This window comes from Prionailurus viverrinus, chromosome D1 (genome assembly GCF_022837055.1).
Source record: "Prionailurus viverrinus isolate Anna chromosome D1, UM_Priviv_1.0, whole genome shotgun sequence".
Lineage (NCBI taxonomy): Eukaryota > Metazoa > Chordata > Mammalia > Carnivora > Felidae > Prionailurus > Prionailurus viverrinus.
Window position 1 is genome coordinate 26,556,049 of NC_062570.1, and position 72,089 is coordinate 26,628,137.

At 41.7% G+C, this 72,089-nt stretch overlaps 1 protein-coding gene across 1 annotated transcript; it reads left to right on the plus strand.

Moving 5' to 3' along the window:
• Window positions 1–898: 898 nt before the first annotated feature.
• Window positions 899–55,323, plus strand: LOC125177293 (uncharacterized). Its single transcript, XM_047879461.1, is given in 12 exon segments — window positions 899–933; window positions 42,565–42,569; window positions 50,625–51,343; window positions 51,345–51,638; window positions 51,640–52,848; window positions 52,850–53,107; window positions 53,110–53,904; window positions 53,906–54,064; window positions 54,066–54,383; window positions 54,385–54,604; window positions 54,607–54,951; window positions 54,954–55,323. Coding segments are annotated over 12 exon segments (4,716 nt in total). The 3' UTR covers window positions 55,313–55,323.
• The last annotated feature ends 16,766 nt before the right edge of the window (window positions 55,324–72,089 follow it).

Consider the following 72,089-nt stretch of genomic DNA (forward strand, 5'->3'; position numbering starts at 1 on the left):
CTCTCCCCTAGACCGTCCGGTTTCCCGGGTCTCCTGCCTGTTGCCACAGATGACTGAGAGTGGAGTACGGGAAAACAGAGGAGCAGGGCTCAGCCTGTAGAGACCTACCGAGGCAGCCTCCCCCTTCTGGAAGCATAAGGTATGATCCGGTGAGACCCGGCACTCACACACTTAGCTCCTTCATTAGGGAATTTCGACTTGTAGCTTCAGTTTCCCCACTTTCAAATAGTAGCTGTTACATTTGCTGCACAGTTGTTGCAAAAAGTCAAGACACTAGAAGGAAAAGCTCTGGAACACATAATCCACTTTACCGAAATGTTAGTTTCTTTTCCTGAATAGTAGGCAACAATCTGGGCGTATTCTGTGTACGGCTGGGGATTGGTTATGGTTTGATAATCACTACCAGAACACCCCTTCTTTTTTCACAAGATGCCTTGAGGGGAATTTAATGGTTGTTGAAAACGGAGGCAGGCTTCATTTCTAAAACCTTCAGAGGTTCTGGGCTATGAGTCATGTAATCGGCTGGGGCCTCCTCACACTCAGGAGGGAGGTGTTCCAAGTAATTAAACCATCCAGTTGCGACCAACCTGAGGCGTGCCAGGCCCTGGCCTTTCCACTTGGGGACCTTCCACTACCCACCGCGGCTGCCTCCACAGCTCACACGGAGGAGATGAGCAGTCCTTCATTTGGCTGTAGGGGGAGACACTGTTTGAAAACCTAATCCTGCAATAACATTTCTCATCACTAAAGGAAGGATCAGATTTCACCCTTCCCAACCTGACTGAAGGACCCACCAGAAATAACAGCCTTCATGGGGTAATTAGGAAATTATCCTCTTACAAATTGGTAGATGTCTCCTTTCTTTTCCTTGGGACAAGGGGGTTGTTTTTCTTTCACCATGGTGAAGCTGGTGCGATTAACCACGCCACCGGGGTAATTGTTCACTTGTGGGTAAGCCGATAGCTTGCAGTTCCAGGGCGCGCCTGCCAACACACTCCGGAATAACATGTTACATCCTCTGTGCAGCCCTCCCTGAGTAAAGGAAAACTTCAATCATATTTAGTAAAAGGCATTCTTTAAACCTGGCCTGTCAGTACCCTGGAGGTAGAGAATGACACCAAGGTTAAGGAAAGGTTTTGTAGAACTGGCTAGACATAAATTTGTTTAAAAGTATTAGATGCATTCAGTCTGAGCCTCATTCAATACTGACCATTCCTGGGCTTGTGGAAAATTGTGAATATTCCACAGAGAGCCCAGAAAGTCCCTTAAAGACCCCAGGAAGAATTTTTGATAGCAAGGAGAAATCGCCAACTATAAAACTTCTGAGTCCTAATCTGTTTTAATGTAGAAATCTTCTAAAATGCTGTTGGAAACAAGACCAGAAGCCCAAAGGTAAAAATGGAAATAATATCAGCCTCCTCCTTCCACTTTGACATATGCTGTCTCACTCCCCACCTCCCCACTTTCTTTCTCTCTGATACACACACATGTGCACACACAGAGCAACAACCAAGAGGCTTAACAAATCTCTTGGATCCATTAAGAATCTTCTAGAGTTTTCAGTATGCTAAAAGAAGTACTAAGAGATATGTCTGTGTATGTATGTGTGTGTGCATGCACATATCTTTTAGTACTTCTGTTTGACACTTGATATTTTCCAAGAGCTCTTATGCATTCTCTCAATGCAATCATCAGAAAAAACAAAAACGAACAAAAAAACACTGTGTGGCAGGTGTTGTTATGATCTCCGTTTCACCAAGGAAGAAACTGAGACTGAGGTTCAGGGAGGTGAAGTGGCTTGGGTAGTGTCCCACCATTAGGGTGCGACGCAACCAGCATTGGAGCGGAAGTACCCTCCCAGGGCATTAAAAATGATCAGCATCTCATCTGACTCAGGTGTAGAAAGGATCACATAGTTAAATCAACACTATATTGTAAATGGCTGATAGCAATTTCATGCGTTGCCCCTTCCAGAGGTATTTGTGTTGAAATGGGAAGCATTTCAGAATCCAAATGAAGAAAGCTCCAGTGGTAAAAATGTCAGGCCCCAGTAACAAGCTGGTAAAAGAAGTAAACACAAGGGCTTACGATGCACTGGAGTCTCTTGACTTATGAAAGTTGACAGAAGTTTTATTTCTAAGAGCCCTACAAGCCTCCTAGTTGCCTTTCTGCTCTCAGCCTGTCTCCTTCCAACCTGCTCTGTGTAGAGCCAACTGCTCATACAAGCATCAGAAGGGCAGGCTCTCTGGGCGCCTGGTGGCTCCGTCATTAAGCATCAGACTCTTGGTTTCAGCTCAGGTCATGATCTCACGGTTCGTGGGTTTGAGCCCTGGGTTGGGCTCTGTACTAACAGTGTGGAGCCTGCTTGGGATTCTCTCCCTGCCCCCTCCCCTGCTCTCTCTCTCTCTGTCTCTCTCTCTCTCAAAATAAATAAACTTAAAAAAAAAAAAGAAGAGCAGGCTCCCTAATACACTACTTCCCAAAGGGTGCCCCCCAGGACTAGCAGCGGTTTTGGTACCAGAAAGCTTGTTCGGAATGCAGATCATCAGGCCCTGCCCCAGATCCTCTCCATCTGCCCCAGATCCCTCTGGGAGAGGGACCCAGCAGTCTGTGTTGTAACAAGCCTCCAAGGTCATACTGGCACACCCTGAGTTTTGAGAACTGCCTGATAGCCTGCAGGAGAATGCCCAGACCCCTCCTCGAGAGTTAGCTGACCCCAGTAGGCTCCCAATGGTCTAACTACACCCCCGAACACTCAGTTTCCTAAACATTTCTTTTTCATGTATCTCTGCTACACTGTGCCTGTAATTTTCAGTGGGTTTGCTTGCTTCTTAACTTGACAAACTCCTAATCATTTAAAGCCCAGTTCAAAGATCTCTCCCCTTCAAGACTTCAACAGTTTTCTCCTGGCAAAGTTTCAATCACCCTCTCCCCTGTCCCCCGCGCGGCGCCTGTGCAGACCCCCCCTGTCCCCCTTCCCTGCAACGCCTGTACAGATGTCCCATGTCCCCCACCACCCTGCAGCACCTGTGCAGACCTCCCCTGTCCCCCCCAACCCTGCAGTGCCTATGCAGACCTCCCCTGTCCCCCCCTTTAGCGCCTATGCAGACCTCCCCTGTACCCCCCACAGCACCTGTGCAGACCTCCCCTGTCCCCCACCACAGTGCCTGTGCAGACCTTCCTTGTCCCCCCCACACACACAGCGCCTGTGCAGACCTCTGCTGTCCCTCCTGCAGACCTCCCCTGTCCCCCTGAAGCGCCTGTGCGTTCCTCCCTTGTCCCCTGTATCACCTATATATACAACATCATTGTCATATTGTGTTCTTTTGGTTTCTCTGCATACCTTTGTATGTATGACTGTGATAATGTCAGGGATTTCGTCTTATTCCTCTGGATATCCCCAGTACCCAGCATTGTGCCAGGAATGCAGCAGGTGCTTAATAAATTAATAAGTGAACAAATTGAATAAATGAATAAGTGAATGTATGGTCCTAAGTATTATAACAAGCACATTGAGTAGTAGAGATAGGCAACTGGCCTGTGGGCACACAGCTGGTTGCTTCAGAGCCCGATCTGACCCCAGGCATCCTGACTCTCAGCCCAGGATAGTAATTGTGTCGTTTGTTTCACCTAGACTGGGTGTCTTTAGGTAATTTAATTGTTAAACGAGAGAGTCATTTTTGGCTACTTCGTGTCAGATAATTATGCCAAACACACAGAACTGGTAAAATTCTTCCCTTTAGGCTATGGGGCTGCCACTGGGTGAGGTCACAGGCTCTGTTAGTTATCTCTGCATCTCTCTGTGTTTGTCTTTATATATGGCACCAACCTATCACAATGGTATCTAGACCAACTATTAAACCATTTATAATGCCCAGGAACCAATTTGTGGCAGCCAGCAATTAGCTGTATTCATGTTTTTAATTTTTCTCCCTTTGAAGTTTAATAGACGGTTATTATGATGTAGTCTTCACTGCCTCCAAGTCTTCAGGCTGCTTGCAGCTTAAGTCTGCAGCTAATGATTAGATTCTAGAGAGACACTGCATATATCCTAAAGCGACTCTTAGGATTCTGGCTTCAGGTCTGCTGCTTTGCCTGGGTCTTCTTTCCTCACGAAGAGAATCAGGACGAAAAAGGATAAGGAATATATGCATTTGTCCGTTCATTCATGGCACTGCACTTTGAGTAAGTCTCCCTATGTCTTAGGTACTGGGATACGCAGAGAACAAGGCACACCTACCTCCACAGAGCTCCTAGCCTAGTGGGGGAAGCAGGGATTACAAATAGGCATTTACAATCTAGTGTGATGAGTGCCATGATAGAGGAGGCATAGGGGAGGGTGTCCACACTGGGAACTCTAGTGTGATTAGCCAGTTGAGATGGAGGGGATGAAGAGGCTTGGAGGTAAGAGGGAAGAAGGCACTCCTGAGAAACTGGAAGTAGTTCCCGTGGCTGGACTCCTCATGATAGACATTGGCACATCATCTTGGGTGGAATGCCTTGAAATCCAGTAATGCATGAGAGGCCTGGGCTGTGAAGCATGAGAGAAATTCGTCTGGTGCTAGGAAGAAAGTACACATTAGGGAGCATAATTTCTCAGCAGTGACTTCCTTGTGGGTGATAGTACAACCACCAATTCGCTCCTTGTATCAAGGAGAATGTATTTCTTCAAGCCGTTTATGACTCGGATCCAAAGAGGTTGCAAGAAGACAGGGAGTTGTGAATAAAAGGTTTTGAATGCATCATGATTATCAACATTTCCCTTTCAAATGGTCCCTTTCCCCAGAGCTTAAAAAACACACTCAAAAGTCTTTCATCCTAAAAAAGAAAAATTGAACTCAATGTAAGCCCTCCCTTACCCTGTGACAGTTCCAAGCTCTTCATCTCTTCCTTTCCTTGGCTAACCAAGTTCACCCCCTCCTTTCATTTACTTTTCCATACCCAGCTGCCCAGCTGTAGGATTTTATCTCTACACCCCACAGAACCACCCTTCAATGGCCATATCCAATACCTTCATTTATTCATTCAGTGAGATTTCATTATCCATCTCCTCTGAACCAGGCACTGTTGCAGGCTGTAGGATATGGTGCTGTAAAGCGTTTCTTGGAGCTTACGTGTTAGTGGACTCCTTTTAATTCTTAAGTCTCTGTAGCATTTGCCTTTGTTGCCTTCTGGAAACAGTCTCTTGCTTTCTATGACACTAATCTACGGTTCTCCCATCTTTTATATCATTCTTCCTCAGTCTTCTCTGTGGATTCCTCTTTCTCTACCCGCTCATTAAAGCCTAACATTAGGTTGGTCGTATTCTAGCCTTTAGACTTATCCTCCAAGGTTGGATCCTTTTCTCTGATCTTAGTTCTCAAATGTATATCTCAATGTCCGTATAATCAGTTGCCTCCAGACATCTCCCCATGGACGGCACCTCAATATCAACATAACTAACGCTGAACTCTGTGAGCTGTGCCCCCAAGCACAGCTTCTTCTCCTGAGTTTCCCATCTTAGTGAATCCTGCCATACAATCATGGAAGCCTAGAGTTGTCCTGGACTCAGGATTTTTCATATCCCTATGCTCCCTATGCCTCTAGCCTCTGTCCTAGTCGATTGGCCTTCATCATCTTTCCTGGAACACTACCATAGTCCTTGCCCCCAGATGGATCCTAACTAGCTCATCATCCATGCTGCTGTCAGAACAGTCTTACTGAATTGCAAATTTGGCCATGTCCCACCCTTTCCTCTAGCAGCAATTCTCAAAATTTAAGACCTGAAGACAGTGTCAGGAGGTGCACAAGGTCAAAACGATTTTCATCATAGTAAGGTATTATTTACCCTTTCCATTGTGTTGACATTTGCACTGATGGGACAAAAGCAATGGTGAGAAAAACAGCAGGTGCCTTAGCACAAATTAGGACCATGGAATCAAACACTACTATGTACTAGCGGTTGTGCTCTTCACACTGTGCACTCAAAGTAAGAAAGCATTTCGCTGAATGCCCCTGATGAAGCAGTGCAAATTATTAACTTGATTAAATCTCAGTCCTTAAATAAGCATCTCCTAAAAATATTCTGTGTGTTAACATGAAAAGTACACATAAAGCAATTCTGCTGCATAGCAAAGGATGATGGCTGTCTCAGGGAAAAGCATTGTGCGATCATTTGAGTTGCAAGCTAAACTAGCCCTTTGCCCCCACATACCACCATTTTTACCTGAAAGCATGACTGCTGGACGAACTCTGGTTATTCAGGCTTGGGTATTGGGCAGGCATGTTCTTAAAAATTAAGTCAGCCTGCTGCTTTAAGGAAAACATCTAACAGTGTTTGTTGCCTACAGTAAGATTTGATCTTTCAAGCAAAAGTAGAATTTTTTAAAATATGCATTTGCCACTATAAGCATGACAGCATCCCAGTACTTAATGGCTTTTCTGATGTGATTGGTGGTGATATTAACAAATGTTTGGGGCCTGTCTTGGATCTTCTATCATGAGATGTGGCACCATTTGGAAGATTTGCATAACTCAGTGATCAATATTTTCCAAGTGGCTAATGGTTAATGTTACAAAATCCACATAAGTTAAAAAAAAAAAAGAACTGTTCAGGTGCAAGATGGACCAATGGGTTTTAACGTTAACAGTCTGAAGCATTAACATGACTTTAGGTTACATTAAAACCTAAGCATTAACATTGCAACTAACTTTTAAGAAACTACCACTTACCAAATTTTAGTGTAGCATCAAAGTATATCATGATTATATGAAAAGGCTATTAAAATACTTCTCCCTTCCCAACTACATATCTGTGTCAAGCAAGATTTCCTTCATATACTTCAACCAAGACAACATATTGCAAAAAATTGGATGCAGATATGAAAACCCAGCTATCTACTATTAAACCGAACATTTCTTTCTTGGACAATACAGATATGTTATTTATGTTAATGTGTAATGGGTTTATTATTATTTTTAAACAGTTAACAAAATATAACACATTCTTAGTTTCAATTTTGAATGTAATAAATATCAATATATGTATTCCACATAAACACAAAATCCTTTGAATGCCCAGTAATTTTTTTTTGAATCCTCAGTAATTTTTATTTAATGTTTATTTATTTTTGAGACAGAGAGAGACAGAGCATGAGCAGGGAAGGGGCAGAGAGAGAGGGAGACAGAATCTGAAGCAGGCTCCAGGCTCCGAGCTGTCAGCACAGAGCCTGACGCAGGGCTCGAACTCACAAACCATGAGATCATGACCTGAGCCAAAGTCAGACGCTCAACTGACTGAGCCACCCAGGTGCCCCTAATTTTTTCTGTTCTTAATGAAGCTGCCCTGGACATGCTTGTCATGTTTCCTTGGGCCCTTGTGCAAGCAGCTCTCAAAAGGAGATTCCTAGAAAGGGGATGTCACAGGGTTTGTGCGTCTTCACCTTTACCAAGTATCACTAAGTTATTCTCCTAACCGGTCACACTGATACATACTATCACCAACAATGAATAAAACCTCATTTCCCTACATCTTGTCAACACTCAGTGTAATCTAACTGATGAATAATATCTTACTGTTATTTTCATTTTCCTGGTTACTAACGAGGTAAAAATCTTTTTGTAACCCACCTAGGATTCCTCTTCTGTTAATTACCCATTCAGAAGTATCCTTTGTCTGTTTTTCTGTTGTCTTTTTCTTAATGATTTTTAATTCTCTCTTTTTTTTAATGCTTTATTTATTTTTGAGAGAGAGAGGGAGCATGAGCAGGAGAGGGGCAGAGAGAAAGGGGGACAGAAGATCCAAAGCAGGCTTTGTACTGAAAGCAGTGAGCCTACGTGGGGCTTGAACTCACAAACCATGAGGTCGACCTGAGCTGAAGTCTGATGCTCAACCAACCACCCAGCCACCCAGGTGCCCCTGATTTATAATCCTTTATATATTCTGGAAACTAACCTTTTTTTTCTGCTATATGCGTTGTGAATCTCTCTTCCCTGCATGTGACTGGTCTTTTAACTTTGTATATGAAGCTTTCATTGTACAAAAGATTCCACTTTTAATATAATCAGATTTATCAATCTTTTCCTTTACAGTTGGAGCTTTTTATGTATTATTTAACAGATTTCTTCCCCATCACAAGTTCAGGAGATATTGTATACATTTTTATCTAAAACTTTGAGAGCTTTACTTTTCGTATTTAGGTCTTTAATCTGTCTACAATATATATATATATTTTTGCTAATGTGTAAAGAAGAGATTTACTTTTATTTTTTACCATATGTGTAATCGATTGATCCAAATCCACTAATTGCATATTTCACCCTTTCACAATTATATTGAAATGCCATTTGTCATTGGTCTTTATTCCATTGGCCTATTTCAAGGGTCAGCAAATTTTTTCTGTAAAGAGCCAGGTAGTTAATATTTTATGGTTTGTGAGCCCTAGAGTCTCTGTCCCGTTACTCCACCTTGCTGTTGTAGTGTAGAAGGAATGAGCGAGTGGGGATGTGCTCCAAGAAAACTTTATTTCCAAAATAGACAGTGAGCTGGATTTGGTACACACGCCATAGCCTGATGACCCCTGGCTCATCTATCTATCGCTGCACCAATATGACACCGTTTCAGTTATGTGGAGCTTTGATCTTTCATCTTTCTGTTTGGTAGACTCCATTTACCCTCCTGTACTTCTTTAAAATTATCAAAGCTATCCTTGGCCCTTTATCCTTCCACATTAATAGGGTCACCTTAGGAACTCCATCAGAATATCCGAATGGAAGGGAGGAGGGGTTGCCTCAATTTTACTTTTCAACTTCTTGAACTGTCCAGTTAACTCTTGATTTTCAGTCTTGTGACACATTTTCCTTTAGTTATTGCCTATCCGGGCCTCACAGGTTTGGCTGCTGTTGTTTTCACTGCTGTTGTTATAAATATTTTCTAACACCATTATGATTTGTGTGAACTGTGGATTAATTAGAAGTGTGTTTCAGTTGTCCAGATGCAAAGGAATAGTGACGTTTGTCGGTTTTGTAGTTATTAGCTCCATACTTAATTACATTGAGCTTGGAGAATCTGGTCTAATTAAATAAACTGGATGTTTTAGGGGTGTCTGGGTGGCTCAGTAGGTTAAGTGTCTGGCTTCAGCTCAGGTCATGATCTCATGGTTTGTGAGTTCGAGCCCCACGTCTGGCTCTGTGCTGACAGCTCAAAGCCTGGAGCCTGCTGTGGACTCTGTGTCTCCCTCTGTCTCTCTGCCCTTCCCCCACTCATGTTCTGTCTCTTTTTCTCTCAAAAATAAAGTAAAACATTAAAAAAAAACTAAAAAAAACCTAAATTTTATTTTTTAAATTTATAGCAACTTGCTTTGTGGCCTAGTACATGATAAAATTTTATAAATATTCTAGAATTCTTGAAAGAATGTATGTTCTCTAATTATTGGGAACCAAGTTCTGTATTCTTCATTTAGATCAAACTTATTACCTATATCGTTCTAAGCTTTCCAACATGACTATGGATTTCTCGATTTTTCCTCATAGTTCTGTACATTTTTGCTCCTTCTGTATAAATTTAAGGCTATGTGATTGTGTGCCATTGGGGTTTTTGAGGCAGTCTCCAATAAATAACACCCTCTTTCCTACCTGAGTCCAATTATATTGAGAAATAAAACAAGAAATAAAGACAAAGGACAAAGTATCACCGTCATTGCAAGACATATCTTGATTTGAGAACCAAAAGGGCCTGCACACAAACCCCAAAAGGAGCAGGAAGCTATAGGCCAGGGCATCCCCCTCAAAGAGGAGCAGAGCCCCTGAGGACAGCTTGCTTCCAAGAGGGAGAAGGCAAGGGCAAAGTGAACTACATGTGCCATCTATCAGTGCCCTTGTGGCAGTCAGACAAGTTACTCCTGAGGGCTGAGTGAGTCAGGTGACAGAGGGGGAGCATGACCTCTCCTTATGGAAACTAGGAGCAAGTAGTGTTTCCTTCAGCAAACACCTACACGTTTAAAATGGTTTTGTCTTGGGGCTCCTGGGTGGCCGAGGCGGTTAAGCATCAGACTTCGGCTCAGGTCATGAGCTCATAGTTCGTGGGTGGGAGCCCTGCATCGGGCTCTGTGGGGACAGCTCAGAGCCTGGGGCCTGCTTCGGATTCTGTGTCTCCCTCTCTGTCTGTCCCTCCCTTGCTCATACTCTCTGTCTGTCTGTCTCTCTGTCTCAAAAATAAACATTAAAAAAATTTTTTAATGGTTTCATCTTCCTGGAGAACTGCTTTCTCTATTATTGTGTATTGACTTCATGACTAATATTACTTTTTCATTGAAAAAAATTATTTTGGATGACATTAAGGAAGCTACATGACAACTATAAAAAATTAGTTTATGCCTAATTTATCTTTTTCCTCCCTTTACTTTTAACCTTTCTGTGTCATTACATTTAAGTTGTATCCTTTTCAAATAACATCAGCTGCTGGTGGTGATTGGAATTATTGAATAAATTTATTTTGTTGTTTTTCTTTTGAAAATGTTTAATATGCCATGAACACCACTATACCCCTCAACTCAGATTCATCAACTATTAAAAAGTCTTGCTAAATTCATGTTCTGTATGCGTGTATGTGCACGTATATCTATGTCACACTCGACATGACACTTCACTTCTAAATATTTCAACACACATTTCCAAAAAACATTTTTCATACAACTGTGTCTCCATTACCACAGCTAGGAAAATCAGCGTTAATTCAATAATATCTTGTGATATTCAAATTTTCCAAGGTGGTTTTTCACCTTTGATTTAGGATCCATTCAAAATTTATGTATTGAATCTGGCCATATATCTCTTTAATTTCCATCCACCTAGGTATTCCTTAGCATTTCCTTCTGTTCTCCATTAGATTGAATTCTGCATAGAGTCCAGACCTGTGGGCCTACAATAAGTTCCACGTTCTAGATTTATCTGTTTCTCCATTATGCCATTCATCTTAAACATTCTGGGTAAGGAGACCATGTAGGAGATGGTTTATATCTGCGAGTAATGCCAGGCTTGACTCCGTGGTTAAGTTAGCATCCTTCAATGTGCTCCATTGTAAAGGCATGTTTCCTCCTTTCTAACTAAAAAGTAATCTGTGTATTGATACCTTGAGACCAAGTAAATCTCTCTCACTCAGTTATTTGAGCATTGAGTGGTGTTCCTTGCCTGTGTAAGGAGTTACGCAGGCATTACATGAAGGAGTTACAAAATAGTGATTTTGTGATTCTGTCATTCCTTCTATATTTGTCAGCTGGCATTCTTTGCTAGCTGACATTATACTTTGGTGACCTGATGAAGCCATCACCACAATAAGATATGAGCATTTTCATCACCCCAAAAAGTTTCCTCATTTTCCATACCCCAGGCAACTACTGATGTGCTTTCTGTCACTACAGATTTGTTGGCTTTGTCCAAAGTTATACATAAATGGAATCATGCCCTAGACACTCGTTTTTTGCCTGGCTTCTTTCGTTTAGCATAATGACTTAGCAATTCATCATTGTTCCTTTTTATTGCTGGGCATTATTCTCTTGTGTACGGTACCACAAGTTACTTATCTGTTCATCTGTAGATGAGCATTTGGGTCGTTTCCAGTTTGGAGCTATTGCAGACAAAGCTGTTGAAAATATTCTGGTACAAGCCTTTGTCCTAGCATAAGTTGTTATATCCCTTGGGAAAATACCTCGGAATGGAATGACTGGGCCATACGGTAGGTATATGTTTACACTTTTAAAAATCTGCAAACTGTTTTCCAGTATGGATGTGCCATTTTACATCACCGGCAGTGGTGTGTGAAAGTTCCAGTAGCTCCACTGCACCCACTATGTGGTGGGGACAGTCAGTACTCTCCATTGTGGATAGGTGTGTGCTCATATGTAATGGTGACTTTAATCTGCATTTCCCTGAGGAGTCATGGTGTTGAGTATCTTTGCGTGTGATTATTGCCCAGTCATATATCTTCTTTTGTGAAGACACTGATCAAATCTTTCACTTTTTTTCTCACCTTGCTTCTATCTTACCAGATTTCAAGATTTCATTTTATATTCTGAAAATAGGTACTTTGTCTCATATATATATATATATATATATATATATATATATATATATAGTAAATATTTTCTCCTAGTCTGGCTTGTGTTTTGTTTGCTCTTTCAAAAAGTAAGTTGTTGTTTGTTTTTTTTTTTGTAAAGTCCAATTGATCAATTTTTTTTTTTATGCTGTGTGTCTTTAGTATCCTATCCTTTAGTATCTAAAATATTTGCCTGAGGAGCACCTGGGCGGCTCAGTCGGTTAAGCAGCTGACTTGGGCTCAGGTCATGGTCTCAGCGTCTGTGGGTTCAAGCCCCGCATCAGGCTCTGTGCTGGCAGCTCGGAGCCTGGAGCCTGCTTCGGATTCTGTGTCTCCCTCTCTCTCTGCCCCTCCCCCACTGTGCTCTATCTCTAAAAAATAAATAAATGTAAGAAAGAAAAAATTTTAAATATTGCCTGAGCTAAGTTTACAAAGATTTTCTCATATGTTTTCTCTTAGAAAGTTTTTAGTTTTAGGTTTTGTATTTAGATATATAGTACATTTAAACTTTCTTTTCACGTATGGTGAGAAGTAACGGTGCTCATTTTTTTCTCGTGTGAATATTCAGTTGTTACACCATCATTTCTCTTTTTTAATTTTTAAAATTATGTTTATTTTTAAGAGACAGAGACAGAGCGAGAGTGCGCGAGCCAGCGGGGGAAGGGCAGAGAGCAGGAGATAGAGAATACCAAGCAGGCTTTGCACTGTCAGGACAGAGCCTGATGTGGGGCTCGAACTCATGAACCACAAGTTCATGACCTGAGCCGAAATCAAGAGTCAGGCACTCAATGACTGAGCTACCTAGGCATCCTTCTCTCTTTCTCTCTCTCTCTCTTTCTCTCTCTCTCTCTCTCTCTCTCTCTTTTTAAGGTTTTATTTATTTAAATAATCTCCACACCCAACGTGGGACTCAAACTCATGACCTGAGACCAAGAGTTGCATCCTCTTCCAACTGAGCCAGCCAGCACCCCAGTTTAGTACAGCATCATTTCTTTAAAAGACTTTCTTTTCCCCAGTGAATCTTCTTTGTACTTGTGTTGAAAATAGAATTATATACCATTTTCCCAATACCAAACTAGCTTGATTTTTGAAGGTTTATGGTAAGTCTTAAAATGAGGTGGTGTAAGTCTTCTAATTTTGTTCATTTTAAACATTGCTTTGGTTATCCTAGGCCCTTTGTTATTTTCATATAAAATTTAGAACCAGTTTGCCAGTTTATACACAATAGCCTGCTGGGGTTTTAATTGAGATTGTGTTGACTCTGGAGGTCTATTTGGGGAGAATTGTATTGTGTATTGACAATCGTAGTGACAATACTGAGCCTTACGGTACATGAACACAGTAAGCCTTTCCATTTGCATGTTCGTTTTCTTTAGTTTCTTTCAGCTTTTGTTATATTTGTTCCTAAATATTTCAGGCTCTTTGTTGTTGCTATAAATGAAACCATTTAAAAATGTTACCTGCCACTGGTTTGCTAAAACTGATTTCTGCATATTAGCCTTATCACTTGAGACTTCGCTAAATTCACTTTTAGCTCTAGGAAATTGTTTTCTAGATTTCATTGAGTTTTCTTTGTAAACAGTCATATTATGAGTAAACAGGGACCGTTTTACCTCTTCCTTTCCTATTTGATACCTTTTATTTATTTTTATTGTATTATTGCAATGGCTAGGATCTCTGGTACAAGGCTGAATAGAAGTAATGAAAGCAAGGTCTTTGCCTTGCCTGATCTTAAGGAAAATCTAGTTATGAATTCATCATTAACTAGGATGTTAGCTGTGTGGTTTTTTAATAGCCTTATTACGTGGAGAAAGCTCCACAATTTCCTGAGTTTGAAACACCACTGTCTCAAAATTTACCAGCCGGTATTCCTTTATAAAGAAAAGCACTCCCTTTTCCTATACTTCTTTCTCAATCTCTCCTTCAAAAAAAAAAAAAAAAAAAAGACTGTTAACTTGTAAATTATTTTATTCCATTTGTTGTATCATTTCTATCTTTCTGATGCTCCAGTTTTCCCAAAAGTGATCACTGGGATCTCCTTCCTGTCAATTCCTGTGTCCTTTGGATATACACCACTAATCTGTGAGCACTTCCTTGCTTAATGGCACAATAGATGTGTCGGGTTCCCCTTGTGCTTTCCTTTTGCTCCAGGTAGGGAACCTCTCACGTTTCCTTACACAACTGCAACTTCTTTTAATGAGGAATGATAGTTAGAAACCGCGAGATGGATGTTAAGCATACTCACTGTTAACCTCTGATGCCACTGCTTCTCAATACTTTCAGAAGACAGAGCTAACACACACACATACTTCCCCCCCCCACACACAGTATATACTGATAACTCCAAATAAAACCCAGTAGTACAGGGGTCTTATTTACCTTCCCTTATTCCATGTTTGATTCTCCCTTCTCCCACAAACCATGTTTCCCCAAATATAAGGTCTTTACTCTTTGTTCTGTCCTAAATACTACTATTTTTATTGGGTTACCACATCTCGCGTGACCAATATGTCTGTGCGTGGAAATACTGAAGATCACCCTAGTGAATACCCTGAGTTCCAGACATAGTCTTCCTTGTCCCCATTATACAGAAGAAAAAAAAAAACATATTTCCCTTTGCTAATTCAAAGCATTTATTCCAGCCAGTAGAGTGACTCTCCTCTTAGACCTGAAAGGCCCCAAATGGCCAGTGGGAAGTCTCAGCTTTCAACTTAACTATTTTTCATGGTGAAAATATTTCTACATTGGGCATTATGATCTCACTCCCATTAAGCCTAATGATGCATAGATAGAAAGCAAAAAGTCTTAAGTAGGTTATTTATGGCACTATACAGTGCTTTCTGGTCACGCTCTTGGACATGACCTGGTCATGCTGTAGGACATCCTAGCCTTACAAAATGTTGTCCCCAGTTGGTTTCATAAGTGACCCATTAGCAGGCCATTTCATCATTCTACCAAACTTGTAGTTGATGAGCCATGAGGTAAGGCCTTTGAAATCTGAGGCCATGAGCTTGTTGCCTCTTTCCCTTCACTGTAAAATATTTTCTCTCATTGGAAAGTATATTGACACTAATGCCACGACAACAAATAAGGTTTTCTTTTTGTCCATGAATAATGATACTGGCATCAACTTTACTGGCAAAGCAGATAAATCTGTGTCTCTTCTTATGAAAACAAACCACTGTCCTTCAGTGATGTAAGGCATGTAATGCAATCAACCTGTCCTCAGGTGGTAGGCTGCTGTCCCTAAGTAATGCACCATATTGGGGACCGAGTGTTGCCTTTTCCTGTTGGCAGGTGTCATTTGGCAGTGGTGGCAGCCAGAGCATCCTTGATGAGGAAAAGTCATGTTGTTGCACCCATAAATAATGTCCATCTTGCCACAGAGGTAACCATTTTTCGTGGGTCTATTGAGAAAGCACCTAGGTAGCTGAAAAAGGAAGCTGAATGATGTTCACAAGATGGGTCATCTAATCCAGTTGGTTGTTGAGTACTTCCTCCACGGTGGATGCCCGGGAAGCCACCTTCATGCTCTAGTGAGAAAGATCCATCCACATTCCTGTCTCCCAAATCTCTTTGTTACCAGTCTTCCAATCTTGTCTTTCCAAGTACCTGATCAGCTGGCCAACCTATTAGTAACTGCCCGTAAGTCAGTGTAGAGTCCTACCTCAAGGCATCTTTCCTTCCACACAGAGAGCAATCAGATGTATTTCCATATATTCTGCCCACTGAGGGGACTTTCCTTCACCATAGTTTTTCAGGGCATTCTTGAGTGATTGCATTGCCATGCAGGAGCAATCCATTTTTAGCCAGGGCCAGTACACTGGCCAATATATACCCATTTTAAAATTGGGCCTGTGATTATTTTGTTAATTGGTCATCCAAAAAAAATACTGCATGAGGTTGTAGCTATGGGTTGAGGGTATGGCAGCAAAGGAGTAGGAGGAGATACCATGGGAGCTGAAGCCACCTGTTCATGTAATTTATTTGTGCATTCCAGAACCACCACTTCCATTTAACACACTGTACATATCCAATTTTATGATTTAGTGGATCAAACAATACCCAGCTTATGGTGAGTGTTTTAGATCACATAGTTACTTCTTGTCTCATGGTCAGGCACTCAGTTTCTCTACCAGAGCATTCTAGCAAACCAATTACTGTTTTTTTGTCATTATTAGCAGGAAATAAACAGCCTTACTTTAAATTCTCAGGGTTCTATGCTATGATTCTCTCATTGGGTCTTACTCGAATCTCCATAAGCATCTCTATCTACCAAAGACACGGACTACTATTGGAACAGCTAGGTCATAAGATCTAAGCAGCAGAGAAACTTGCACTGTCATCTGGTTCTCTTTTAGAGTTTCTTCCTCTGGGACTTATTCAGAACTGACATCTTTATAAATTATTTGGGAATAGATCCAGTGGTACACTAAGTTGCCCTGCATTTTTTTAAGATTTCATTTTTTAAGTAATCTCTGTACCCAGCATGGGGCTCATACTCATAACCCTGAAATCAAGAGTTGCATACTCTACTGACTGAGCCCCAAATCTAACATTTCAGTGAAGTGTTTGCTTCCAAAACCTAAAGAGGTTCATCAAGTAATATGCTCTTTCTGCATGGTAGGCAGTGCAAGATATAGCCATTTGTCTCACTTTATAAGAGGATATTACACCATTAGCTAGGCCAATGAGTTTTTTTTGTTTGTTTGTTTGTTTGTTTGGTAAACTGGCTTTGTTGTGTCCTGAAGTTTCATGGGGTTTATCTCCCATCTTATGGCATGTATGTGTTTTATTAGGACATTTAAAATACCTGATATTTCCCGTTCACCAGATCCAGTTAGCCTAATATCATCACTGTAATAGCCAAAGTAATACTCTGTGGAATATCAAAATGCTCAAGATCCCTTCATACTATATTATGACAGAGAGCAGGACTCAGAAAAGACAGTGAAAGTGTACTGCTGATCCTGCCACATGAATGTAAGCTGCTTCTGACCTTTATTGATGGGAATTGAATAGAAAATATCTGCTAGATCCAAGCTACATACCAGATGTCAGGAGATCCCTCTACTTTCTCCAGTAAATGCATCAGGACAGCAACTTAGATTGGAGTTGCCAGATGATTAAGCTTCATTCTCAAAGACCCACATAACTTTTTCACCATCCAAACATAAGCATTAAAGGTGGATGGTATAGGAATCACTACCTCCTGCACTTAAACGTCCTTAATGGGAGAAATACATCACAAATTCCCTTACGGAAGGGCAGTTCCAATGATTTCTTTTTTGGCCCACTGCACCCTATTAGCTGTCAGTCCACAGATCAGATAACTAATGTGGAGATCTTATGAGTCACTAAGCAGGTCTGAGTTCCACCATACATTCAGGGGTTGGAGAAATCACTATCAGTTGGGCTCTTTATTTCATTGGACCTATCATGAGCTGAGCCTGAGTCAGAACTCCATCTATCACGTCACATCCATAAGTCTCCAGTCTTAACAGTGAGCTCTGGAGACATTTTGAACTCCAGTAATTAGAATCAGCTTGAAGCCAATATCTAAGAACACCTAGAAGTTCTGCATCTTCATCTTTCACCAGTGTACGATCACCCTGGTGAATGGGTACCAGCTTCTCAGGAAATGATTTGGAGAAACAGTCACAGTATATACATGTGACAGCATTAAAGGGCCTCGACTTTCTCCTCAATCGAGAGACCCCAAGTCTTTTTGAATGAGCTATGTCTGAGAATTAGGTAGGAGGCTTTGAAACCCCACTAGAGTATCGTGAATCATGTTGCCCACCGGACCTAGAATAGTTCCACTTCTATATTCCAGTTAGCACCATAGCAGACTGACTATCCATTCTATTCTTTCGTAAGCTTGATTAATTTGCCATCACACAGATCCATATGAGTAAAAATATAGGTTGCCCTTTATCCCAATGGGTCCAACATGTCTCTGTTGGCTAAACACCACCACCAGATCTCTACCATGCCAGGATCCATCATTTCTACCAAAATAAGGGAACCAGTTCCACTGCATCATCTGCAACCATAGTCTCTGGCCCATGTCACATGACTACACTTGTTTCAATAATTCCGGTGTTCTCCTGAGCAATGCAGTGATTATATTTTAATGAAGGGGATATCCCCTAGGGCCTCTTGGGGGGATAAACAGTGGCTGAGCTCATAAGTCCACTCCAACATCCTCACCTCCTGAGAATCTTCTCTACGTTATTGGTTGTAGGTTTTTGCTACATGAAACAATGCTATGATCCATGAATCAGAACTTGGTCTAAATGCATAATCCCAGGCCCAGCCCAGACCTACAGAATCAGAATCTGCATTTTAACAAAATTTCCAACTGATTTTCTGTACATTAAACTTTAAGAAACCTCACTATAGTGCGCCTGGGTGGCTCTGTCGGTTGAGCGTCCGACTTCAGTTCAGGGTTTGTGAGTTGGAGGCCTGCATTGGGCTTGCTGCTGTCAGCACAGAGTCCACTTCACATCTTTTGTCCCCCTTGCTCTCTGCTCCCCCGTGCTGCTTGTGCTCTCCCTGCATCAAAAATAAATACATCTTAAAAAAAAAAAAAAGAAAAAGAAAGAAAGAAACCATGCCATACGCTATTGTTGAGTCCAGGTTTAAATTAAGTGCCACTTCTAGGTGTTTGAGTCAATATAGAAAATCTAAAATACCAGGTAAGCACTCCAATATCAATAAATTCTGCCTGACCTAATTTTATGTTCTATATTCCTGCATCTCTTACCTCCAGAACCCACTCCTATACATTCTGCCAACAAAGGAGCACCTGAAAATATGACCTGGCATATGTTTTGCAATTTTAATTGTGATGAGTTCATCTTTAGTAGGATTGCACTTTCTATGCAAGTCCTGTACAGCCTGAGTTATGGAGGTACTCCCTCCAGAGCAGCCCTTCATTTGCTTTGCCAAATGGATTAGAGCTATTACTGGCCCAGGTCCAAATTTTATGTTAATTTCTCAAGCTTGGGATTCCTGAACCACATGATTCAGTTAACATTTAGACCCCAGTTTTGTGCATGGTGGAAGCTTGGCCTTTAATTTTTCGTATAAGAAATATTCCTTCCACTCAGCATTCTTTTTTTTTTTTTTATTATTTTTATTTTTTTTTTATGCATTTGTTTTTTTGAGAGAGAGAGAGAGAGCATGCGCGTGAGCAGGGGAGGGGCACAGAGAGAGGGAGACACAGAATCCAAAGTAGGCTTCAGGCTGTGAGCTGTCAGTCCAGAGCCTATTGTGAGCCATGAGATCATGACCTGAGGCGAGGTCACCCAGGTGCCCCTTCACTCAGCATTCTTGAGAGCAGTAAGCTCTTGTCACGTTCACAGATGGCCTTCTTTCTTTACTTGGTTATAAAAACCTAAGCCTAGGGGCGCCTGGGTGGCGCAGTCGGTTAAGCGTCCGACTTCAGCCAGGTCACGATCTCGCGGTCCCGGAGTTCGAGCCCCGCGTCAGGCTCTGGGCTGATGGCTCAGAGCCTGGAGCCTGTTTCCAATTCTGTGTCTCCCTCTCTCTCTGCCCCTCCCCCGTTCATGCTCTGTCTCTCTCTGTCCCAAAAATAAATAAACGTTGAAAAAAAAAAATTTAAAAAAAAAAAAAAAAAACCTAAGCCTAATTCCTGGTCTGAAACTGCACTATCCTTCCAGACTCCCTGACCGTTCTCTCCCTACCCACTGACTTCTACCCTGTCCCAACCCCTGCCATTGCAATCTCTGCTTCTAACTTACAACCCTAACTCTCAGGTTTTGTTGGATTTTCTGTTTGTCAGCTTTCTCTGTGGTATCTAAAGACTTCCTTGTTGTTGTTTTTTTTTCTTCTGAGCTCAGCAATGTTTTAGAGGTTTTAGTTATATGTTGTCTAGAATTTCTAGGAATCTGTAGTGGGGAGGGGTCTTGTTGTCTCAGTCCATCAGGCTTCTAGAATCAGAAGTCCTCACTATCTTTCTATTTCAAATAAGTTTAAGTTAGTTTATCTAAGTTCATCAAGAATGTATTGAGAATCTAAAATCTGTCAATTCATCGTAAGACATCAGAGATAAAGAACTAAATAAGACTCAGCCAACTGCTTTTAAGAAATTTGTCATCAAGGGGGAAATACAAACATACTTAAAAATCATAATGCAATTTGGCAAATGCATTCCACTTTACAGAATAAGCACTGGAGAGAATGGAGGATACATGGCAAGAGGCCAGAGACCAGAAAAGTGATATTTGACTGTAAGAATGGGAATCTGTACTACTGTTTCCATGTAGGTATTCCTTCCTAACATTATTTTAAAAATTTTATGTTTTTCTAAATCCTAGACCTAAAAATAATAATAATCGATTGAGAAATCAGAAAAATGAGAGAAAGTATTATAATTCGCCAATAAGAATTAGAGCTTAACTATTAACATAGAGACATTAATGGCTCAAAGAAATCCGCTTAACATCAAGTCAGAAACAAGAGCAGGAAACACTGAGCCACAGAGTCAAGTATCGAAGCTGACATTCTGGGTACTGGAGCAGAGACATGTAAGAGAGAAGCAGTCACGATCCAATGAGTCAGCCTTGCTTATGGTGGTTGACATGGTGTAGGTTTGTTTCTGTGGCCCTGTCTGCTAATAATGATGTCAGTCTTGCAAATGAAATAAATATTAATAAGTTTATGCACATAGTATACTTTATACAAATTCTCAGTGCTGTGCTAAGAAATAACAGGTCTTGGAAGCAAAATACGTCCCTAATGGGCAATTTGGGCATGCAATCCTGTGGGATGCTGCTGAGATTGTTAGAAGATCTAAATGCTATGTTATTTGAATGTTACCAAATGCTCATTAGCATTTCTAGTGTTTAAATATTCACCAGAAGCTATAGGTCTTTGCAAGTATTTTGACAAAAAAAAAATACAAGGAGAAGAATAGATTAATGTTGTTAAACAATGCTCTAATAAAAGACCACGAATGGATCTAAAATTTGAATGTAAAAAAGCAGTATCTATTTCAATGGCAAAGCAAAAACCAAGGCAAGCAGACAAAATATTTTCATTGTTAAAAAAAGGAAATGACTTATTGGAAGCAACATGTTCACTAACACCCAATTACAAGATGTTTTTAACACATCCTCAACCAACTAATTGAACTAACCTCATTACAAAATAAAAGACATTTTTCTGCATCTGGAATGCTTATCAGAAAACAAAGATAAAGACTATTGTTTAAGGAAATTCATGCATGTATGATTTATAATTTTAAGAATAATTTTAAAATATTAAATATTTGTGATACTATATTTCAGTTTTTAAAATGATTTTAAAATCAATGATATAAAATCATTGCTTGTGGCTAAAATTAAGAAAATAGGAAACAACAGGTGTTGACGAGGATGTAGAGAAATAGGAACGCTCTTATACTGTTGGTGGGAATGCAAACTGGTACAGCCACTCTGGAAAACAGTATGGAGTTTCCTCAAGAAATTAAAAATACAACTATCCTGTCATCCAGTAATCACACTACTGGGTGTTTACCCAAGGGATAACAAAAATACTAATTTGAAGGGATACATGCTCCCTGATGTTTATAGCAGTATTATCAACAATAGCCAAATTACAGAAAGAGCCCAAATGTCCGACTGATGACTAGACAAAGACCATGTGGTATATATACACAATAGAGCATTACTCAGCCATAAATCTTGCCATTTGCAATGACATGGATGGAGCTAGAGAGTATGATGCTAAGTGACATAAGTGAGTGAGTCAGAGAAAGAAAATACCATATGATTTCACTCATCTGTGGAATTTAAAAAACAAAATAGGTAAACATAGGTGGAAAAAAAAGAGAGAGAGAGAAGCAAACTATAAAACAGACTCTTAACTATAGGGATGAAAGTGAGAGTTACTAGAAGGGAAGTGGGCTGGGGATGGGCTAAATGGGTGATGGGCATTAAGGAGGGCACTTGTCGTGATGAGCACTGGGTGTTGTATGTAAGTGATGAATCACTACATTCTACACTTGAAACTAGTATTACACTGTATGTTAACTAAGGGGAATGTAAATAACAAGTAAAAAAACAAAAGAAAATCATTTATTGATATTTATTTTGTGTTAATGTTCCCTTTTTTAAATTTTATATTCTAATTATTTTATCTTCTAATTATTATCAAGGGTCTATATTAGGCAGAGGTCATTTTTCATGCTACACAATGATGTGATATGATCACAATATTTTGGCTCATAATAGTAATAACTAAGTGTATATTAATATATCTTTTTCTTACAGAAAACCTCTCAAATGTTTATTATAACCCTATCACAGAAAAAGTACACATTGTTTTTAATGGTAGCCAATCTTTTTATTTAAAAAACACTTAAGTAAGGTGTTACAAAAACTATAGAATAACGTGCTTTCGGAAATTCTGATTTCTTGTTTCTGCATCACAAAGATTATTGTGTCAGGCATTTGGAAACACTGGCTGAGGCAGTCATTGTGGACGTGGAGAGGAAAGAAAAGAACATGGGTAGGAAAGAGGTAGAATCATCAGGCTTTAGTGACTGAGTAGAAGTGAGGAATCGGAGAGAAAGGAACCCAGACTAACCTCTGAGGGTCTGGTTTTGTTGACTCGACTGATGTGGATTGCAGGAAGAAAGGCAGTGTGTGTGGGACAGTGAGATTGTTGGAGCCTAGAAGTTCTAAGGAGCCTGAGTCATTTGTCTGGGGATGTCCTCCAGTGTCTGGAACTCAGCAAAAAGGTTTGTTCTGGAGATGGAAGCTTGAGACTTAGCAGTGAACAGAAGAGAGTGAGAATTGTGGGCAAGTCAGTATTTGTTTCCGACTGTTTCTGACTCGTTTAATACACCTAAAATATACTAGATGAGGTGGGTGTTTGGGAGCAATATGTGATAATTATTTTACAGCTTTCCCAACCTTACACATCATCTTAGTCATTCTGGCAAACAAAATACGACAGCTGGTCACGGCTGTTAGCCTCTAGAACTTCTAGAGTTATAGATTTATATACTTCAAAGAGTAAAGCAGAAATGCCTTTTGGTCTTACTTTAAACTGAAACCAAAATGTTAGCAAGGGGAAGAAATCTGATTTAACCCTTCCTTGTCCTTTAATCACAACAACGTTTACACAGATGTAGAGGGAAAACTGATGAAAATAAGTTACGGCAACTAGGAAGTTATACGGTATCAAAGAAGAGGTGAAGAGAGTCCGGCAGAACCACCGAAACGTGAATCTATCATGCCATAAGTACCTCGTGCTAATTATTTTTAATTGAACATCTGTGACTGTGTTCTGATTTGCATGCTGTAGAGCTTAGAATTAAAAGCCAAGCCTCCAAAATTAGACATATTGAGGCTTGGATCTTGACTCCTCCGCTTCCAAGCTGTGTGATCTTAGGTGAGCAGCATGACCCCTCTGAGCTTCTGTTTCCCTATGTGTAAAATGGGTCATCCTTGACTTCCATTCTCTAAGCCTTCCACCAGTCATATACTAAACATTTCTTGTATCTGCGACCTTCTCTCCAGCCCCACTGCTAGGGGCCAAGTCCAGGCTGGGGAAATCTCAGTAGCCTCCTAGTTGGTGTCCTTACATTCAGTCTTGCTCTCTTGAAATCCAGTCTTAATCCGATAGCCAGAGTGATTGTTTGAAGTCATAAACCTGATCATGTCACTTGACTATTTGAAAGTCTGCAGTATCTCTCCATTGCCTTTAGGTTTTACCACCCACCTTCCTTCCTCAGTGGGGCACCCGCCAAAACCCTCCCTGTGCTCTCTCTGGTCTTTGGGTCTTTGCACAAATTGAAGACAATCTCCATCTCCACTCCATGAACTTGGACCACCTAACCCCCTTTTATCCTTCAAGCCTCAGCTTAGAGGCCACTTTCTCAGGGAGTCTCTCTTCCCTGCCCGCCCCCAAATTCAAGATTCATTTCCCTTCACAGGTGTTCCTATAACACACATTATACTTCTCTCCATTCTGTTTTCCTCATTGTATATTAAATTATTTAATAATTACTTATTGTAACAGTTGGGTATTATCAGGAAAGTAGAAGCTACTCTGTGTATTACAAGTATTAAGAGTTTTAAGATAGAAAAGTAAAGCTTATGCAGCCACTGGGAAAGAGAAGATCAAGCAAGCCGTTTTTTTTAAATGTTTATTTATTTTTGAGAGAGAGAGCTCGCGCACAAGCAGGGGAGGGGCAGAGAGAGAGAAAGAGAGATACGCAATCCGAAGCAGGCTCCAGTCTCTGAATGGTCAGCACAGAGCCTGACATGGGGCTCGAACCCACAAACTGTGAGATCATGACCTGAGCTGGTCAGATGCTGAACCACCTGAGCCACCCAGGTGCCCCAAGCAAGCCATTGTTAATGTCCTCAAGAGCTCACCTGGGAAACCACAAAACCTGTGAGTATAAGGTGCTCCCACCAACTATTTCAGTCTGTAGCACAGTATACAGTTCTCAATAAGTCCATCTGAAAACTGTTCCGTCCTTACGTTTCTCTGTGCATCTGCTCACATCTGCCTCTGGAGAATAATGGTCTCCGTCTTCCTCCTTTCTCCCCTACTAGCCTGTCACGGGATGATCTCCCTTGGAACCATATAGAGAAGATTCTGGGAAATATGGCTACTGGTTTCTCTCCTACCAGGCAGGAAGACAGGGAAGTCAGTGATGTTCAAGTTGGCAACACAGTTTGGCACACTTGTCCTATGAAAATGGTTCATTACCGTTACATTAATGACATTCATGATATTGAACTGAATAGAGACTTTGTTCCCTGGGCACCAATGTCCATTTTCCTGTGAAATCACAAACACTAAATGGTAATGCATACTCAGTATGGTCCACACAATGAGAATTGTGACTGAAGCTGAGCTGTTTATGTACTTTCCTATGACTGTTAAGTGGATAGGTGAGTCACATCCTTGTGTCCTACACACAACCCATTAAAACCAACAGGCCTCTGCAGACCTGGGGAAAAACAGGGCTGCCTTGCACTCCTAGAATTCATTCCTGGCAAAAGTGCTCTAAGTCAAAATGATGTAACCTGAATCAGATTTTCCAGTAGAAACTAAGCCACTTGCATTGCCAACAGCCAAATGACCAACTTTTTATAGAATATGATCACAAGTGCAACATCTGACTAAATGCAAACTACGTACCTGTACACAAGTCAGTACAAAACTTCGTGAAATGTAGACACCAGCCAGGCAATACAGAAGCCAATCACTGTAGTATAAAAATCAATTAAACATTTAATATCTTTTTAACGATTTTTGTTATATTTGCCACAATGACTAGAAAGTGAACTTGCATTTTTCAAGGGAATCTTTGGGTACATTCTCATAAGAATCTTTCAGTAGAACTTTGAGGAGGGGCACCTGAGTTGCTCAGTCAATTAAGCGTCTGACTCTTGACCTCAGCTCAGGTCACAATCCGTGAGTTAGAGCCCCAAATCAGGCTCTGCGCCGGCTGTGCGGAGCCTGCTTGGAATTCTCTCTCTCCCTTTCTCTTTCTTTCTCCCTGTCTCTTTTTCCCTCCCTCCCTCCCTCTCTCTCAAAATAAATAAATGAATAAATATTTCTTAATGTTTATTTATTTTTGAGAGAGACAGAGAGTCATAGCCCAAGGAGGGGAGGGGCAGAGAGAGAGACAAACACAGAATCTGAAGCAGGCTCCAGGCTCCAAGCTGTCAGCAGAGCCCGACACGGGGCTCAAACTCACAAACCGCGAGATCATGACCTGAGCCTAAGTCAGAGGCTTAACTGACTGAGCCACCCAGGCACCCCAAATGAATAAACATTAAAAAAAAAAAAAAAAAGAAGGACTTTGAGGAAGTAGGAGCTTTCAGAAATAAACCCAGGGACGTCCATTCCTGCTGCCAAGTTGCTGGTGGACCTTTGCTTCCAGCCAGCCAATGTACAAAGCAACAAATAATTGGCCACTTTGTATTTGAACTCTGTGTTTTGTTTTCTGAACTCCCGCCCATAAGCACAAGCTACTCCTTTACACCAGATCTTATGCTAGGCACGCTTTCTTTAAAAAATTTCCTTTTAAGGCACACAACCTGACCTTTGCATTGAATTTCCACCATTTTCTCTCCTATTCTGTTGTTTCCCAGTGTCAAGAACTCTCCATTCCTGGCCTGGAATTATAGCCAAACTCGTTAATATACATCATTAGGCTGGTCCTGAGTCCAGAATTCATCCTTTTGCAGCTTTGGTTGAATTGAAGCCTCTAGGGGAGAAATGTACTTTCCATTAAAAAGGGGAGGGGGGCGTCTAAAAGAGTGAATAGTTAGAATATGTTTAAGTTAACGAGCTGCTGCTTTTCTCCACAAGCATACTGGAACATAGAGATCCAAATTCGTGGTAGTTTTCCAAAGTGGCTGCCTTTGTCAAAGCTTTTCTGAATTGTGAGTTGTCTGTAGAATCGGTGTAATCCAGGTGATGAATCTCATTGGCTTTGTCTTTACAGGCCAATTTTCATTTGTCTTCACCCTTTCTTTACTTCCCCTTTCTCTCTCTCTTCCCCTCCACATTATCTGCTAGAGTCCAAGCTTTTCTCCTACTCTGCTACCCTCATGCTCGAGCCAAACAGGAGGGGTGTGTGCGTGTTCAGGTGAGTGCCGGGGGCGGGGATAGTGGAAGCGGACCAAGGCAGCCAGGACAGGGGAGGGAGCACATCAGTAAGGGAGATCCAAGACCCAAGCCATGGAACAACAGCACTGCACTGACAAACATTACCTTTGTGCTCCCCAGAGTCACTGACTAGGCAAGTTTCACAGAGTCTCCAGTAACTTCCGTGCTCTCCTCTGAGAATTGAGTGGGCGGGACTAGTTAGCCCTTCTTCCCACTATAACATGCGTCAGCTATGTGATGTGTACTGTCTGCCTGCTAAAAGAACACAGTGGCATAATTTACTAAGCCATTAAGATGCACCACAGACCAGTGTGAATATAGATAGAGCAAATATAACACCTCCATCTGAGTTCTAATCCCGTATGCAGAAGGTCAAGACACTGGGTCTGATTGGACCCTCATCCTGGGAAGGTGTCGTGCGGGAAGTGGGATTTCCAGAGACAACTGAATAATGAGAAAAAGAAAGTCAGCCTAACAGCTTCCGATTCAAGTGGTCGTGTACTTTAAAGATCTGGAAAATGTTGGTCCTCATTAGATGAACTTGTCCACTCAGCCTTCAACATCTTGCATGCACCACCTCGTCTCCTCCCCAGCTGCCATGTCATGTTAACCCATTTGACTGCCTGCAATTCTCTCCAGCGTGGAAACTTTTCTTACTGACTGGTATGACATAGTGATTTTTCCTGCGTGAACACTGCCCCGTAACGAAACCCAAAGCCCTTACCCCGTCCTGAATACACCAGAGCCCCTGACCTGAAGCCGGGATGTAAGTAGTGTCAACATTGGACTCAATGCTCTTGAAGGCTGTCCAGGATTTGTTTTGCCATTGTGAGTTTGTGCTGTTTAATTTAGACTATAAACTCTTAGAAGTAAGGTGCCACATTTTTTTTTCATCTGATTTGGCTCTGAATTTGTCCACATAACAGGTTCTCTTTGGATTAACTGTTAATGGAAAAAGATGTCCTCAACTTAATAAAGGTTGATCACAGCTCTTACCATCCTTCAAAATTATGGCTGTTGGGATGATCTCTTCAGACCTTCCTGCTATAACACTTTGTGACCAAGTGTAAGAGACCAAGGTCTCATGGGCAAGGCCTGAAGCCCTAGCCCCAGCACTGTGGTCCAGGCTATCCTGGGTGGTCCCATGTTTGAGCTACTCTTCCTCCTCTTTGTGTACCTCCTTCCAAGAGAGGAAGTGTATGGCTTATGCTTGTGTGGGTCTTTCTCCCTAGATTTGATTGTGCTCTGGAGATTCTTCAGGAAGGGATGAGTCAAATCACCTTTCTGGTCCGAGAGGCTGAGATTCCTTGAGATGCTTGTGGGTAGAAGAAAGGCCAATAAGTGTCCCCACTTTGCAAGTGGAGAACATGAGATCCGGGAGGCACAAAAGAACTCATTCTGGGATTATAGTAAATATATGGGAGGGGTGAAAATAGGTCCCATAAGCCAATCTGCTGAGGATGGATTGTGGAGAGCTAGATAGAACCAGTAAAAAGAGACCTGAGTCTCCAGGCCAATATCTTCATTTTATGGGATCTTGAAATTCAGAGAGGAGTAGTGATTTGCTCTCCTATGCTAGTGAAAGTCTCTGTGTGTGGATTCAATCTGATCCTTTGTGCTTCTACTAGACATATAGTCAGCCTATTTCCAAAACAACAGCATTCCTTCCAGGGTCCTATGAAGCCAAGGGACATGGGCAGGGCCAATATTACCTTCCCCACACCCATCTGCATCAACCCCATATCCAAAGTCCCCAAAAATCAGGCCAGCAAATAAGTAAATTTCATCTAAGTAAATAATCACAAGGTGTGTATTTTAAATTCCTAGGCCAGGAAGGTCACAGAATAATCTAGAGGGAAGACACTAAGCAGAAGCAAATGCCATATAGCTGGAATAATTGACCAACTGTAAGAAAGAAAAAATAAATCCCAGATTGCAAGTCCATATTACCCAAAGGAGGATCTCATTGATGTAAACAAAGTAATATAGTTTTTCTCTAATCACGTTTTTCTGTTTGTTTCCTTTCTGGTGAACATTTCCATCCAGTTGATCACATGGTTCATGAAAGCCCAGCTTTAAGACAGATTCCTGGCCTCCACTTCCAAAATTAGTGCCCCTAAGATCCTCTTCTGTAGAAAGTCTGGAGTCACCACTATAAGGAAAACATGTGGCACACTCTGGTGTTCTGGGGAGTGGGCTAGGGCTGTGCTCGTTGGAAGAGTGTTCTGGAAAACGTTCATTGAAACTCAAGATGTTTGTGCCATTAGGACCAGGCTATGAAAATCAGAGGGACTCTCCATACTCATGTCATAAAATAATATAAGCCCTAGTACTGATAGAAGCCCCCTAAAGCTGGTTGACAGCGAGCAGGAGTTATAAAATTCCCCCAGTGACCTCAAGATTCCTGCCTTGAAGAACACAGCACCCGACTTGGCTCTTTGTCCGACTTTCCTAATGGCATCTGTTCAGAAGAAGCTTTCTTCTGTCCTGCCAATTAACAGGGCATGTTGCCTGTTGGGGAAATTTACTCCCGGGTGCTAGGCAGTGAGAGACGCAGGGTCAGCTCATATTGGGTGTGAGCTCTTCAGAACCTCGATTTACAGTGTCTGGTGTCTTTGGATGGAGGAATGCTCTGTAAATCAAGCCCTTCTCACTTTGTCAGCCCTGTGTCAGTGTTTGCTGAGGCCTCAAGTCAAAGGCAAGTTGGAACAGTGTGGAGACTTTGGCAAAGGGCTTGCTCCCCCATCTCTAGCTCCCCATTCTAATGAAACAATTCTAGGGTGAGGTTGGCCCTAGGAATTATTTCTCTGACTCATATTCCCTTTGCGCTTTTCACACACTCAGAATGCAGCTACTCTGAGTCCCTCATAGCCCAGGGCAGAGAGAGGCCAGGGTTCAGGCAAAGCCCTCTTGGGGCCCACTCCCAAGGCTGAGAGGACAAACAGGGAGGTGTCTCTCCACGCCGATTTCTTTCAGCACCCCCAGCCATTTGGGGACACCATTGCCACACAATCCGTGAAGAAGCCACAGACTGGTTCTAGCTCTCAAAGGTGGGAATAGGCCTACTTGTGATTTTATTTACACTTAAACATATTTGATGGAAATATTACAATAATTTCACATTGCCTCTCATTACTGAAGCCACAAAGGAGTATCCCTTTTGTAATGCAAACCGTAATTTCTTTTATCGTGCAGAAAGGTATGCTTGTTATTACATTCCTAAGTAGAGACCAAAGCTGCTAGAGAAGTGGGCCAAGCAAGAAGGGATGGGGGTGGCTTGCTTCGGCCCTTATTGCTGGAAAGAGGAGTGGGAGGACCCCGCAACCTTAGAGCTTTAGGTGAACATGAGAGACACAGATCCTGGCCCAGAAAAGCAGCTGAGTCTGGGGGCATCTTCTTCCGTGTTTTGTCTTTGATCATCTAATTCAGCAAACGTTTCCTGTCTCGGCACAGAGAGTACAAAGATGGTGTAGACAAAGTACCCATTTTGAAGCAACTCACAGGTCAGTGGGGGAGGCATACACAGAACAGCTTCCCTGTGATGGCTAAATGCCGAGGCAGGTGTTCACGGAGCACTGGCTTTCCCTTCCCAAGTACACGGGCAGTGACACATCATGCACAGGCACACACGTGTGGGCACCACACACGCTCACTCAGAACACAAACTCTGTGGCGTTAAATATCCCCCTTCATGACTGGAATGGCAGGAATAATGCAGGTGGAGCGAGAGAAGTTCTGGCAACCCTGAGAAGGAGAGTTTGCACAAAAGCCACCTGTGTTCTGCCACTTTCTTGGAGGTGTTCCCACTCCTGAAATTGCACAAGTGCTGGCTCCGTCCAAAACAAAAAAGTGAGTGTACCAATCCTGTAAAATGCACCACGCACTGCCTCCATGTGGCAGCTGCCCTGTTTGCCCATGCTCCCTGGAGAATAGAGACGACAGGTCATCAGCTCTCCAGGGCTCAGGATTCCCAAATTCTCTGCCCTGCTCCTTGGCTGACCTTCTATGACCTTGAACAAGCCTCTGCCTTACTGTGCCTTAAGAGTTCTTTGAATAACGAAGTGGAGAAGTGGGGTTTTATCGGAAAGCAGATGTGGAGTATATTAAGAAGATGAGGTCAGGTGGCATTCATTCATTAACTTGTTCTCTCATTATATTTGCATTTCACAATTATATTTGGGCGTGTGTTTTGTGTTAATATGTTGGTGCACAAGTCATGGATGTGCAGAAGACAAAGATGAATAAAATGTGCCTGCCCTTCAAGTAGTTTGCCCTCAGTGTGAGAGGCCTAAAGTTAATCAATGTTCAACAGTCCGAGGAGGAATGACATCAGTGCTTTAATAAAAATGCATCAGTAGAATTTCTGGCAACAAAACTTGATTGCACTGACTTGGGCTCCCTGCCCCTTATTTCATCTACACCTAGAAATGCTATCTAAACAAATGAACAAGAGAAGGAACTCAAACCCAGAGAGGGGGAAAAGTGGGAGCTAACGTCATAATGGTCCAAGAGGTTCTTCAGGCCTGCATTTAGGCCCCAGAAACTGTGGACGCATGTTTTTTTTTTCTTCGTGTTTACACTGGTATAGTTTAAATGGTCTCGAGCGTGCATAAATTTGGAAACTACAATTGAATTCCCATCCCCTTAAAGCCCAGTGACCTAAAGAGCTTCCCAACTCCTGGAAAAGGAGCTAGGAAAACATCCATCAACCTGGGAAATGGCAAGGGGCCTTGACATTCTCTTGAGGCTTTGCTGGAGTTAAACAAACAAACAAACAAACAAACAAACAAACGTCATCTTTGAGAAGACTCCAGGCCTGTGCCGTGTCAGTGTGTGAGGTCTAGATGGATGCTATATATCTAGCTAGAAACCCCAAACCAAGACATCAGCATAACATAAGACATACATTTGACACCATTGAAATCCCTGTGGCTCCAGTAGAAGCAATTGAAAAGTCACTTTATAGAAGCACTAAAGCCAGAGGAGATAAGATTCCTCTAGGGGAAAAAAGTTGTGCTAAAGATAAGCTCATAACCAAAATTTATAAACCATATGAAGAAACAAATCACCATGGGGTGAGGGAGCATATTGGTGTTAAGCACATGCACCAAACAGACTTAGCACCTCAAGAACTGGAATGATTACACAATTTGAAAAAGATGATAATAGATGGATGTTTAAACTGATCAGACAGATAAGAATGGAAGCTATAATCACAGCAGAAGACAGTTTGGAAACAAAAGTCAATTCAATAAAGAACTACATAATGTTCTTATGAGTGAGAAATACAGTCCCTGGGGCACATGAGTGGCTCAGTCGGTTAAGTGTCTGACTTCGGTTCAGGTCATGATCCCACCCTTCACAAGTTCAAGCCCCATAACAGGCTCTGAGCAGATAGCTCAGACAGCCTGGAACCTGCTTCAGACTCTGTCTGTCTGTCTGTTTGTCTCTCTCTCTCTCTCTCTGCTCCTCCGCCATTTGCATTCTGTCTCTCTCTCTCTCAAAAATAAATAAACATTAAAAAAAATTTTTAAAGAAAAAAGTACAGTTCCTGAAAATTAAAAACTCAATGGACAGGTTACTTTTAATAACCACATAGGAAAAGAGTGTGCCACTCTCTTGAAAGCTGACATTCCCATATTCTATATCTCAGTAATTCCATTTCTTGGAGCATAACCAAGAGAAACCGAGGAGACACGAACGATGATGTTTTCAGTAGTGCTGCTCATAATAGCAAAAACCTGGAAACAACCCAAATGCTTGTTGACCAAAGAGTGGATAAATAAACTGTGATATAATCACACGATGACATAATGGAACATTATAATGTAGTCAACACAAATGAATTATAGCTACAGGCAGCACACTGCATGAGTCTTACTTTTTTTTACCTTTATTTATTTTTGAGAGACAGAGACTGAGCACAAGTGGGGGAGGGGCAGAGAGAGAAGGAGACACAGAATCCCAAGCAGGCTCCAGGCTCTGAGCTGTCAGCACAGAGCCCAACACAGGGCTCGAACCCATGAACCGTGAGATCCTGACCTGAGCCAAAGTCGGACACTCAACTGACTGAGCCTCCCAGTCACCCCCTCATGAATCTTAGTAACATAATTGTGAATGAACAAGTCCCAGAAGACTATTTTAGTATAGAACCATTTTTATAGTTACACCATTAAAAAAAAACGAATAATACACTTTCTAGGGATCCCTTTATTCTTAAAATTTGATTTAAAAATTTTTTTAATATTTTTTGAGAGAGGGAGACAGGGCATGAGTGGGGGAGGGGCAGAGAGAGAGAGTGACACAGAATCCCAAGCAGGCTCCAGGCTCCGAGCTGTCAGCACAGAGCCCGACACGGGGCTCGAACCTTGAACCCAAGAACAGTGAGATCATGACCTGAGCCGAAGTCAGAAGCTTAACTGAGTGAGCCACCCAGGCGCCCTTGATTAAAAATTTTTTTAAGTAAAGGAATAATAAGCACAAGATTCAGGGTAGTGGTTTCCTTGGTTGAGAGGAAAGCACTAGAACAAAATTAGGTGGAAGTGCTTAGGTAGATTTAAGTTATTGCTAACATTCTAGTCCCTTTGTGTTTTTTTAATATTATTAATGAATAGATACATATATAAATAAGCAAAAGAGGGCCAGGTATTAACAAATGAAGAAAGTAGGTAATGAACCAAGAATTAACATAACCTAGTTCTGTGACCTGAGATTTTTTAAAACCCGTAGTCAATTAGACACAGCTAAAGACACCTAGAGAATAGAAGGATAGTTGAAATTATACATACAGAAATAAGAAATGAGATAGGGATCGAGAGTGACATGGAGTGGGGTGGGGGGGGAATGCAAAAGGCAGTTGGGATTTGGAGAATAGGATGAACAGGTGAACACTATCAGGCATTCCAGAAGCATAGAGATACCAAAGCATAATGTAGAGAATAAAGGGAGAGAGAAAATGTTCAAGGAGATTATAGCTGAGAATTTCCCAGAATTGAAGAAAAACAAAAGACCCTTGGTTGGGGGTGCCTGACTCTTGACTTCAGCTCAGGTCATGATCTCAGGATTCAAGGCCCCCCTCAGGCTCTGTGCTGACAAAGCAGAGCTTGCTTGGGATTCTCTCTCTCTCCCTCTCTTTCTGTTTGTGCTTTCTCTTTCTCTCTCTCAAGATAAATAAACATTAAAACAAACACCTTAAATTGAAAAAGTATATCAAATTTCACACAGGATAAGTAAAAGCCAATACTAATTTAGATGTTTAGTAGTGACTTTATTTTTTTTTTTGAAGTTTATTTATTTTGAGAGTGAAAGAGAGAGAGAATATGGGAGGTGCAGAGAGAGAGAGAGGGAGGGAAAGAATCCCAAGCAGGCTCAGCACTGTCAATGCAGAGTCTGATGCAGGGCTTGAACCTATGAACCGTGAGATCATGACCTGAGCCGAAACCAAGAGTTAGATGCTTAACCGACTGAGCCACCCAGATGCTCTGGTAGTTATTTTAAAGGGCATCAAAGACGAAGAGAAAATCTTCAAAGGAGACTTAACACACCCCTCTTCCCAAAGACAGCTAGAACAATAAAGAAACATTAATAGCTGTGAGAACCCAAAGAAAGAAATAATTGTCCTTTTGCCTTTTATCAAATATGCCAGTGTGGCGTGTGGGCACCCTCAGGTAAGAAAAAGACCCACTCAGTGCCATCTGTGAATATATTTACTGTACCAGCCTTTCAGAGCAGTAAAATCTTGACTGCAGTTAATGATTTGGGGTCCATGTGACCACAATTCAGAATATCTGAAGGGGGTCTTATACATGAGGCTTTGTACATAAGCATAAAGGGTTAGACGATAATGATTGACTCCCTACAACTAAAGAATTCTATGTAATATACTATCCTTTTAAAAATTAAGGTTATCCGGGGGCGCCTGGGTGGCTCAGTCAGATAAGCATCCAACTTGGGCTCATCATGGTTCATAAGTTCAAGCCCTGCATTGGGCTCTGTGCTGACAGCTAGCTCAGAGCCTGGAGACTGCCTTTGGATTCTGTGTCTCTCTCTCTCTCTCTCTCTCTCTGTCCCTCCCCTGATCTCTCTCTCTCTCTCTCTCAAAAATAAAACATTAAAAAAAAATTTTTTTTAATTAAAGTTATCTCAGGGTGCCTGGGTGGCTCAGTCGGCTGAGTGCCCAACTTCAGCTCAGGTCATGGTCTTGCAGTTTGTGAGTTCGAGCTGCACATCAGGCTCTGTGCTGACAGCTCTGAGCCTGGAGCCTGCTTCAGATTCTGTGTCTCCCTCTCTCTCTCTGCCCCCTCCACCACCTGCGCTGTCTCTCTGTCTCTCTCTTTCTCAAAAAGAAATAAACATAAATAAATAATAAACAAATAAAATTAAAGTTATCTCTACAATAAATCTGAAGAGACATGCAAGATGGGTTTGTGATTAATTCCAATCCCCCCTCATTAAGAAACTAGTTAAACTCAGCCCGGTGTTTCTAGCTCTGTCAAGATCTCCCCTTGCTTCTTCCTGCCTTGCCAGCCAATCCTATTCTGTGCCCTATGATGAGAGTCAACATTAGTCTGCACTGGGCTCAGCATTTCCATATATTAGACTGTTGACCAGTTGCAGAAAATTATCATTTTACGGTCTTCAATTTAAGCCCTCAATTTAAATAAACACAAATGCAACAATAGTATTTTTATAGTCGCAGTTTGTGATTCAATTTTAGAACCTCACACATAGGCGCAATGCCGGAACAAAGGAGACTGAATTTCTGGTGTGTTTTTTGTATTACCCCATGAATAGCTTTTTTCTCCCCTGATTTTCTAAGAAATGGTGGAAGAGGTTTTGGGGGGGGGGGTTCCTTGACTTCTGTCAGGATATAACTGACGTTCAGGTTGAGTACCACCAAGGCTGAATACAAGACTGTGAAGCAGTCAGTGACCACTGCTACTAAGATATGCGATGTATCAGCACCAGGAAAGCTCCAGATGAGGCAAGGAATTACTTGTGTAGTGTGACAGAAGGACCATCCCCAACACATCTCTTCTGTCGATATCGTTTAATCTGCTTCTTCTGACCTGAAATTCCTGCTACTTGAGACAATGGGGGACAGGACCACCTTGTAACTTCACAAGCACACCTCAGAGACATTGCTGGTTCCGTTCCAGATGACTGCAGTACATAGAATATTGCCATGAAGTGAGTCAAATACTTTTTTTGGTTTCCCAGTGCATATAAAAATTATGTTTAGGGACACCTGGGTGACTCCGTCAGTTGAGCATGTGACTCTTGATTTCTGCTCAGGTCATGATCCCAGGGTTGTGGGATAGAACCCCATGTTGGGATCCCTGCTGAGCGTGGAGCCTGCTTAAGACTCTCTCAGGGCACCTGGGTGGCTCAGCTGTTTAAGCATCCCAGTCTTGATTTCAGCTCAGGTCATGATCTCGCGGTTTGTGTGTTCAAGCCCCACCGATGTGGGCTTTGTGGTGACAGAGTGGAGCCTGCTTGGGATTCTGTCTCTCCCTCTCTCTCTGCCCCTCCCCTGCCCACTCTCTCTGTCTCTCTCTAAAAGTAAATAAACAGATAAACTTTTAAAAAAAAAAAGACTCTTTCTCTTCCCTTCTGCCCCTTTCTTCTGCTTGCGTGTGCGCTCTCTAAAAAAAAAAAAAAAAAATTATGTGCAATAGCACGATATCTAAAAGGCAGTGTAAATACCTTAATTTAAAAATAACCTATTTGAGGACGCTGGGATGGCTCGTCAGTTAAGTGACTCTTGATTTCAGCTCAGATCATGATCTCATGTTTCATGAGTTTGAGCCCCGAGTCAGGCTCTGTGCCTGAATCCCTGATGGGGATTCTCATTCTCTCTCCCTCCTCTCTGCCCCTCCTCCACTTGCACACACACACACACACACACACTCGTTCTCTCTCAAATAAATATACTTTAAAATAAATAAATTAATTAATTAATTAATAAAATATTCCTAAAAATTGCTAACCATCATTTGAGCTCACGGTGAACTGTAATCTTTTTGCTGGTGGAGGGTCTTGCCTGGATGCTGGTGGCTGCTGATTGTTCCGGGTGGTGGTTGCTGAGGGTTGGGGGGAAGCCATGGCAGCTTCTTAACATAAGACAACAATGAAGGTTGACACATCGATCAACTCCCTTACACGAACAATTTCTCTATAGCATGCCATTTTTGGTAGAAGAGACCTGGCTTGTTTCTTGCTTTTTGAAATGCCTTCCTCACTAAACAATCATTTCTAGCTCTTGATTTAAAGTGAGAGACAGGTGACTCTATGTTTCACATGTACACTTAGGGGCCACTGTAGTGTTACTAATTAGCCTAATTTCAATATTGTTGTGTCTCAGGGAATAGGGAGGCCTGAGGAGAGGGAGAGAGACAAGGGAGCAGCCAGCTGGTGGAGGAGTCAGAACACACACATTTACCAATAAAGTTCACCATCTTACACTGGTGTGGTTCATGGTGCTCCAAGATAATTGCAGTAGTAACAGCAAAGATTCCTGATCACAGGTCACCATAGCAAACATAATAATGATGAAAAAGTTTGGAATGTTGGGAGAATTATCAAAATGTGACACAGAGACATGAAATGAGCAAATGCTATTGGAAAAATGGTACCGATGGACTTTCTCAATGCAGAGTTGCCACAGATTTTCAATTTGAAAAAAAAAAACAACAAACAAAAACCCCACAATATTTGCAAAGCACAATAAGGCAAAATGCAATTAAACCAGGTATGCTTGTATATTAGAGCCTTGTTATATGACACTTAAACTTGACTTTTTCCCCAAGGCTACTAGGATCTGGAATTTCAGCAACTCTAAGCGCCTTTAAGAGAGGAGTCTGCTGCAAGAAAAAAAAGTTCTGTAACTGTATGGTGACAGGTGTTAACTAGATTTATTGTGGTGATCGTTTTGCAACATATACAAATATCAAGTCATTATGTTGTACACCTGCTACTAATATAATGTTGTATGTCAACTATACCTCAATAAAAAGAGAGAGAGAATGAAAAGGAGAGAAGTCTGAGACCAGAGGCCATGCTGAACACACCATAAAACTTAAGGCCTAGATGGTACTTAAGAAATGATCTGTTCTAGCTCAACCTTTTTGGTTTATAGGTAAAGGAGCTAAAGTCTGGACAGGCAAGTGGTGTATCATTCTTTTCATATATTTTGGAATTTCATTTGCTAATATTTTGTTAAGGATTTTTGAGTCTGTGTTCATGGGGAATATTGCTTTAGTTTTCTTATAATGTCTTTGTCTAGTTTGGGTATCAGGGTGATTCTGAGTTTACGAGAATAAAAACGAGCTGGAAACTGTTCCATCTTTTTCTGTTTGCTGAAAAATTTGTGTTGAATTCAGAGTATTTTATCTTTAACTGTTAGAATGCATATATGAAACTGTGTGGGCCTGGGGTCTTCTTTATGGGAAGATTTTTAATTAGAAATTCAACTTATTTAATAGTTACAGGCTCATTCAGATTTTCTATTTCTTTTTGTGTCCATTTTGATAATTAGTGTCTTTAAAGGAATTTGTCTCATTTAGGTTATTAAATTTATTCCAATAAAAGTATTCAAAATATGTCTCATTGCCCCTTTATCATCTCTAGTATTTTCATGATGTTCCCTCTTTCATTCCTAATATTGGTCATTTGCATCTTTTCTCTTCTTCACCAGTCTAGCCAGAAGTTTGCCAATTTTACTAATCTCTTCCAAGAAATCACTTTTGATTTCATTGATTTTTCTTTTCCATTTCACTAACTTCCACTTTTTGTTATTTTCTTTCTTACATTCACTTTGAGTTTAATTTGCTTGCTTCTTGCTTTTAAAATGGGAGTGTAGCTCATTTCACACCTTCTTATTAATAGCTGAATTTCTTTGTAAGTACTGCTTTAGTGACCTCCCCACAGATTTTTAGGTAGTGTTCTCATTTTCACTTAATTAAAATTTTTTTTCTAATTTCTTCTGTGATTTCTTCTTTGACTCATAGTTTCCTTATTTTTTTTAATGTTTATTCATTTTATTTCTGAGAAAGCAAGAGAGAGAGAGAGAGCATGTGCACACGAGTATGAGAGGGAGAGAGAGAATCCCAAGTAGGCTCTGCACTGTCAGCAGGGAGCCTGACTCGGGGCTAGATCTCACAAACTGAGAGATCATGACCTGAGCGGAGATTGAGTCAGACGCTTAACCAACTGAGCCACCCAGGCACTCCAACCCATAGGCTCTTTAGAAATATGTTGTTTAGGGCCCTTGGGTGGCTCATTTGATGAGCATGGGGCCTGCTTAAGATTCTGTCTCTCAATCTCTCTCTCTCTCTCTCCCTCTGCCCCTCTCCCCCACTGGCACTCCCTCTTTCTCTCTCTCTCTCTGTCTCTCAAAAAAAAGTATGTTGCTTAATTTTTAGATATTTTGGGGAATTTTTCAAACATCTCTTTGTTATCGAATTATAATTTTAATTTTGTGATCACACATGATTTCAGCCCTCTTAAACTTATTAAGAATTGTTTTATCAGCATATGATTAATCTTGATGAATGTTCCATGTGCACTAAAAAAATGTGTATTCTACAGTTGGATATATTGTTTTTTAAATATCAATCAGGCCAAGGTCACAGCTAGCACTGTCAGGGCTCCTACATTCTTAGTGATTTTCTGTTTACTTGTTCTGTCAGTCACTGAGAGAAGAGCTCGAAATCTCCAACTATAATTGTAGATTTACCTATTTCTCTTTCTGTTCTGTCAGGTTTTGCCTAATGTATCTTGAAACTCTGTAATTAGGTGTATATAAATTTAGAATTATGTTTTTTAAAAACTAATTTGCACAGTTATCATTATTTTGTCCTGAAATTATTTATTTCATTGTCCTGAAATCTACTTTGTCTGTTGGTAATATAGCCAGCCCAGCACTCCTATGATCAATGTTTGTATGGTATATATTTTTCTATGCTTTTATTTTTTAGCCTCTTTTTTTAAAAAATAACATTTTAGGGGTGCATAGTGGCTCAGTCGGTTAAGCATCCGACTTCGGCTCAGGTCATGATCTCACAGTGAGTGAGTTCGGGTCCCATGTCAGGCTCTGTGCTGACAGCTCAGAGCCTGGAGCCTGCTTCGGATTCTGTGTCTCCCTCTCTCTCTCTGCCCCTCCCCTACTCATGCTCTGTCTCCTCTCTCAAAAATGAATAAACGTTAAACAAATTTTTAAAATAACATTTTATTGAGCTATGATTGCCATACAAAAAGCTATACATATTTAATTGTATACAACTTGAGTTTGGAGGTAAGTATACACCCGTGAAACCATCACCACACCTCCAGGTTTCTTCCTGCCCTCCTTATTTATTATTATTATTATTATTATTATTTTGTGGTAAGAGCACTTAACCTAAGATCTACTTTCTAAGCAAACTTTAAGTCTGCAGTATTAACTATAGGCTCTGTGCTGTACAGTGGATCTCTGGGTGGTGTTCCTCTTGTATAACTGAAACTTTATACCCTTTGACCAATACCTACCTGTTTCCTTCCCCTGTCCCCCAGGCTCTGGAAGCTGCCCTTGTCTGCTTCTATGAGTCTGACGATTTTAGACTCCTCGTGTATGTAATGTCATGGTATTTGTCCTTCCATGTCTGGCTAATTTCACTTGGCATAATATCCTCCGGGTTCATCTATGTTGTCACCAATGGTAAGATTTCCTTCTTTTTTAAGGCTAAGTACTATTATTTGTAGACTACATATATTCCATTTTCTTTACCCAGTCTTCTTCAGTGGTCATGTATTTGCTTTCATGTCTTGGCTACTGTGAATAATGCTGCAGGGAGCACAGGGCTGCAGATATCTCTTTAGGATCTTGATTTCAGTAACCTTTTTTTCTTTATATTTGAGTACATTTCCTTTGTATCTGAGTACATTTATTATAGGCAGGACATACTTAGGTCCTGCTATTCTAACAAGTCTGACAACCTGCCTTTTATTTGAACCAGTTTTGGACCTTTGGTTGGTGAGGGGAACTGGAAGGGGAGGGTGTTAGTGCCTCTGTCTCCTAGCACTTCCTCACCTTCCCTGGTCTGTGTATCAATGTTCCTAACACTCAACTTTCATCCTGAGAGTTTTCTCAACACGTATGACATCCAGATGTGTTAACCCAGCCTGCACTAATGACCACATTGGTCTTTCCTGTGTACACAGGGCCCTAGAAGGCCTAGAGAATATGAGCTGTGAATTACTCCCGCTGAGCACATTCTTGTATCTTTCTGGTGCACAAGAATAGAAACCAGCCTGAGTTGCTCAAGGCTAAGCGAGGCTCTGCTTCTAGCCAGCTGTGTCCCCTCTGGCAAGTCCTTGACACTCTAGATCTGACTGTCCTCAAATGTAAAATGAAGAGGTTGCACTAAAGGACCTCTAAAGCCTCTCCCAGCTCTCATCTTCTACAGAATATTAATTCTTCTTAAGGATCAGTGTAGGCAGGGAACATGAACTAGAAATTTCTGAGAATCAGCTAAGAGAAGTGCTACAGAGCCACCAGTGAGGCTAGGAGTTGGGCCTTCTCTGCGCCATCACCCCAAGCTTCCTTTTTCTACACTTTGGCTCAGTGGCATCTGTGACATCAGGTTCTTGCCAAGGTAGTTTGACATTGACACCAGTACCTCCCTGGGAATTGGATGAGTTGGGCTCAGTATCTCCCTCCTCTTTTTTTCTTCTCACTCCATCCCTGCCCTTATCCCACTAGAACCGTGCATACAGTTATTGGAAAAAGTCTTAGGAAAGTAAGTCCAGGTTTCTTAGGCCTTGAGGTAGAACCCGTTGGAGAAGCTAAATTACTGAATAACCTTTATCGAGCTGCACTTTCTAATGTGGTAGCCACTGGTCACATGTGTCTATTGAGCTCTTAAATTATGGTTAGTCCGTAGCAGAACGGATTCTCCAGAGCCAAGTGCAGACGAGAGGCCCACGGAAGAGGGTAGGAAGGGTGGAGAGGCCGTGCGCACTACAGGGACTGGCGGGAGGGAGCCGGGGCAGAGGGGCGGCCCACCAGCCAAGCAGAGTCCCCAAGTCTGGCTTGCAAAAGCAGAGGGGCCGGACAGAGTGTGTTCGAACAGCAAGAGGGACTTGACATCTGGAAGGTTATAAGCTAACAGCTCTGGTCGGAGAATGGGAAGTCTGGAGGACAACAGGAGGGAGAGTTGTTAAGCCGCGGAAGACAAAGCTCAGCTTGGCGGGGAACAAAGGCACTCGCGAGGGCCATCTCCCTCGCCCATCCCCCAGCCAAAATCCCAAAGGGAACCAGTTCCTGCCAGGGAACTTGCTTGCACGGTGCAAACACCCAACGCTGTGCTTCTGCGGATCCATCCCTCTGGCAGCAGGTCTGATTCCCGCCCTCTGCCACAGGGCCCCTCCCAAAGCGGATCTCCAGAAAAAAAAGTAAGCTGAGCCTGCCCCTCCCACCCCTGTGCACCCTGCCGATGCACCCCAGCTAATATGCCAGATCCCCAGCACCACAAGCCTGGCAGTGTGCAAGTAACCCAGACGGGCCACACCACCCCACAGTGAATCCCGCCCCTAGGAGAGGGGAAGAGAAGGCACACACCAGTCTGACTGTGGCCCCAGCGGTGGGCTGGGGGCAGAGACCAGGTCTGACTGCGGCCCCGCCCACCAACGCAAGTTATTCAAGACAGCACAGGGGAAGTGCCCTGCAGTTCCCCACCACTCCAGGGACTATCCAAAATGACGAAACAGAAGAATTCCCCTCAAAAGAATCTCCAGGAAATAACAACAGCTAACGAACTGATCAAAAAGGATTTAAACAATATAACAGACAGTGAATTTAGAATAATAGTCATAAAATTAATTGCTGGTCTTGAAAACAGTATAGAGGACAGCAGAGAATCTATTGCTACAGAGATCAAGGGACTAAGGAACAGTCAGGAGGAGCTAAAAAATGCTATAAACGAGCTGCAAAATAAAATGGAAACGACCACGGCTTGGATTGAAGAGGCAGAGGAGAGAATAGGTGAACTAGAAGATAAAATTATGGAAAAAGAGGAAGCTGAGAAAAAGAGAGATTAAAAAATCCAGGAGTATGAGGGGAAAATTAGAGAACTAAGTGATGCACTAAAGAGAAATAATCTACACATAATTGGTATTCCAGAGGAGGAAGAGAGAGGGAAAGGTGCTGAAGGTGTACTTGAAGAAATAATAGCTGAAAACTTTCCTGAACTGGGGAAGGAAAAAGGCATTGAAATCCAAGAGGCACAGAGAACTCCCTTCAGATGTAACTTGAATCGATCTTCTGCACGACATATCATAGTGAAACTGGCAAAATACAAGGATAAAGAGAAAATTCTGAAAGCAGCTAGGGATAAACATGCTCTAACATATAAAGGGAGATGTATAAGACTTGTGACCAATCTCTCTACTGAACCTTGGCAGGCCAGAAAGGAATGGCAGGAGATCTTCAATGTGATGAACAGAAAAAATATGCAGCCAAGAATCCTCTATCCAGCAAGTCTGTCATTTAGAATAGAAGGAGAGATAAAAGTCTTCCCAAACAAAAACTGAAGGAATTCATCACCACTAAACCAGCCCTACAAGAGATTCTAAGGGGGATCCTGTGAGACAAAGTATCAGAGACATCGCTACAAGCATGAAACCTACGGACATCACAATGACTCTAAACCCATATCTTTCTATAATAACACTAAACGTAAATGGACTAAATGCGCCAACCAAAAGACATAGGGTATCAGAATGGATAAAAAAAAAACAAGACCCATCTATTTGCTGTCTACAAGAGACTCATTTTAGACCTGAGGACACCTTCAGATTGAGAGTGAGGGGATGGAGAACTATTTGTCATGCTACTGGAAGTCAAAAGAAAGCTGGAGTAGCCATACTTACATCAGACAAACTAGACTTTAAATTAAAGGCTGTAACAAAAGATGAAGAAGGGCATTATATAATAATTACAGGGTCTATCCATCAGGAAGAGCTAACAATTATAAATGTCTATGCGCCAAATACGGGAGCCCCCAAATATATAAAACAATTACTCACAAACATAAGCAACCTTATTGATAAGAATGTGGTAATTGCAGGGGACTTTAACACTCCACTTACAGAAATGGATAGATCATCTAGACACACGGTCAATAAAGAAACAAGGGCCCTGAATGAGACATTAGATCAGATGGACTTGACAGATATATTTAGAACTCTGCATCCCAAAACAACAGAATATACTTTCTTCTCGAGTGCACATGGAACATTCTCCAAGATAGATCACATACTGAGTCACAAAACAGCCCTTCATAAGTATACAAGAATTGAGATCATACCATGCATACTTTCAGACCACAATGCTATGAAGCTTGAAATCAACCACAGAAAAAAGTCTGGAAAACTTCCAAAAGCATGGAGGTTAAAGAACACCATACTAAAGAATGAGTGGGTCAACCAGGCAATTAGAGAAGAAATTAAAAAATATATGGAAACAAATGAAAATGATAATACAACAATCCAAATGCTTCGGGATGCAGCGAAGGCAGTCCTGAGAGGAAAATACATTGCAATCCAGGCCTATCTCAAGAAATAAGAAAAATCCCAAAAACAAAATCTAACAGCACACCTAAAGGAAATAGAAGCAGAACAGCAAAGGCAGCCTAAACCCAGCAGAAGAAGAGAAATAATAAAGATCAGAGCAGAAATAAACAATATAGAATCTAAAAAAACTGTAGAGCAGATCAATGAAACCAAGAGTTGGTTTTTTGAAAAAATAAACAAAATTGATAAACCTCTAGCCAGGCTTCTCAAAAAGAAAAGGGAGATGACCCAAATAGATAAAATCATGAATGAAAATGGAATCCCTCAGAGATACAAGCAATTATCAGGGAATACTATGAAAAATTATATGCCAACAAACTGGACAACCTGGAAGAAATGGACAAATTCCTAAACACCCACACTCTTCCAAAACTCAATCAGGAGGAAATAGAAAGCTTGAACAGACCCATAACCAGCGAAGAAATTGAATCAGTTATCAAAAATCTCCCAACAAGTAAGAGTCCAGGACCAAATGGCTTCCCAGGGGAGTTCTACCAGACATTTAAAGCAGAGACAATACCTATCCTTCTCAAGCTATTCCAAGAAATAGAAAGGGAAGGAAAACTTCCAGACTCATTCTATGAAGCCAGTATTACTTTGATTCCTAAACCAGACAGAGACCCAGTAAAAAAAGAGAACTACAGGCCAATATCCCTGATGAATATGGATGCAAAACTTCTCAATAAGATACTAGCAAATCGAATTCAACAGCATATAAAAAGAATTATTCACCATGATCAAGTGGGATTCATTCCTGGGATCCAGGGCTGGTTCAACATTCGCAAATCAATCAACGTGATACATCACATTAATAAAAGAAAAGGTAAGAACCATATGATCCTGTCAATCGATGCAGAAAAGGCATTTGACAAAATTCAGAAAACTTTCTTAATAAAAACCCTCGAGAAAGTTGGGATAGAAGGAACATACTTAAACATCATAAAAGCCATTTATGAAAAGCCCACAGCTAACATCATCCTCAATGGGGAAAAACTGACAGCTTTTTCCCTGAGATCAGGAACATGACAGGGATGTCCACTCTCACCGCTGTTGTTTAACATAGTGCTGGAAGTTCTAGCATCAGCAATCAGACAACAAAAGGAAATCAAAGGCATCAAAATTGGCAAAGATGAAGTCAAGCTTTCACTTTTTGCAGATGACACGATATTATACATGGAAAATCTGATAGACTCCACCAGAAGTCTGCTAGAACTGATACATGAATTTAGCAAAGTTGCAGGATACAAAATCAATGTACAGAAATCAGTTGCATTCTTATATACTAATAATGAAGCAACAGAAAGACAAATAAAGAAACTGATCCCATTCACAATTGCACCAAGAAGCATAAAATACCTCGGGATAAATCTAACCAAAGATGTAAAAGATCTGTATGCTGAAAACTATAGAAAGCTTATGAAGGAAATTGAAGAAGATATAAAGAAATGGAAAAACATTCCCTGCTCATGGATTGGAAGAATAAATCTTGTCAAAATGTCAATACTACCCAAAGCTATCTACACATTCAATGCAATCCCAATCAAAATTGCACCAGCGTTCTTCTTGAAGCTAGAACAAGCAATCGTAAAATCATATGGAACCACAAAAGGCCCCGAATAGCCAAAGTAATTTTGAAGAAGAAGACCAAAGCAGGAGGCATCACAATCCCAGACTTTAGCCTCTACTACAAAGCTGTCATCATCAAGATAGCATGGTATTGGCACAAAAACAGACACAGAGACCAATGGAATAGAATAGAAACCCCAGAACTAGACCCACAAACGTATGGCCAACTAATCTGTGACAAAGCAGGAAAGAACATCCAATGGAATAAAGACAGTCTCTTTAACAAATGGTGCTGGGAGAACTGGACAGCAACATGCAGAAGATTGAAAGTAGACCACTTTCTCACACCATTCACAAAAATAAACTCAAAATGGATAAAGGACCTAAATGTGAGACAGGAAACCATCAAAACCCTAGAGGAGAAGGCAGGAAAAGACCTCTCTGACCTTAATCGTAGCACTTTCTTACTTGGCACATCCCCAAAGGCAAGGGAATTAAAAGCAAAAATGAACTACTGGGACCTTATGAAGATAAAAAGCTTCTGCACAGCAAAGGAAACAACCAACAAAAGTAAAAGGCAACCAACGGAATGGGAAAAGATATTTGCAAATGACATATCGGACAAAGGGCTAGTATCCAAAATCTATAAAGAGCTCACCAAACTTCACACCTGAAAAACAAATAATCCAGTGAAGAAATAGGCAGAAAACATGAATAGACACTTCTCTAAAGAAGACATCCGGGGGGCGCCTGGGTGGCTCAGTCGGTTAAGCGGCCGACTTCGGCTCAGGTCACGATCTCACGGTCCATGAGTTCAAGCCCCACGTCGGGCTCTGTGCTGATGGCTCAGAGCCTGGAGCCTGTTCCAGATTCTGTGTCTCCCTCTCTCTGACCCTCCCCCGCTCATGCTTTGTCTCTCGCTGTCTCAAAAATAAATAAATGTTAAAAAAAATTTAAAAAAAAAAAAAAGAAGAAGACATCCGGATGGCCAACAGGCACATGAAAAGATGCTCAACGTCGCTCCTCATCAGGGAAATACAAATCAAAACCACACTGAGATACCACCTCACACCAGTCAGAGTGGCTAAAATGAACAAATCAGGAGACTATAAAGGCTGGAGAGGATGTGGAAAAAATGGGAACCCTCTTGTACTGTTGGTGGGAATGCAAACTGGTATAGCCACTCTGGAAAACAGTGTGGAGGTTCCTCCAAAAATTAAAAATAGACCTACCCTATGACCCAGCAATAGCACTGCTAGGAATTTACCCAAGGGATACAGGAGTACTGATGCATAGGGGCACTTGTACCCCAATATTTATAGCAGCACTCTCAACAATAGCCAAATTATGGAAAGAGCCTAAATGTCCATCAACTGATGAATGGATAAAGAAATTGTGGTTTCTGGGGCGCCTGGGTGGCGCAGTCGGTTAAGCGTCCGACTTCAGCCAGGTCACAATCTCGCGGTCCGTGAGTTCGAGCCCCGCGTCAGGCTCTGGGCTGATGGCTCGGAGCCTGGAGCCTGTTTCCGATTCTGTGTCTCCCTCTCTCTCTGCCCCTCCCCTGTTCATGCTCTGTCTCTCTCTGTCCCAAAAATAAATAAAAACGTTGAAGAAAAAAAAAAATTAAAAAAAAAAAAAAAGAAATTGTGGTTTCTGTACACAATGGAGTACTATGTGGCAATGAGAAAGAATGAAATGTGGCCCTTTGTAGCAATGTGGATGGAACTGGACAGTGTTATGCTAGGTGAAATAAGCCATACAGAGAAAGACAGATACCATATGTTTTCACTCTTATGTGGATCCTGAGAAACTTAACAGAAACCCATGGGGGAGGGGAAGGAAAAAAAGAGGTTAGAGTGGGAGAGAGCCAAAGCATAAGAGACTCTTAAAGACAGAGAACAAACTGAGGGTTGATGGGGGGTGGGAGGGAGTGGAGGGTGGGTGATGGGTATTAAGGAGGGCACCTTTTAGGATGAGTACTGGGTGTTGTATTGAAACCAATTTGACAATAAATTTCATATATTGAAAAAAAATTATGGTTAGTCCTGAGATATGCTATAAAACATGAAATACACACCAGATATATAAGACTTAGTGTGAAAAAATATGTAAAATATGTCAATAATTTTTATTAATAGCATGTTGAAATGATAATACTTCTTATATATCAGGTTAAAATATAGCATGAAAATTAATGTCTTCTGTTTCCTTTTCCTTTTTAAATAAGGCTACCAGAAAAATTTTAATTATGAATATACCTCATAATTTTCATTGGACAGCACTACTCTCTAGAGTACTGAATTTAATACCTTTTGGTGATAATAATAAATCTATTTACAAAGGGAATCATCTTGTAATTGGACACTCATTATCCATTATGTAACTTCAGCTAACTCTATTGATTTTTTTCATCCCTCTCTCTCATAGAATTAAAAAAAAAAATCAACCCAGCCAAAGTGAATAAATCTTTTCATGTTTCTTTTTTCCTTTTTCTTTCAAATCATTGGGGATTCGGGGCAAAGACAGTGATAGCAGGATGCTGGATATGTTAGCAAAGACTGCGCCTTGGGAGAAGTTTGGATTTGCTTGTTATCTAGGACAGGGAAATTTGGCCAGGAGCCATTTGTTCACCCAGAAAATAAATTGCAAAAGCACCTGTGTACACCTATAGCTTCCCCATCTGTACTTTGCTGAAGTTAAAGACGCACATATACACATTTAATTGATGATGTCATATATCAGTGTGAGGCAATTTTCCTCCTGCCTCTGTGTTCCCTATTATCATTATCATTGATACCGCTTCTCCTGTCCTTTCTGTGTCTTGCAAATTTTGTGAACCAGACACGTGGTCCCTCACACCGCAGCTCCTTTAGAAATCACAAGGCTTGCGGGAAAGGAATTTGAAACTGGATTCGCATCCTGAAGTGTTAAGAAAGTTGAACGTGAGGGAGAAATGGGAGGTGAGGGAGCCTGAGGGTATGAGGGTAGGAAGAACAATTTCTAGTTCTCTGGTTAAGACGTCTTTGGGGCTAGAATGACTTCTGTGTCCAGAAGGAGCTCTCAGAATGATGAGTGTTGACTGTCTTTCATTCTGACAGAAACACGGTTTTGGGTGAACATAAACCCTTCAGGGAGGTGTCTCATTCCCAATCGCAGGGAATAGCGTTGGGCATAGTTAGCGGGCACCGTCTCCTCCTCTTCCTCTTTACCCTTATGACATGTTCACTCCTTCATCACAAACATCCAGAACAAGGCAGGCATGGGCTCACTAGGTCTGGGAGGAGAGAGCAAGACACTGGCTGTTACCTAATCCCTTTGAGTGTTCTGTGGGGGCAGAGCTACGAGAAGTCCACCCAGTCTGTGCTTCCAGGGAGAGCTGACTACTTCCTGGTGAGAAGCCAGTCTTTGCTTGGATTCTCACCACATTCCCTAGGGACTATGGCAAGGGCCTCCGATCTGGTTGCTCTGCCTCCAGTATAACCCACTCTGAACCACCCGTTACAGTGGACTCAGAGGGATCTGTGAGGGATTTGGTCATATTGAAAGGGCGGGCCTACGCCGGCCAACTCCATCTTGTTCTGTGTCCTTCACCTAGACCACGCCTCCTCCCCTTGAGTAACCTCCCTCTCACCCATTCAAACTTCCTGATCAAAACACGCCCAGCGACCTGCGTAACAGGACTCTGACCCTTCCCCAGCCAATCGGCTGAGGCCACGCCCCTTCCCCAGCCAATCGGCTGCCACTAGACCCCTATAAAACCTTTGTGCTTTTGAAACTCGCTCTCTCTCCCCGGTATCTCACCGCTGCGTCGGTGCAGGTAGGGGATTGAGCTCGAGCTAGCTCGAATAAAGGCTCTTTTGCTTTTGCATCGGACTCGGCTCCCTGGTGGTCTTTGGGGATCACGAATTCTGGGCATAACATTTGGGGGCTCAGCCCGGGGTCCCCAAGACCCCAAGGGACCCCCGACCCGGAGAGCCTGACTGGCCACAGTTAGTGTCTGTCTGTTTGTTCTGTCTTTTCTGTGTGAGCTCATTTATGGAATTCTGGTAGTGCCCGACGCGGTCTAAGTGGACGCACTGGAGGACCACGGGCCGGGAGTTTCGGAAGACGTTCCGATTCTCCCTTCTGGAGGGACGTGGAATCCCCTCATCTGTTTCGGAGGGACGTGGAATCCCCTCTTCTGTTTCGGAGGGATGTGGAATCCCCTCAAAGGTCTGAGACGAGGCGGGTCGCTCCCGCTGGTCGGCGTGAGGCCGTCGTCTAGCTTTCGGTTTTGGAAGGACGTGGAATCCCCTCATCGGTTTTGGAGGGACGTGGTATCCCCTCAAAAGCTAGCTTTCAGTTTTGCTTCCATGGAGTTGGAAGACTTTCTAGGGGCCCTCTGTTTGTCTGTTTTTGTGTTTCTCTGTTTTGCTCTGTGGACTTACTGGACGGACATTATGGGACAGACTCAGACTACGCCTCTACCCACCCTCTTGGCTTAAGCCCTTCCTAGCCCCGCTCCCTCCGGAACCAAAGCCCATTCTTGCTTTGCAGGGGACAAAGAAGAAGAAAAGTCTTATCCAGCCTTCAGCACCCCTCTACCCTGTCTTACAGGGGGGTACTGAAGAAGAATTAATTTTTTCTCCCCCGTATAACCCCTCTAGGATGCCGGAAGAACACCATCCTCCCCCTCCGGGGGAGGCAGACACTGTTCCGAGAGCGGGAGGCGGAAACGCTCCAGTGGGAAGCCCGCCCTTTACCAGACAAAGGGCTCAGAGGGAGCAATCCGCCTCCGCCGCGGACTCCACTCTTCTGCCCCTGCGAGCCACCAGACCCCCAGACGCGGAGGGGAATCAGCCCCATCACTATTGGCCTTTCGCCACTAGTGACCTCTACAATTGGAAAGCTCAGAATCCTAAGTTTTCCGAGAAACCGGCAGGGCTTATTGATTTATTAGACTCTGTTCTTTTTACCCATCAGCCCACGTGGGACGATTGCCAGCAGCTTTTGCAGGTCCTGTTCACGACTGAAGAAAGAGAAAGAATCCTCAATGAGGCCCGAAAACTAGTTCCGGGCGCAGACGGGAATCCCACCACCAACCGGGCTCAGATAGATGCCTCCTTCCCCTTAACTCGGCCCCAGTGGGATTTCAACACGGCAGAAGGTAAGGAGAAGCTCCGGGTCTACCGCCAGACTCTAATGGGGGGTCTCCGAATGGCTGCTAGAAAGCCAACCAATTTGGCCAAGGTAGGAAATGTACAACAGGGAAAAGATGAATCTCTGGCTGCCTTTTTAGAGTGGATCATGGAGGCATTCCATACCTATACCCCCATGGATCCAGAGGCTCCGGAAAGCAAGACAGCTGTTATCATGGCCTTTGTAAACCAATCGGCCATAGACATTAGGAGAAAATTACAGAAAATAGATAGACTAGGAGAAAAAAAGTCTGCAGGACTTACTGGTGGTAGCCGAAAAGGTATATAATAACCGGGAGCCTCCTGAGGACAAGCAGGCTCGCGTCATGGCGGCTGCCAGCAGTAAGCAGACTCGAGACCTGGCCAGAATACTACTAGCTACCACTGCTGACTTCCCCGAGGAACGAGACCGCCATCTCCAGCAGCTGGCAGACGATGCAAGAAAAGGTAAAGGAACCACCAAGGGGGGGAAGCAGAGGCTGCAGAAGGATCAGTGCGCATACTGCAAGGAGATAGGGCATTGGGCCCGAGATTGTCCAAAAAAAGGCCGGCGGGAAGGGAAGCAAGACTGATCGAGTAAAAGTCCTAGAGCTAGATGAACTAAGTGATTAGGGGAGTCGGGGTTCGGACCCTCTCCCCGAACCCAGGGTAACTCTTAAAGTGGAGGGGACCCCTGTTGACTTCCTTGTCAACACCGGAGCACAACATTCAGTCCTCCGCACCCCACAAGGAAAACTAGCCAGCAAGAAGTCCTGGGTACAAGGGGCAACTGGTATGAGCCAGTATTCATGGACTACCCGAAGAACAGTAGATTTGGGAACGGGCTGGGTATCCCACTCCTTTATGGTAATACCAGAATGCCCCTACCCACTGTTAGGACGGGACTTACTGACCAAGATTGGAGCTCAGATAACTTTCAGACAAGGGGGGCCTCAGGTCACCGATGGCAAGGGCCACCCCATCCAGGTCCTGACCATGAAACTGGAGGATGAATACCTCCTCCACCAGGAGGCACTCCCGAGAGAGGATAATATAGACAGATGGCTACAAGAATTCCCTTCAGTTTGGGCAGAGATGGGGGGGATGGGACTAGCCGCTCACAGGACCCCAGTCCTGGTAGAGCTCGAGCCAGGAGAGAGTCCGGTAAGGATCAAACAATACCCCATGTCTCAGGAGCCCCGGAAGGGGATCCAGCCACACATCCGGAGACTACGAAGCCTAGGAGTACTAGTTCCTTGCCAGTCTGCCTGGAACACCCCCTTACTGCCGGTCAAAAAGCCTCACACAAATGACTATCGACCAGTACAAGACCTCCGGGAAGTAAATAAGAGGGTCGCGGACATACACCCAACTGTTCCCAACCCATATACTCTCTTGAGCTCCTTGGCACCCTCCAGGGTCTGGTATACTGTACTAGATTTAAAGGATGCCTTCTTCAGTCTGCCACTGGCACCCCAGAGCCAACCCTTGTTCGCCTTTGAGTGGCATGATCCGGAGGAGGGCTACAGTGGGCAACTCACCTGGACACGGCTACCTCAGGGATTCAAAAATTCACCCACCATCTTCGACGAGGCACTACACGAGGACCTGGGTGAGTACAGAAGGGAGCACCCTGGCCTCACCCTCCTACAGTACGTAGATGACATCCTGATTGCTGCCGACACGGCCAAAGACTGTGAGCGAGGGACCCAGGACCTGCTGTCTACCCTGGGGGCCTTAGGGTACCGGACATCCGCGAAGAAGGCTCAGATATGCAGGGAGAGAGAGGGTAAGTTACCTGGGATATATCCTGGAGGGCGGACAGCGGCGGTTATCAGATGCCAGAAAAGAAACTGTCCTAAAGATCCCTACTCCCACCTCCCGAAGAGAAGTGAGGGAATTCCTAGGATCAGCCGGCTACTGCCGCCTCTGGGTTCCAGGTTTTGCTGAGATTGCCAAGCCCCTATATGAAGCTACCAAAGAGGGGAAAACATTTAAATGGACTGAAAAAGAAGAAATTGCCTTTAATCAGTTAAAAAAAAGGCCCTCTTAAGTGCCCCAGCCCTGGGCCTACCAGACATTACAAAACCCTTCCACCTCTTTGTAGACGAACATAAGGGAATAGCAAAAGGGGTTCTAACTCAAGCCTTAGGCCCCTGGAACCGCCCAGTGGCTTACCTGTCTAAGAAACTAGACCCAGTGGCTGCCGGCTGGCCGCCATGCCTAAGAATTATTGCGGCGACAGCACTCCTAGTCAAGGATGCAGACAAACTGACCCTAGGACAGGAGATCTGGATCACGACCCCACACGCCATTGAAGGGGTCCTGAAACAGCCTCCGGATAGATGGATGAGCAATACACGTATGCCTCATTACCAGAGCCTCCTACTCAACCCTCCACGAGTGCGGTTCCACCCCAGTGCAGCCCTCAATCCTGCAACCCTGCTGCCCGACCCTGACCTAGGTGCTCCACTACATGACTGTGCGGGAATTCTGGAAAAAGTACATGGATTCCGGACAGACCTGACCGACCGGCCCCTCCCCGATGCCGAGGCTACTTGGTTCACTGATGGCAGCAGCTTTGTGCAAGACGGACACAGGTATGCGGGTGCAGCTGTGGTCACCGAAACGGACACCATATGGGCGGAGGCTCTACCCTCCGGAATGTCAGCCCAGCGAGCAGAGCTCGTAGCCCTCACCAAGGCGCTGATGCTGGGAGCTGGAAAACGGCTTAACATCTACACAGACAGCCGTTATGCATTTGCCACAGCTCATATTCATGGGGCAATTCATCAGGAGAGGGGGTTACTGACGGCAGAAGGACGGACTATAAAAAAATAAGCAGGAGATACTTAACCTGCTTACGGCCTTATGGCTTCCTGCCAAGCTAGCCATTATCCACTGCCAAGGGCACCAAAAAGCTGATAACCCAGTAGCTAGAGGTAATCGAAAGGCTGACCAGGCAGCCAAGGCAGTAGCCCTTACTCCAGTCCCCATACATGACCATACAACTACCAGACCCGGGAGACCCAGTTTTACCAGACCAGCCCAAGTACTCCCAGGAGGAGTTACAGTGGATCAAGAAACTCCCCATGGCCCAGGAGATAAAGGGATGGTGGTATACACCTAACAAGGAGCTCGTGCTGCCAGACCAGCTGGGAGTCTCAATATTAGAGCACATGCATCGGTCTACTCACATGGGGGCCCGAAAATTAAAAGACTTAATCCGACATGCCGGAATCAAGATTCACCAACAGGACACTAAAATAGAGCAAGTTGTATCTGCCTGCAAGACCTGCCAACTCACCAATTTGATGTGGGAGAGCCACATCAAATAAAAAAGGAACCAGGCTCAGAGGCACCAGACCAGGAGCCCAATGGGAAGTCGACCTCACTGAAGTCAAACCAGGAAAGTATGGTTATAAATATCTTTTAGTATTTACAGACACCTTCTCTGGCTGCGTGGAGGCATACCCAACCAAGCATGAAACGGCTCAGACGGTGGCTAAGAAGCTACTAGAAGACATCTTACCAGGTATGGTTTTCCTGCCATGGTAGGATCAGACAATGGACCAGCTTTTATCTCGCAGGTAACACAGGCAGTAGCCAAGGCAGTGGGGGCAAACTGGAAATTACATTGTGCTTATAGGCCCCAGAGCTCAGGACAGGTAGAAAGAATGAATAGAACCCTAAAAGAGACCCTTACCAAATTAACCATGGAGACTGGCGGGGACTGGGTGACTCTCCTACCGTACGCCCCTCGCCGGGTTAGAAACACTCCTTACACTCTGGGTTTTACTCCCTACGAGATCATGTTTGGCAGGCCACCCCCTGTTATTCCCAGCCTTCGAGCTGAACTTATTGCTGAGTTTAAAGATCAAGAATTTTTCTTTCCTTGAGAGAGCCCCAGAGGGCGCATGAGGACATTTGGCCGCGCCTCTGTGCCATCTACGAGGCTGGCCCAACCCCGACACCTCATCAGTACAGGCCGGGAGACTGGGTCTATGTCAAGAGGCACCACCGAGAGACCCTCAAGCCGCGCTGGAAGGGACCCTACATCGTGGTGCTGACAACCCCCACCGCTCTCAAAGTAGACGGCATCGTGACCTGAGTCCATCACACCCACGCTCGGCCAGCGGACCCCTCCTCGATCTGGAAGGACTTCGTCACGCGATGGGCCATCAGTCAGGACCAACACAACCCGCTCAAGCTCAAGCTACAGCGCATTCGACCCACCTAATATTGGTAACTCTGTCAACTCTGCTTGTCATTGCTCATGCTGCCGGGAGTCCCCACGCCCCCCAAAACATCACCTGGCAGATCATAGACACCAGCTCGGGGACAATACTTAATCAGACCTCCCAGAGCCACCTCAGGGACACATGCTTCCCAGAACTTAGCGTAAAACCTCCAAACTCTGTTCCCCTTGTCACCATAAATGCAGCCAGTCCCATGATTGGGTCCGTAAGCTACATGACAAGGGGGGAATGAAAGGGCGGGCCTACGCCGGCCGACTCCATCTTGTTCTGTGTCCTTCACCTAGACCATGCCTCCTCCCCTTGAGTAACCTCCCTCTCACCCATTCAAACTTCCTGATCAAAACACGCCCAGCGACCTGCGTAACAGGACTCTGACCCTTCCCCAGCCAATCGGCTGAGGCCACGCCCCTTCCCCAGCCAATCGGCTGCCACTAGACCCCTATAAAACCTTTGTGCTTTTGAAACTCACTCTCTCTCCCCGGTATCTCACCGCTGCATCGGTGCAGGTAGGGGATTGAGCTCGAGCTAGCTCGAATAAAGGCTCTTTTGCTTTTGCATCGGACTCGGCTCCCTGGTGGTCTTTGGGGATCACGAATTCTGGGCATAACAATATCATGCTTGAAACCCTTCAAACAAGCCAGTATAAGTTTTAGGGAAAAGTGTGAAACTCATAACATGTCTGACTAGGCCCTCCACATCTGGTTCTTTTCTATTTCTCTAGCATCGTCTCTCACCCCCTGCCGCAGCCTTCCATAAGACACCTTTCTCTCTTCCTCTGGCTTTTTCTGATATTATTCCTTCCCCCTGTATGTTTGGTTCAATTTTATAGGCATTTATTGAGCATTTATTATGTCTCAGGCACTGTTCTGAGGCCACCAAGATGAAGAGGACAAGGCCCCTGACCTCAAGAAGCTTATAACACCCAAAATGTTCTTTCCTATTCATCCAGCTGACTATAGCCAGGCATCTTGAAGGCCCACCCTGTGTCACAGCAGCCTTAAAGGCTTTCCTGGTCTTGCTGAGACAGAACTGTCTCTGTGCTTATTTCTACAATATCTAGAACAGTGCTGCACAAAGAGCCAGCCCCCTGTGAAATAAGGAGTTTGTGCCAGAATTTAAATCAACATACTGCTTCTTATATCCAGCAAGCCTTAATTTAGAAATGTCAGCTGAACTAAGCAATGTACTTAATGATGCTTTCCAGTAACAAACACTTTGCAGACAAACAATTGGTGGATGGACCCAAGAAGGAGAGAATAAAAAGAGAAAAGGTAGGATTATGAAGACGTAGTTGCTGGGAATTTGGAAATTAAATAATACAACAAAGAGTTGAAGCTGATAGTCAATAAAGAAAATAAGATGGAATCCTAAAAAGTAGTTCTTAGGAAGACAGAAAATAAAGGAAAAAAGGAACAAGGAACAGACGGATAAATAAAAAGCAAATAGCAATATGATAGATTTAAACCCAAGCAAATCAATAAATATATTAGATGTAAGTCATCCAAACAATTCAGTTAGAAGATTGTCAGTTATGACAATTAAGAGATTTTCATATTGGATTAGAAAGAAAGACCCAACTTATATGCTGCCCACAAGAAACCTACTTTATTTTTTTTCTTTTCAAATTTTTACTTAAATTCTAGTTAGTTAACAGTGCAATTTAGGTTTCAGGAGTAGAATTCAGTGGTTCATCACTTAACATACAACACCCACTGCTCATCACAGCAAGTGCCCTTCTTAATCCCCATCACCCATCTAGCCCATCTCCCCACTCACCTCCTTCCATCAACCCTCAGTTTGTTCTCTATCTTTTTTTAAATGTTTATTTATTTTGAGAGATAGAGAGAGTGTGTGTGTGTGTGAGTTGGAGAGGGACAGAGAGAGAGGGAGACAGAATTCTAAGCAGGCCACACTCTGTCAGAGCAGAGCCCAGTGCGGGGCTCAAACTCATGAACGTGAGATTGTGACCTGAGCTGAGATCAAGAGTTGAACCCTGAACTGACTGAGCCACTCAGGCACCCCTGTTCTCTATCTTTAAGAGTCTCTATGATCTGTCTCCCTCTCTCTTTTTTTCTTTTTTCACCCTCCCATATGTTCATCTGTTTTATTTCTTAAATTCCACATATGAGTGAAATCATATGGTAATTGTCTTTGTCTGACTGACTTACTTAACATAATACGCTCTAGCTCCATTTATGTCATTGCAAATGGCAAGATTTCATTCTTTTTGATGGTTTAATAATACTCCATTGTATATATAGACCACATATTTTTTGTCCATTCATCACCTGATGAACATTTGGGCTTTCTCCATAGTTTTACTATTGTTGATAATGCTGCTATGAACATCAGGGTGCATGTACTCCTTCAAATCTGTATTTTTGTAGCCTTTGGGTAAATACCTAATAGTGCAATTGCTGGATCATAGGGTAGTTCTATTTTTAACTTTTTGAGGAACCTCCATAGTGTTTTCCAAAGTGGCTGCACCAGTTTGCATTCCCACCAACAGTGCAAGAGGGTTTCCCTTTCTCTGCATCCTCACCAATCCCTGTTGTATCTTGTATTGTTAATTTTAGTCTTTCTGACAAGTGTGAGGTGGTATCTCATTATGATTTTCATTTGTATTTCCCTGATGATGAGTAATGTTGAGCACCTTTTCATGTGTCTATTAACCATCTGGATGTCTTCTTTGGAAAAGTGTCTATTCATGTCATTTGCCCATTTCTTTTTTTTTTTTAAGTTTATTTATTTATTTTGAGACAGAGAGAATGAGAGTGGGGCGGGGGGGGGGGGGGTAGAGAGTCCCAAGCAGGTTTGATGCTGTCAGCAAGCCCCACAATGGGGCTCAAACCCACAAACTGTGAGATCATAACCTAAGTCAAAACCAAGAGTCAGACGCTTAACTGACTGAGCCACCCAGGTGCCCCCATCTGCCCATTTCTTAACTGGATTATTTGTTTTTTGGGTTTTGAGTTTGATAAGTTCTTTATATATTTTGGATACTAACCCTTTATCTGATATGACATTTGCAAATATCTTCTCCCATTCTGTTGGGTGCCTTTTAGTTTTGCTGATTGTTTCCCTCAGTATGCAGAAACTTTTTATCTTGATGAAGTTACCAATAGTTCACATTTGCTTTTGTTTCCCTTGCCTCCAATGATGTGTCTATTAAGAAGTTGTGATGGCTGGCCAAGGTCAAAGAGGTTGCTGCTTGTATTCTCCTCTAGGATTTTGATGGTTTCCTGTCTCACATTTAAGTCTTTCATCTATTTTGAATTTATTTTTGTGTGTGGTGTAAGAAAGTGGTGCAGAAGAAAACTACTTTATTTTTTTCTGCTTATCAGTAATTACTTTTTTTTTCTGCTTATCAGTAATTATTTTTTGTTTCGGGAGTAGAATTTAGTGATTCATCATTTACATATATACCCAGTGCTTATCCCAATAAGTACCCTCCTTAATGCCTGTCACCCATTTAGCGCATCCCCCACCCAATACTGTTGCAGCAACCCTCAGTTTGTTCTCTGTATTTTAGGGTCTCTTGAGAAAATTATGGGTTTTTTAATGTTTATTTATTTTCTCAGAAGAAACCTACTTTAAACATAAATACACAAGTCAAAAGTCAATGAATAACAAAAGGTATACCATACTAACACTTATCAAAGTAAAGCTGAAGTGAGTATATTAACATCAGACAAAATAGATTTCAGAACAAAGAATATTACCAGGGATAATGAAGGTCATTTCCCAATGGTAAAGAGACTAATTCATAAGGATTACATCAAATCCTAAATGTTTAGTCCCCTAACAATAAAGCTTTAAACACGAAGAAAATAACTGATTGAATTTCAAGAGCAATAAAAAAGTTTATAATTATACTTGGAGGTTTCAACACCCTTCTCTCAAGAACTGATGGAACAAGTAGACAGAGTATCAGTAAGAATATAGATCTGAACACTTTCAACTAACTTGACCTAAATGACATGCATAGAACACACCATCCAACAACTCCCAAAACACATTCTTGTTGACATTTACCATGGTGGATCATATTCTGGGCCATCAATACACTTAAAAGGACTCAAGTCACAAAAAGTATATTTTCTGACCACAATGGAACTAAATTCAAAATCAGTAACAGAAAGCCCTCTGGACAATCCCCAAATATTTGGAAACTAACTAATGGACCTGTAATGGAATAACCCATAGAGTAAAATAGATCAAAAGGGAAATTAGAAAGCATTTGAATAGAAGAAAAGTGAAGAAAACAGTACGTCCAAAGAGCAGCTAAAGCAGTACTTGGTGGGAAATATTTAGTACTAATGCCTCCGTTAGAAAACATAAAGGTCTCTAATGATCTCAGCTGCTATCTTAAGAAACTGGAAAAAGAAGAACATTTTAGCAGGTAGAATCCACCAATATATAAAATAGATAATGACTGTGGAGATTAAACCAGGAATGCAAAGTTAGGTTAACATTTGAAAACAAATCAATATAATTTACCCTATTGATAGATTTTTAAAAACCATATCATCATCTCAATATATGCAGATTTTATAAAATTTTACATCTATTCCTCAGCAAGGTGGCTAGGGTTAGATCATACAAGATCTTGTAAAGACTGGCTTTATCTTTCTCCCAGTGTCATGAAATGCCTTTAGGGGATTTCAGGAGAGGACTGACATTGTTTGCATTTAGATGTTAATGGATCGCTCTTACTGCTGTATTGAGGGTACACTGTGGGGGGGTGGGGGAGGAGTGAGGGTCAAGGACAGAAGTAGAGGAGAGGCATTTACAATGATGTATATGGTTGATGGCAGTGGCAGTGGAGGTGATGAGAAGTGTAAGATTCCGGATTCTATTTTGAAGGATTGAGTTGAATGTGAGGCATATAAAAAAGAGATGAGTCAAGGAAGATCCCCATGTTTTTGTTCTCAGCAAATGAAAGGGTGATGTTACCACTAACTATGATGGTGAAGACTACAGGGGAAGTAGGTTCAGGGAAGGGAAGTTTCTGATGATCAGGAGGTTGTCTCGTAGACATTCAGAGGAAATGTTAAGTAAGTGGTAAGAAATACAAGTCTAGAGAGTAGGAGAGAAGTCCAAGCTGAAATCTGAAATTTGAAAGTCATCAGCTTATGAATGATTTAACATTACAATAGAGGGTGAGATCACCAAGAGAGTTAGTGTAGGTAGAGAAGAGGTTTAAGGACCTCTTGCTTGCATGGGCACCCAACACTTAGAAGTCAGGGAGATGAAAACCTCCCTCCCTCAGGATGCTAGCCCTTAGCATATGCCAGTCATCGTGAGAAGCACTTTTCATTTTACAGTTCACTTAATGCTCAACCTGTACTATTGTAATTCCCATTTTATAGATTGTTGAAATCGAGAGACAGCAAGTTTAAGTAACTTGCTATGAATAAGAAATATTGTAAGACTCGAAACAAACAATATTGAGAAAAAGACAAAAGGACTCAGACATGTGGAGAGGAGCACCGAGAAAAACTGACTCACACTATATCCAGGCAAATGGGATGTGCTGGTAGGGCTTGTGTTACATCGTTTTAAGAATAAAATCTATGGCAACTACGCCAAGATGTTAAAGCAAGAATAGAAAGGAAGGAACATCATGGGAATGGGTAACGAAGGATCCATTCTGGAAGATAACATAACCCTAAGAAACAGGGAAAAACAAAACAAATGTTTTGTTCTTAAGGGAAGAAAAATAAGAAAAACATGAATTCTATGAACCAAAAATAAGTAATCCGATGAGAAAATGAAAGGAGATGAATAATGGCCATAACAGAGCTAAGAAAAAACTGAAGAGCAAAATAACGATTACAGAGTTAACAAATAACTTTGAAACAGCAAGAGATAAAATTAACATATCTAAATACTGAATCCTTCCCATTCCGGAAAGGCCTGTGATAAGTCACAGAAAATGCATGGGGAAAAAGACAGAATTGAAGTAGCCAGCAGGAATATAAAGGATTGATAGAGAATGAATAATGATCCAATATATTCGATGGTTATTCGTGTCCCCAGAGGAAATACTACAACACATTAAATAGAAAAATTATTTACTAATATTTACAACAGGAAGAAAGATGTCAGGAAACTGAAAGGTACATTGCGTTCAGGAGAAAAGTGATACAAAATGCTCAACTCTGAGACATGTCTTGATGAATTTGCTACACTTCAGAGTAAGAGAAAAAGGTCTTGTGTACCTAAGAACAAAAGGTAATTTACATATACTGGTGGGAAGCTGAGTGGGAGAGGACACTGAGAATCAGGCAGCACTTAACCCAAGAAGGTGGTAGAATAATGTCTGTATAGACATGGAACAAGACAGGAAAGTAACATGGAACAAGAATTTTCCACCAGAGAGGTCACCGTGAATCAGAGGTGGTGGACAATGTCAAACATATAAAAACTCAGGGAACATAACATCCATGAGCCCTTCTTGTAAAACGAAACACATTCAACCAAGATATGAAACAAAACAGTTTAGAAATGGACAAGTACTGGCATCAGAATTCTTCTTACAAAGGGAACTTTCCTTAGGAAAAAATACTTTGATAAGCTTCCAGGAGCAATATAGAATTTCTCACCTTCGCAGACTCTTCCATATCTGTATATTATCTCTGCTGTTATTTACTTAAATTGTTTCTTTAAAATCGCTCACTTCTCGGGGCGCCTGGGTGGCGCAGTCGGTTAAGCGTCCGACTTCAGCCAGGTCACGATCTCGCGGCCCGTGAGTTCGAGCCCCGCGTCAGGCTCTGGGCTGATGGCTCAGAGCCTGGAGCCTGTTTCCGATTCTGTGTCTCCCTCTCTCTCTGCCCCTCCCCCGTTCATGCTCTGTCTCTCTCTGTCCCAAAAATAAATAAATGTTGAAAAAAAAAATTTAAAAAAAAAAAATAATAAAAAAAAAAAATAAAATCGCTCACTTCTCAATTTAGATTCATTTGTTTATAAAGTATAGTTGCTATTATAAGCCTAAAAGAAAAATTGGCATCACTTACAATAAATGGGAGATAGCCAAGCATGAAAATAAATTCAGCGAAGCCCAAGCAATGTTACTACCATCTCACCAGATCCTCTTGCCAGCTGTCAAAGAGCTGAGCCTACATCCTGCTTTCTCTTTGATAAAAAGGGAGACTGTTGTTACAGGCTACATACTCATTCCCACCAAACTGAGACTTTGTTTTTGACCACTTACCCTTATGGATAAACAAAGTGTAACATTTCATTATATGATTAAATTTCATTTAATGCCATGTGCTTATATCACCTTAAATCTCTGCCTTTGGGAAACACGGATGGAGGATGAGACCCTGTGAACACAGCACATGGAAAATTATCCTGCATGGGACAATAAGAGGAAGGTGGTCTTGCTCCTCTGCAGGGAGAGATGAGAAGCTGTAAGGAAAAAGAAACCAAATGGGTGTCTTAGTTACCTGGGACAAATTACATAATGAATGGCCACAAACCTGGCAGCTTAAAATGATACGTATTTGCTCTCTCACAATTTTGGAGGTCATAAGTCCAAAATCAAAGGGTTGGCAAAGCCGTGCTTCTTCCAAAAGCTCTACGGGAGATTTCTTCGTCTCCTCTCCCACTTTCTGGCAGCTCCAGGAGTTCCTTGGCTTGTGACTGCATAACTCTGATCCCTGCCTATCTTCTCCTCCTTCTCCCTATGTGTCTCTCTCCCAGTTATCTCATATAAGGACACTTGTCATTGGATTAATGCCCACCTGAAGTGCCAGATGGTCTCAAGATCCTTAGCTTAATTACATCTGCAAAGACCCTTTTTCCAAGTGAGGTCCAGTTTACAGTTTCCATAGGGTTGGAACATACATATTTGTCTTGGGGGTGGTCACTGAATACACTACAGTGGACAAGGAGATAAAAAGAATCAGTGAGGTACTTTTAAGATGGAAATTTATTTGGATGAAATTCTCTGGTGGCTAATCGGCAAAATGGTATTTGAGCATGGGGGTCTCAAATGCTCTGCTTGACATTATTTAAATTGCTAGAATATAAAATCCTCCTTTCTCTTCCTCTAAATTTTCTGTCCAGCTATTACAAATACACACCCACACACACAACTTTTTAAACTCTCCTGTCTGTATGTAGGTATGTATATTTTTATCTCAATTTTATCTCAAGGGCAAGTTTAAGTAGATCATACTCTCCCTTTCATGAAATGCTATCATTAGTGGTCTGTGCAAGACCCCATTTTGTCTAATTCTGTTCCTTTTTAAAAATTTTTTGGGGGGCACCTGGGCGGTTCAGTTGGTTGAGCATCCAACTTCGGCTCAGGTCATGATCTCATAATTTGTGACTTCGAGCCCCGCGTCGGGCTCTGTGCTGACAGCTCAGAGGCTGGATCCTGCTTTAGATTCTGTGTCTTTCTCTCTCTGTGTACCTCCCATGCTCATGCTCTCTCTCTGTCTCTCAATAATAAATAAATGTTAAAAATTTTTTTAATTAAAAAATTTTTTTTAATTTAATTTTTTAAAACAATTAATTTAATTAAATTTTAATTAATTTACTTTTTTAAAAATAATTTAATTTTTTAATTAAAAAATTTTTTTAACATTTATTTATTATTGAGAGACAGAGAGAGACAGACAGAGAACAAGCAGGGGAGGGGCAGAGAGAGAGGGAGACACAGAATCTGAAGCAGGCTCCAGCCTCTGAGCTGTCAGCACAGAGCCCAACGTGGGATTCACACTCACGAGCTGTGAGATCATGACCTGAGCTGAAGTTGGACACTTAACCGACTGAGCCACCCAGGTGCCCCTAGTCTGTTCTTTTTTTTCTTTTTTTTTTTTTTTTACTCAACATTATATCCACATTATTACATGTATCTCAAGTTTATCTTTTCCAAATACGAGACAGTATTCTATCATATACATATAATGCATTTTATTGCTACTAGTTTCGCATAGATGGACCCCTAAGACATTTCCATCTCTTGGCTATCACAGCCAGTGCTGTGATAAACTTGCTCTTGAAGTCTCCTTCTGCCCTCATGTGTGAGCTCTACTGTGGAATTGCTTGGTCATTAGGTATATTCACACTTAAGTTCAAGAAAGCTAATTCTCCAAAATGGCTGCCCCAATTTACACTTGTACCAGCAGCACATTAGGGTTTCCATTTCTCCACATCCTCACCAGCACTTATTATTATTATTATTATTAATGTTCACTTAGTTTTGAGAGAATACGAGCGGGGCAGGGACAGAGAGAGAGGGAGACATGATCTGAAGTGGGCTCAGCATTGACAGCAGAGTTCACCAGCACTTATCAGTATGTGGCATCATAATTTTTGCCAGTCATGTGAGTTTAAAGTATCACCTTATTCTTAAGTTTGCATTTCTCTGATTATTAGTAGGATCATACATCTTTTTATATGCAGACTGTCTCGGACTTCTGATAGTTCAACTTACGATTTTTCAACTTTACAATGATGTGACAGTGATATTCAGTGGAAACCATACTTTGAATTTTGAATTTTGGTCTTTATCCAGGCTAGCTGGTAGGCTATGGTACCATAGTCTCACAAGATGCCGGGCTGCTCCTAATCAGCCACGTGATCACAAGGGTCGACAACCAATTCATTACAGCCATTCTGTTTTTCACTTTCAGTACAATGTTCTATAAATTACATGAGATATTCAACACGTCATTATGAAATAAGCTTTGTGAGATTATTTTGCCCAACAGAAGGCTAATGTAAGTGTTCTCACCATGTTTACAGCAGGCTAGGCTAAGCTATGATATTCAGTAGGTTAGGTATAATAGATGCATTTTTGACTTAAGATATTTTCAAGTTACAATGGATTCATTGAAATGTGACCCCACTGTAAATTGAGGAAGATCTGGTGAATCATGTTTCCTTTTCTGTGTATTACCTATACATATGTTTTTCCTAGTTTTCTTTCCAGTGTCCACATTTTTCTGGCTCATGTGCCAGATCTTAACCCTTTGTTACTTTTGATCAGAGAAAATATGTTCTGGTTTATCAGCTTTCTGTTGATGTCTCATGACATCCTGAAGAGAAATCTTTCATTTTAATGTGTTCAAATAACTCTATTTCCCTCTTTATGTATTGTGTTTGGGGAGTCCTCCCTCCACCCCAATGTCAAAAGTTTACTCTTCTGAATTTTCTCTCATAAGCTTTGTAGTTAGGCCTTTTATATTTAGATGTTTATTCCATTTAGAATCCTTATTTTCTTATATATGTAAAGTAGGAATACCAGTTAACTTTTGCCATATAAAGAGCAAATGTTCCCAATGCTATTAACCAAATAGCCTATTCTAATGTTTTAAGGTTTTTTTCCAAAAGGATTATGATCTTTTAGAAAACAGTTTCTACTCATAAATGAATGAAGAATAAGAAGAGAGAGAGACTCCCACGCTGGCCCAAAACATGAAATAGCAATTAACAATAAATACAAATGACCAAAGAATATTTTCAAACTCACTAATAAACAAGCAGCTTAAAATCAAAACAACAAAGAAACATCACTCTCATTTCTCAAATTGGCAAAGATTAAAAAATTAAAATAATACTTGATGTTGCAGCACAGCTGGGAAAATAGGTATTCATAATCTACTGGTGGGAATCTAAATTGACAAAAAACATTTTGGGGGGTATTTGGAAATATTAAATACCTTTGACTTGTGACTACATCCTTGATTTATTAATTTGTCATAAGAATGTAAACAATGGAGGGAACACCTGGCTGGCTTAATCGGAAGAGCATGCAATTCTCAGGGTCACAGCCTGATCTCAGGGTCATGAATTCAAGCATGCATTGGGTGTAGAGATGACTAAAAATAAATAAAACTAAAAAAAAAAAAAAAAAGAATGTAACCTATGGAGAAAATCACAGCAACATCCATGCTACCAGAGGATGGATGAAGGGAGAGGCTACTGAACTTTGACATGTAAGGAAATATCTGTATATATATTTTGTTTTTTTGTTTGTTGGTTGGTTTATGAGAGCTGAAAGAAAAAATGCCGTCAACCAGAAATTTCATACCTGGCAAAACCATCCTTCAAGAATGAAGGGAAGGGGCACCTGGGTGGCTCAGTTGGTTAAGCATCTGACTTTGGCTCAGGTCATGATCCAATGGTTTATGGGTTTGAGCCCCGCATCGGGCTCTGTGCTGACAGCTCAGAGCCTGGAGCCTGCTTCGGATTCTGTGTCTCCCTCTCTCTGCCCCTCCCCTGCTTACACTCTGTCTCTCTCTCAAAGATAGATAATAAATGTTAAAAAAAAAAAAAAAAAGAATGAAGGGAAAAGGAGCACCTGGGTGGCTTAGTCAGTTAAGCATCCCACTCTTGATTTTGGCTCAGGTCATAATCTCACAGTTGGGTTCATGAGATCAAGCACCACATGGGCTTTGTGCTGACAATGCTGAGCCCACTTAAGATTCTCTATCTCTCCTTCTCTCTGTTCCTCTCCCATGCACATGCAGGTGCTCACTCTCTCTCAAAATAATTTAAAATAAACTTTGAAAAAAATCCCTTTAAAAAAAGAGAATGAAGGAAAACTTAAAACATCCACAAACACAAGCTAAGGAAGTTGATTATTAGAAGGTCTTTTAAAACCCTTTAGGCTGGGGACACCTGTGTTGCTCAGTTGGTTAAGCATCTGTCTCTCGATTTCTGCTCAGGTCATGATCTCGTGGTTCATGTGTTCAAGCACTGAGTCAGGCTCTGCTTGCAATTCTGTCTCCCTTTCTCTCTGCCCCCCCCCCATCTCTCTCTCTCTCTCTCTCAAAATAAATAAACATTTAAAAACAACAACAACAACTTTAGGCTGAAGGGTGCCTGAATGGGTCAGTCAGTTAAACCTCTGACTCTTGATTTCAGCTCACCTACTCTCACTGTTCATGAGATCCAGCCCCACATCAGGCTCTGTGCTGACAGCTCAGAGCCTGCTTGGGATTCTCTCACTCTTCCTTTGCTCCTCCATCCCTCTTTCTCTCTCAAAATAAATAAATAAACATTAAAGAAATCCTTTAGGCTGAAAGGACACTGGCGATAATTCAGAACCATATGAAGAAATAATGAACACTGGTAAGGTAACCACATAGGTAAATACAAAAGTCAGTATTATTTTCCTTTTTGCTTGTAACTGCTCTCTTTTTCTATATTATTTAAAAGGCAAATACATAAAAAATTATAAACTGATATTAAGCAAAAATGTATGTAGATTAATGTGACAGCAGCAATATAAAGGGGAGGGAGAAAGACATATAAGAGCAGAGTATTTGTATACTATTGAAACTAAGTTGGTATTATTGAAACTAGGTTGTTAAAGTTTAAGAGGTTAATTGTAATTCCCAAGGCAATCACAAAGAAAATAACTAAAAAGTATACAGAAAAGGGGAAAAAGGGAATCAAAGTAGTGTACTAGAAAAAATTAAAAATCAACTAAATATCAAAAAGGGCAATAATGGAGCAGTTGGGGGACAAAAAACACATAAATATACAGAAAACAACTAAATGGCAGAGATCAAGTCCTTTTGTTATCAATGATTACTTTAAATGTAAATGAATTAAACTCCCCAGCCAAAAGGCATAGATAGGCTGTGCTATAGACAGAATGTTTGTGTGCCCCCAAAATTCATATATTGACATTTAACTTGTAATGTGATGGTATTCTCAGGTGTGGCCTTTGGGAGATGATTATGTCATGAAGGTGTAGCCTTCATGAATGAGTTTAGAGACATTATAAAACAGACGCCAGAGATCCCCCTCAACCCTTCCGCCCTGAGGACACAGTGAGAACATGCCAACTATGAACTAGTAAATAGACCCTCACCAGGACCAAATCTGCCAGCACCTTGATCTTGGACTTCTCAGCCTCCAGAACTGTGAGAAATAAATTTCTATTGTTTTTAAAGCATCAATTATAAGGTATTTTGTTATAGTAGCCCAAATTGACTAAGACAGGCAGATGGATAAAAGTCATGATCCAAACGTATGCTGTCTACAAGAAACTCACTTTATCTAAGGACACAAATAGGTAGAAAGAGAAAGGTTAGAAAAAACATCCTATACAAATAGTAACCAAAAGAGAGCAAGTGTGGCTATACTAATATCAGACAAAATAGACTTTTTTTTTTAATTTGAGTGAGAGAGGGAGGGGGGAGAGGGAAAACAAGAAAGAATCTTAAGCAGGCTCCATGCTCAGTGCAGAGCTCAACGTGGGGATCAATCCCACAGCCCTGGGATCATGACCTGAGCCAAAGTCAAGAGCCCAATGCTCAACTAACAGCCACCCAAGCACCCATCAAACAACAAGATAGACTTTAAGTCAAAGTTACAAGAGACAAGGAAGGAATTTAGTGATCCATCATTTACAAAGAATGCCCAGGGCTCATCACAAGTGCCCTCCTTAATGTCTATCACCCATTTAGCCTACCCCCAACCCACCTCCCCTCCAGGAATCCTCAGTCTGTTTTCTATGTTTAAGGGTCTCTTATGGTTTTCGCCTTCCTCTCTGTTTTTATCTTATTCCTTCCCTTCCTCTATGTTCCTCTGTTCTGTTTCATAAATTACACATATGAGTGAAATCACATGGTATTTTTCTTTCTCTGACTGACTTATTTCACTTAGCATAATATACGTTCCATCCACATGTCATTGCAAATGGCAAGATTTCATTCTTTTTGATGGCTGAGTAATATTCCTGTGTGTGTGTGTGTGTGTGTGTGTGTGTGTGTGTGTACATCACCTTCTCTTTATCCAATGGACATTTAGGTTCTTTCCATAATTTGGCTATTGTTGATAGTGCTGCTATGAACATTGGGGTGCATGTGCCCCTTCAAATCAGTATTTTTGTATTCTTTGGGTAAATACCTAGTAGTGCAATTGCTGGGTCATAGGGTAGTTCTGTTTTTAACTTTTTGAGGAAACTGCACACCGTTTTCCAGAGTGGCCGCACCAGTTTGCATTCCCACCAACAGTGCAATAGGATTCCCATTTCTCAACATCCTTGCCAGCATCTGCTATGTCCTGGGTTGTTAATGTTAGCAATTCTGGCAGGTAGGAAGTGGTATCTCACTGTGGTTTTGATTTGTATTTCCCTGATGATGAGTGATGTTAAGCATTTTTTCATGTGTCTGTTAGCCATTTGTATGTCTTCCTTGGATAAATAACTGTTCATGTCCTCTGCCCAATTTTTAACTGGATTATTCATGTTTGGGGTGTTGAGTTTGATAAATTCTTTATAGATTGTGGATACTAACCCTTTATCTGATATGTCATTTGAAAATATATTCTCCCATTCCATAGGTTGCCTTTTAGTTTTGTTGATTTTTTCCTTCACCGTGTAGAAGCTTTTCATCTTGATGAAGTCCGAATAGTTCATTTTTGCTTTTGTTTCCTTTGCTGCTGATGATGTGTGTAGTAAGATGTTGCTGCAGCCAGGGTCAAAAAGGTTGCTGCCTATGTTTTCCTCTAGGATTTTGATTGCTTCCTATGTCAACATTTAGGTATTTCATCCATTTTGAATTTATTTTTGTGGATGGTGGAAGAAAGTGGTCCAGTTTCACGGTTCTGTATGTCACTGTCTAGTTTTCTCGACACCATTTGTTGAAAAGACTATCTTTTTTCCATTGGATATTCTTTCCTGCTTTGTCGAAGATGAGCTGACCATATACTTGTGGGTCTTTTTCAGGATTCTTTATTCTGTTCCATTGATCTATGTGTCTGTTTCTGTGCCAGTACCATATTTTCTTGATGATTACAGCTTTGTGATACATCTTGAAGTCTGGGATTGTGATGTCTCCAACTTTGTTTTTCTTTTGCAACATTACTTTGGCTATTCAGGGTCTTTTCTTGCTCCATACAAATTTTAGAATTGTTTTTTTCTAGCTCTGTGAAAAATGCTGGTGTTATTTTGATAGGGATTGTGTTGAATGTAAGAAGGACATTATATTCATAAACAAATTAATTCCCCTGGAAGATATAACAATTATAAACATATATGCACTAAACATCAGAGCTCATAAATATGTGAAGCAAACATGGGAAGAATTGAAGGGATGAATAGATGACCCTACAATAATAATTAGAGATTTCTATACCCCTCTTTCAATAATGGGTAGAATAACTAGATAAAAGATTGATGAGAAAATAGAGGATTTGAATGACACTATAACCCAATTGCACCTAACATACACAGAACACTCCACTCAAAAACAGCAGGAAATTCATTTTTCTCAAGTGCACATGGGAACAGTCTCCAGGATGGACCATATTCTAGGCCACAAAACAAGTCGTAATAAATTTTAAAAGACTGAAATCATACAAAGTATCTTTTCCAATCACAATGGAATGAAATTAGAAACCAATAACAGAAGTAAACTGGAAAATCCAAAAATACATAGAAATTAAACAACACACTTTTTTTTTTTTGTGAGAGAGAGAAGGGGAGAGAAAGGGGCAGAGGGAGAGAGAATCTTAAGCAGGCTCTACACTCAGTGCAGAGCCTGATACGGGCTCAGTCTCATGACTGTGAAATCATGAGCTGAACCAAAATCAAGAGACAGACACTTAACCGACTGAGCTACCCAGGCACCCCTTAAACAACACACTCTTAACCAATGGATCAAAGAAGAAATCTCAAGGGAAATGAAGACAAGTACACAAATACCAAAACTTACAGTACACAGTGACAAAGAGGATCACTAAAGCCAAGCTAAGAGGGAAGCTCATAGCTGTAAGTGCTTACATTAAAAAAAGAGAAAAGATCTCAAAAACCTAACCTTATGATTTAAGGTGTGTTGTACAAACTAGAAAAAGAAAAACAACTTCTGGGACTAAAGTTTAAGATGCCTTACAAGGAAGGAAATAATAAAGATTAGAGAAGAATAAAATAGAGAGTGGAAAAACCAAAAAGAAAACCAAGGAAACCAAAAGTTGGCTTTTCAAAATATTAGCAAAATTGACAAAGTGGGAACATTACTACTGATTTTACAGAAATAAAACAAATTAGATAACCTAGATTAAACAGATTTCGAAAAGCACTACCAGAACTAAATCATGAAGAAGTAGAAAATCTAGGGGCACCTGGGTGGCTCAGTAAGTTAAGTGTCTGACTGTGGCTCAGGTCATAATCTCACAGTTTTTGAGTTGGAGCTATCAGCACAGAGCCTGGAGCCCGCTTTGAGTTCTGTGTCTCCTTTTCTCTCTGCCCCTCTCCCATCCCTGCTTACATTCTGTCTCTGTCTCTATCTCAAAACTAAATAAAGATTTAAAAAATTTAGAACAAAAATAAATAGAAAATCTAAGGAAGCCTAAAAGTAGTAAGGAGATTTAATCAAAAGTTAAAAACCTTCAAATAAAGAAAGAACGGATAGCTTCATTGGTTAATTCTACTGTATATTTAAAGAATAAATACCAATTCTTCTCAAACTCATCCCCAAAAAATGAAGAGGAGGGATACTTGCTGACTCATTCTATGAAGTCAGCATTACCAAGCTAGATGAAGACATCACAAGAAAAGAGAACTACAGACCACTATCTCCTCTTAATATAGATGCAAAAATTCTTGCCAAATACTATCAAACCAAATTCAGCAGCATCTTTAAAATATTATTCACCATGAACAATATAGGTAAATTGAACTTCATCAAAATTAAAAACTATGCATGTCAAAGGATTCTATCAAGAGCATGAAAAAAACAACCCACAGAAAGGGAGGAAATATTTGCAAATAACTGATCTGGTAAG